Below are 72089 nucleotides of genomic sequence, written 5' to 3' on the forward strand. Positions count from 1 at the left end.
ATGACTTTGACGAGATGAGAGAAGAAGGCTTCAGTCCATCAAACCTCTCAGAGCTAAAGGAGGAATTACGTACCCAGCGCAAAGAAACTAAAAATCTTGAAAAAAAAGTGGAAGAATTGACAGCTAGACTAATTAATGCAGAGAAGATCATAAACGAAATGACAGAGATGAAAACTATGACACGAGAAATACGTGACAAATGCACAAGCTTCGGTAACCGACTCGATCAACTGGAGGAAAGAGTATCAGCGATTGAGGATCAAATGAATGAAATGAAGCGAGAAGAGAAACCAAAAGAAAAAAGAAGAAAAAGAAATGAACAAAGCCTGCAAGAAGTATGGGATTATGTAAAAAGACCAAATCTACGTCTGATTGGGGTGCCTGAAAGTGAGGGGGAAAATGGAACCAAGTTGGAAAACACTCTTCAGGATATCATCCAGGAGAACTTCCCCAACCTAGTAGGGCAGGCCAACATTCAAATTCAGGAAATACAGAGAACGCCACAAAGATACTCCTCCAGAAGAGCAACTCCAAGACACATAATTGCCAGATTCACCAAAGTTGAAATGAAGGAAAAAATCTTAAGGGCAGCCAGAGACAAAGGTCGGGTTACCCACAAAGGGAAGCCCATCAGAATAACAGCAGACCTCTCGGCAGAAACTCTACAAGCCAGAAGAGAGTGGGGGCCAATATTCAACGTTCTTAAAGAAAAGAATTTTCAACCGAGAATTTCATATCCAGCCAAACTAAGCTTCATCAGTGAAGGAGAAATAAAATCCTTTACAGATAAGCAAATGCTTAGAGATTTTGTCACCACCAGGCCTGCCTTACAAGAGACCCTGAAGGAAGCCCTAAACATGGAAAGGAACAACCGGTACCAGCCATTGCAAAAACATGCCAAAATGTAAAGACCATCGAGGCTAGGAAGAAACTGCATCAACTAACGAGCAAAATAACCAGTTAATATCATAATGACAGGATCAAGTTCACACATAACAATATAACCTTAAATGTCAATGGACTAAATGCTCCAATTAAAACACAGACTGGCAAACTGGATCAAGAGTCAAGACCCATCAGTCTGCTGTATTCAGGAGACCCATCTCACATGCAGAGACATACATAGGCTCAAAATAAAGGGATGGAGGAAGATCTACCAAGCAAATGGAGAACAAAAAAAAGCAGGGGTTGCAATCCTAGTCTCTGATAAAACAGACTTTAAGCCATCAAAGATCAAAAGAGACAAAGAAGGCCATTACATAATGGTAAAGGGATCAATTCAACAGGAAGAGCTAACTCTCCTAAATATCTATGCACCCAATACAGGAGCACCCAGATTCATAAAGCAAGTCCTTAGAGACCTACAAAGAGACTTAGACTCCCATACAATAATAATGGGAGACTTCAACACTCCACTGTCAACATTAGACAGATCAACGAGACAGAAAGTTAACAAGGATATCCAGGAATTGAACTCATCTCTGCACCAAGCAGACCTAATAGACATCTATAGAACTCTCCACCCCAAATCAACAGAATATACATTCTTCTCAGCACCACATCGCACTTATTCCAAAATTGACCACATAATTGGAAGTAAAGCACTCCTCAGCAAATGTACAAGAACTGAAATTATAACAAACTGTCTCTCAGACCACAGTGCAATCAAACTAGAACTCAGGACTAAGAAACTCAATCAAAACCGCTCAACTACATGGAAACTGAACAACCTGCTCCTGAATGACTACTGGGTACATAACGAAATGAAAGCAGAAATAAAGATGTTCTTTGAAACCAATGAGAACAAAGATACAACATACCAGAATCTCTGGGACACATTTAAAGCAGTGTGTAGAGGGAAATTTATAGCACCAAATGCCCACAAGAGAAAGCAGGAGAGATCTAAAATTGACACTCTAACATCACAATTAAAAGAACTAGAGAGGCAAGAGCAAACACATTCAAAAGCTAGCAGAAGGCAAGAAATAACTAAGATCAGAGCAGAACTGAAGGAGATAGAGACACAAAAAACCCTCCAAAAAATCAATGAATCCAGGAGTTGGTTTTTTGAAAAGATCAACAAAATGACAGACCGCTAGCTAGACTAATAAAGAAGAAAAGAGAGAGGAATCAAATAGACGCAATAAAAAATGATAAAGGGGATATCACCACTGACCCCACAGAAATACAAACGACCATCAGAGAATACTATAAATGCCTCTACGCAAATCAACTAGAAAATCTAGAAGAAATGGATAATTTCCTGGACACTTACACTCTCCCAAGACTAAACCAGGAAGAAGTTGAATCCCTGAATAGACCAATAGCAGGCTCTGAAATTGAGGCAACAATTAATAGCCTACCCACCAAAAAAAGTCCAGGACCAGATGGATTCACAGCTGAATTCTACCAGAGGTACAAGGAGGAGCTGGTACCATTCCTTCTGAAACTATTTCAATCAATAGAAAAAGAGGGAATCCTCCCTAACTCTTTTTATGAGGCCAACATCATCCTGATACCAAAGCCTGGCAGAGACACAACAAAAAAAGAGAATTTTAGACCAATATCCCTGATGAACATCGATGCAAAAATCCTCAATAAAATACTGGCAAACCGGATTCAGCAGCACATCAAAAAGCTTATCCACTATGATCAAGTGGGCTTCATCCCTGGGATGCAAGGCTGGTTCAACATTCGCAAATCAATAAACGTAATCCAGCATATAAACAGAACCAAAGACAAGAACCACATAATTATCTCAATAGATGCAGAAAAGGCTTTTGACAAAATTCAACAGCCCTTTATGCTAAAAACGCTCAATAAATTTGGTATTGATGGAACGTACCTGAAAATAATAAGAGCTATTTATGACAAACCACAGCTAATATCATACTGAATGGGCAAAAACTGGAAAAATTCCCTTTGAAAACTGGCACAAGACAGGGATGCCCTCTCTCACCACTCCTATTCAACATAGTGTTGGAAGTTCTGGCTAGGGCAATCAGGCAAGAGAAAGAAATCAAGGGTATCCAGTTAGGAAAAGAAGAAGTCAAATTGTCCCTGTTTGCAGATGACATGATTGTATATTTAGAAAACCCCATCGTCTCAGCCCAAAATCTCCTTAAGCTGATAAGCAACTTCAGCAAAGTCTCAGGATACAAAATTAATGTGCAAAAATCACAAGCATTCTTATACACCAGTAACAGACAAGCAGAGAGCCAAATCAGGAATGAACTTCCATTCACAGTTGCTTCAAAGAGAATAAAATACCTAGGAATCCAGCTTACAAGGGATGTCAAGGACCTCTTCAAGGAGAACTACAAACCACTGCTCAGTGAAATCAAAGAGGACACAAACAAATGGAAGAACATATCATGCTCATGGATAGGAAGAATCAATATCGTGAAAATGGCCATACTGCCCAAGGTGATTTATAGATTCAATGCCATCCCCATCAAGCTACCAATGACTTTCTTCACAGAATTGGAAAAAACTGCTTTAAAGTTCATATGGAACCAAAAAAGAGCCCGCATTGCCAAGACAATCCTAAGTCAAAAGGACAAAGCTGGAGGCGTCACGCTACCTGACTTCAAACTATACTACAAGGCTACAGTAACCAAAACAGCATGGTACTGGTACCACAACAGAGATATAGACCAATGGAACAGAACAGAGTCCTCAGAAATAATACCACACATCTACAGCCATCTGATCTTTGACAAACCTGAGAGAAACAAGAAATGGGGAAAGGATTCCCTATTTAATAAATGGTGCTGGGAAAATTGGCTAGCCATAAGTAGAAAGCTGAAACTGGATCCTTTCCTTACCCCTTATACGAAAATTAATTCAAGATGGATTAGAGACTTAAATGTTAGACCTAATACCATAAAAACCTAGAAGAAAATCTAGGTAGTACCATTCAGGACATAGGCATGGGCAAGGACTTCATGTCTAAAACACCAAAAGCAACGGCAGCAAAAGCAAAAATTGACACATGGGATCTAATTAAACTAAAGAGCTTTTGCACAGCTAAAGAAACTACCATCAGAGTGAACAGGCAACCTACAGAATGGGAGAAAATTTTTGCAACCTACTCATCTGACAAAGGGCTAATATCCAGAATCTACAAAGAACTCAAACAAATATACAAGAAAAAAACAAACAACCCCATCAAAAAGTGGGGAAAGGATATGAACAGACATTTCTCAAAAGAAGACATCCATACAGCCAACAGACACATGAAAAAATGCTCATCATCACTCGCCATCAGAGAAATGCAAATCAAAACTACAATGAGATACCATCTCACACCAGTTAGAATGGCAATCATTAAGAAGTCAGGAAACACAGGTGTTGGAGAGGATGTGGAGAAATAGGAACACTTTTACACTGTTGGTGGGATTGTAAACTAGTTCAACCATTATGGAAAACAGTATGGCGATTCCTCAAGGATCTAGAACTAGATGTACCATATGACCCAGCCATCCCACTACTGGGTATATACCCAAAGGATTATAAATTACTCTACTACAAAGACACATGCACACGTATGTTTATTGCGGCACTATTCACAATAGCAAAGACTTGGAATCAACCCAAATGTCCATCTGTGACAGACTGGATTAAGAAAATGTGGCACATATACACCATGGAATACTATGCAGCCATAAAAAAGGATGAGTTTGCATCCTTTGTAGGGACATGGATGCAGCTGGAAACCATCATTCTTAGCAAACTATCACAAGAAGAGAAACCAAACACCGCATGTTCTCACTCATAGGTGGGAACTGAACAATGAGATCACTTGGACTCGGGAAGGGGAACATCACACACTGGGGCCTATCATGGGGAGGGGGGAGGAGGGAGGGATTGCATTGGGGAGTATACATGATATAAACGTCATGCACATGTACCCTAGAACTTAAAGTATAATAAAATAAAAAAAATAAAAAAAATAAAAAAACATTTCACTAATAAAAAAAAAAAAAAAAAAAGCACAGTGATTTTTCCAAGTGAAAAAAAAAAAAAAAAAAAGTGGCCACCTTTATAATAATAAAAATAATTTAAATACCAAAATATATACATATTATAAAAAATAAAAAATGAAAATAATTAATCATCTTCCTTTTACCAAATTCCTTTCCAGGCATCTAGGGTAAGGTTAGACTTACTAAAGAGCAACCTAATATGGAAAAAAATAAGTACTTTTATTCTCTGATAGCAACCCAATACCTGAACTTAAGGAGAAAAAAATACTCCCCTTCTACTATATAAACATATAAATAGTATCTCTTCCTCCATTTTTACTTCTCTACTGGAGAAGTTCATCACTACCCAGTTTATTAGTTGAAAAGCTAAAGCAGAGTTTGGACTCCTGGCTTATAAGTAATGAGTTTGGGAACTCTAATGTGACTTGTCTTCAGTGATTTGGGCCATATCTGACACTAGCTGCATACTTCCCTGTCATAAATGACGCAGCATAAGTAAACCCAGTTACAGCACCTAACATCTCTTAGCAGATAAATTTGAAAAGACACATTGTGCATGTCAGTAGCTTTAAACTTGAAATGCTTTGGATCTCAGAATTGAACTCAAAAGCCAATTTAACCCATAGTACAATGATTTTCCAAACGCGGTTCATGAATCAGCAGCATCAGCGTCACCTGAGGCTTGAAGCACAGACCTATGGAGTCAGAATTCTGGATTGTGGCCAAAGTTGCAATGCAAATGTATTGTCGTAATTTACCAAAACACCAGGCCTATGTGATCAAAAGTGGATTACAACAAGCATATATGCCACCCAGATCTTGGTTTCTAATACCATTCTACAATAAAAGGAACCAGCACCCCTTGGAAAAATGGCTGTTTCTAACACTGCACAGTAAATATACAATATGAGCCTGGAACATCTTGTAATATCAGAAAGTAAGGAAGTGCTTTAAAAAATACAGAGATGTGTGGCCGGGCGCGGTGGCTCACACCTGTAATCCCAGCACTTTGGGAGGCTGAGGCAGGCAGATCACGAGGTCAGGAGATCAAGACCATCCTGGCTAACACAGTGAAACCCCATCTCTACTAAAAGTACAAAAAGTTGGCCAGCCATGGTGGCGGGTGCCTGTAGTCCCAGCTACTTGGGAGGCCGAGGCAGAAGAATGGTGTGAACCCAGGAGGCAGAGCTTGCAGTGAGCCGAAATCATGCCACTGTACTCCAACCTGGGTAACAGTGCAAGACTCCATCTCAAAAAAAATATATATATATATATATGTATATATATATATATATGGAGAGAGAGAGAGAGAGAGGTGTGAAAAAAATAGAGTAGCTAACTGAAAGAGTTTCTGATGGCCAAGGCAGGAATAATTTGAGCAATAAAATCAAAAAATATCAAATTATATTGAAATGGGGTCTGTATTCTGGTCAATCATGTAAAATCAGGTAAAAATCATAGTTTCTATTGTTAAAGAAACTTTGCTTTCTATTGCTAGAGTCTACTGCTTGGACTCTTATTTCCAAGTATCCATAGTATCATAGTCTTTTCCATACTTCTCTTATTTATTTTATTCTCCTTCTCTTGTTTTCATGCTTTCTATATATCTTGTGCCACAGGTCATGCTGAGTGGATTGAGCTCTCACGCAGAGATTGAGAGTTCAGCCTAGTAATAACCCTCTGAGGGAGCCTGGATGCCAGACTTAAATTCTGAATGTGATTTCCCATTCAGAGTGCCCTTTTCTGGATTAAAAGCTTTAACACAGCTGGATGTGGTAGCTCACATCTGTAATCCCAGCCCTCTGGGAGGCCAAGGCAGGCAGATCACCTGAGGTGAGATAATATAGCCCTCCATCTGGCCAACTTTGATCTGATCCATGTGAGAAGGTCATAAATGATTTTGACCCAAGTCCAGGTCCCCAAACTCACAGCCCTTCAGTTGCATCCCATGGGAATCCAGGGTGGGGTATGGGAAGTCAAGACTAAGAAATTGTTGACCCCAAAGCGGGTCACTATGGATGAAGAAAAGAAGTCACCCTCATCCTTCCATGTTCTATCCCACCCAAAGGCCAACATGGAAGAGGACTGGGTGGAGGTCATAGATCTAGAGGGCGGAAGGGGACACCACAGTGAACCAACCAGTCATCTCATCTTATTAGACCAAGATGTGACAGCCATAAATGACTAGGAAGAAAGAAGAAGTCCCTGGAAAGAAAATAAAGAAGAAATGTGTCTACTGTCTACTGAGGTCACTTACATATAAGGGAACTGCAAAATACAAACATTACACTCAAAAGACAAATTGCAGCATTAACTACTCATTTAACAAAACGACTAACCACTTAATTTCCTTAAATAAAAAAGTCGCCCAGGATATTTTTCAAATGTTAAGATTTGCCAAAGACTATTTGCACACCACTTTTCAGAAGCACATCAACTTCCCAACAACCCTAGTGTAGACCATGTATGGTAAAAATACAGGACTGGAAATGCTGAGCATGTAGAAGTAAGGACTGCTTGACATTAAGATATTACTTTTATTATTATTTCTAGAACAACAAAGGACACGCCTTTTGAAAATAAAAAAGTCAGCTCATATCTTTTAAATCAACACAAGAAGCAACTTTCAGATTTCAGTCTTTGCAAAGAGACTGCCATAGTTTAAAAATCATCCTGAAAACATTAAGTCTAATGAAAATCAAAGTTTCTGTGTTCCTTATGAGGATGTCTGCATATGTCCCTGCTTAGAGGTTGGGATATATTTGGTTCACTAGTAATTTTTGTTTTATCAAATCTCTTTTTATTCTCTATTTCTTTCTCTTTTAATCCTTTAGGCACTACATTTCCTTCAATTAAAATTTTAATGACAAGAGGCATCTGGTACTTGCCTCCTTCACAAAGAACAAAAATAGTGAGTAGATAATCACACTTCAAATAGATCATCTAAGAAAGAACACTGGAATTCAATGGAGAAGTGACAACAAACACCTAAAGCAAGGAAGGAGAGAAAAACAGGACAGTCTGCTTGGCCAGGATCTACTGGGAGCCCAATGTGGGAAAAGGGTAAGTGAGCGACCTTCAGTGGTCCACATTCCTACCACGGAATCCTGCAATCCTAGCTATGGAAGAGGCTTCAAATCACATAAACCTTGAGACTAACAGGGGGAGCTGCCTGGAGAACACAGGATGGCATTGCTCCAGAGAGGGGGCCCATGCTGGCTCCCACACACCCTGAGCCTTAAGTAGCTACAACAAAGTACCTTATGGAGATTCAGCACCCAAAAGACTGAATCCTGCCTGCAAGCCCAACAGCTCTGCATCTCCATCTCCCTAGATCCTCATTGACATTCCCCACCCGTTGCCACTACCTTGGCTGACTGCTGCTGCCAGGGCTGAATTGTGAGCCATTGGCAATGACCCTGCTGCTCCCAGCAGAGAAACCACCATGCACGTTTACATACCTCAAGGACAAACTCCCCCACTGCAGCCACCATCACTGCAGGCTGCCACTGCCTATGGCCAAAGAGCAAGTGAAGCACTTGCTCCCCAGGCACCTACAGATAGCTGCTACCACTGAGAAGAACCCTGCCCTCCCCAGTGGCAGGGTTACATACATAGCCAGCACCTGTGCACATCACCAGGAGGCCTGAGAACAGGTCTGCTAGACCAGTTTCTGCCTCCCCAGTGCCTGAGCATGCCATCAGGGGCCTGGGGACTGCCCCGCCTAGTCCTCCATCATTGGCACTGAAGCACTCCTTCTGGGGACCTGAGGCCAGGCCTCTCCAACCTGCCACTACCACCATAGTTGACATTGCCTGCACGTATCTCCTGCAGGCCTGAGGACTGGCCTGCCCATCCTTTCGTAGCAACTGCCAACACCAGTGTGGAACAATTAGGAGCCATATAATTGTCCTGCCACTGCTACTGCTAATACATGCACTACACCTGCTGCCCATAGGCTTGAGAATCTGTGTACCCACCTGGCCCACCACTGCCACTCATGGCACCCAAGCAAGCTGTCTGAAAGCTCACGAATTGGCAATCTGGACCCACTAACACCGGCACCAGCGTATGCCACCCTGGAGCCCAAGGACAGGCATGCTCAGCCAACAACTGCCACCACTGGAACCTGAGGACAAATTCACCTGGCATCCCTGTCCCCAGCAAACCTTCATCAGAGCCTCCACTAACCATTGCACCCTGAGACACTGAGGAACTCACATATACTATTGACAGCGGTTATAGCCAACAAACTCATACAAAGACTACACTACTGCATGCATCAAAACCAATGCCAAACCCGTGTCATAGATACATATTCAGGAAAAAGTTCTACCCTACCAAAGCAAATACAAAAAAAAATTTTGAAGACATGATTGTCACATCAGATGTGCAGATAGCAAGGTAAAAATACAGGAACTATGAAAAAGCAAAGAAATATGACACCTCCAAAGAAACAGTAATTCTCCAGCAACAGATTATAATCAAAAAGAAATTTATGAAATCCTGGAAAAATCATTCAAAATAATAACATGGAGCCAAGTGCAGTGGCTCATACCTATAAACCCAGCATATTGAGAGGCCTAGGCAAGAGAACCATTTGAGCCCAGGAACTGAGACCAGCCTAGGCAACACAAGGAGATCCTGTCTCTACAAAAAAATCAGCCAGGCGTGGTGGTGCATGCCTGTGGTCCCAGCTACTTGAGAGGCTGAGGTGGAAGGATTGCTTGAGCGTGGGAGGTTGAGGTTAATGTGAGCCATGATTGCCACTGCACTCAGCCTGGGCAACAGAGATCCTGACTCAAAAAAAAATCAAAGTAATAATATTAAAGAAACTCAATACAAGAGAATACAGAAAAATAATACAAAGAAATAAGAAAAATAATTCAGAATGAGAAATTTACTGAAGAGATAGATATCATAAAAAGGAACCAAACAGAAAATCTGGAAATGAAGAATTTATTAAATGAAATTAAAAATACATTTGAAACCTTCAACAATAGACTAGATCAAGCAGAAGGAATAACTTGACATAAAGACAGGTCTTTCTGAAATAACCAAGTCAGACAAAAAAAAAAAGAAAAAAGGATTTTAAAATGTACAAAGTCTAAATGACATATGAGAGACCATAAAGCTACCAAATATTCAAATTTGCAGTGTCCCAGAAGGTGAAGAGAAAACAAAAGAGTTAGATAACCTGTGGAACTAAATAATAAAAATTCCCAAGTCTACTAACAAATTTAGACATCCAGATACAGTATGCTAAGAGATCCCCAAACAGATACAATTCAAAAAGATCTTCTGCAAGACACATTATGGTCAAACTGTCAAAAGTCAAAGACAAAGAAAGAATTCTAAAAAGAGCAAAAGAAAAGCATGTAGCCACCTATAAGGGAACCCCCACCTGAACAACAGCAGATTTCTCCACAGAAACCTTACAGGTCAGAAGAAAATGGGATTATGTATTAAAGTGTTGAAAGAAAAAACTTTCAGCCAAGGATACTACACCCAGCAAGGTTAACCCTTATAACTGAAAGAAAAATTAAGTCTTTTCCAGACAAACAAAAACAGATAATTCACCACCAATAGACTGGGTCTACAAGAAATGCTAAGAGAGTTCTACATCTGGAAGCAAAAAGACGATATATAACATCATGAAAACACACAAAAGTATAAAATTCACTGGTAGGGCAAACACACAAATAAGGAAAAGAAGGGATTCAAATGTTACCACTACAGAAAACCAGTAAATTGCAATGATAAACAAAAGAGAAAGAAACAAAGAATATACAAAGCAACCAGGAAGCAATTAATAAAATGACCAGAAATAGCCCTCATATGCCAATAATATCTTTGAATGTAAATGGATTGAACTTTTCACTTAAATAATACAGACTATCTAAATGGATTTCTTTCAGTGACCCAACTACATGCTGCCTACAAGAAACCACCTTACCCAGGGAAAAAAAAACAAAAACAAAAAACATGGACTGAAAGAAAGGGGGTGGAAAAAGAATTCCATATAAATGGAAACCAAAAGAGAATGGGAGTAGTTATACTTGCATCAGATAAAACAGACTTCACGTCAAAACAAAAAGTAAGAAGATGCACTTAACACCAGAATACCCAGATATGTAAAGCAAATATTAGTAGATCTAAAAAGAGACACAGACTTTAATACAATAATAGTTGGGGGCTTTAACACTTCACTCTTAGCATGAGACAGATCACCTAGACAGAAATTCAAAAGAAACATTGGATTTAAACAGCACATTAGACCAAATGGACCTAATAGATATTTACAGAACCTTTTATCCAACAACTACAGAATATATAATTTTTCTCATCAGTATGTGAAACATTCTCCAGGACAGACCATATGTTAGGAGACAGAACAAGTCTTCACAAATTTTTAAAACTTAAAGAAAATACTTGAAATCAGGCCTGGCACAGTGGCTCAAGCCTGTAATCCCAGCACTTTGGGAGGCTGGGGTGGGCAGATCATAAGGTTAGGAGATTGAGACCATCCTGGCTAATATGGTGAAATCCCGTCTCTACTAAAAATACCAAAAAATTAGCTGGGTGTGGTAGTGGGTGCCTGTAGACCCAGCTACCCAGGAGGCTGAGGCAGGAGAATGGAGTGAACCCAGGAGGCGGAGCTTGCAGTGAACCAAGATGGTGCCACCGCACTCCAGCCTGGGTGACAGAGTATCTCAAAAAAAAAAAAAAGAAAGAAAGAAAGAAAATAATATCAAGTATTTTCTCAGACCACAATGGGATAAACCCAGAAATCAACAAAAAGAGGAACTCTGGAAACTGTAAAAATATATAGAAATTAAACAACATGCTCCTGAATGACCATTAGGTCAAGGAAGAAATTAAGGGGGAAGTAAAAAACATTTATTGAAACACAAAATACCAAAACCTATGGAATACAGCAAAAGCAGTGCTAAGAAGAAAGTTTATAGCAAAAGATGCCTATATTTAAAAAGCAGAAAGATAATCAATAATCTAATGATGCACCATAAGAAGCTAGAAAAACAACAAATCAAGCCAAAAATAAGTAGAATGAGAGAAATAATAAAAATGACAGCTGCGGGATGGGGCCAAGATGGCCAACTAGCAGCCACTACAGGAAGCTTCCATCAAAACAAACCATAGCATGTAAATCCTGCCCGGCAACTGACATACCCAGATTCTGTCATTAGAACTGACTAGGTAGCTAGTGTGACCCACAAAGAGAAAGGAAGAGCAACGTGATGTGGCAGCCCACTTGAGGGCCACATGGGGCCGGGTAGCCCCCACCCGCTAGCCAAGTGAGGCAGTGAGTGAGCATGCTGCCCAGCCAGGGAAACTGTGCTTTTTCCACGGAACTGTGCAACCCATGGATTGGAAGATCCCACTTGTGAACCCATGCCAATGGGCCTAGGGTCCACCCCTGGAGCTGCACAGATTCTCAACAGCCTCTCAGCTAGAATCGCCTTAAGCCTGCTGAGTTCCCAGTGGGGAGGGGTGACCAGCAACACAGCTGCATCTGCCTGCTGTCTAAGCCATTTGAGCTCCTTGGCGAAGAGGCAGCAGCCAGCACTGGGACAGATAGCTGCCTAAGACACTATGCTCCCTGGGAAAGGGAAGGGTGGCAGCCATTTCTAAGCTTCAGGCTGTATTTTTCCCTTGTTGGAGCCAGGGAGGCTGGACAACTTATTCCCAAGAGGTGTCCCCCACAGCCCAACACACCAGCTGTGGCAAACTGCAACCAGAGTGCCTCTACAGGCCTGCCCAGACCCATTCCTCCTCACTAGGCAGGGCCTCCCTTCACAAACTCCAACAACTCCAGCCAGGGACTCAGAGACAGAACCGTGATCTTTCTGGGCCTGAGTCCCTAGGGGGAGGGGCATCCACAGTCTCTGGACCAGCAAACTTAGCCTTTCCTCCTGGTAGTTCTGAGGAATCCAGGCAGGCCAGATGAGTGGGTTTTTCCCCCAACAAAGCACAAATTGGATAAAGAGTCAAGACCCATCAGTATGCTGTATTCAGGAGACCCATCTCATGTGCAGAGACACACATAGGCTCAAAATAAAGGGATGAAGGAAAATTTACCAAGCAAATGGAAAGCAAGAAAAAGCAGGGGTTGCAATCCTAGTCTCTGACAAAACAGACTTTAAACCAACAAAGACCAAAAAAGACAAGAATGACATTACCTAACAGTAAAGGGATGAATTCAACAAGAAGAGCTAACTATCCTAAATATATATGCACCCAATACAGGAGCACTCAGATTCATAAAACAAGTTCTTAGAGACCTACAAAGAGATTTAGACTCCCACACAATAATAGTGAGAGGCTTTAACATGCCCCTGTCAATATCAGACAGATCAGTGAGACAGAAGATTAACAAGGATATTCACGACTTGAACTCAGCTCTGCATCAAGTGGACCTAATAGACATCTGCATAACTCTCCACCCCAAATCCACAGAATATACATTCTTCTCAGTGCCATATGGCACTTATTATAAAATGGACCACATAATTGGCAATAAAATACTCCTCAGCAAATGCAAAAGAATGGAAATCATAACAGTCTCTCAGACAACAGTGCAGTCAAATTAGAACTCAAGATTAAGAAACTTACTCAAAACCACACAATTACATGGAAACTGAGCAACTTACTCCTGAATGACTCTTGGCTAAATAATGAAATTAAGGCAGAAACCAAGAAGTTCTTTGAAACCAATGAGAACAAAGAGACAATGTACCAGAGTCTCTCAGATACAGCTAAAGCAGTGTAAAGAGGGAAATTATGACACTAAATGCCCACATCAGAAAGCTAGAAAGATCTCAAATCAACACCTTAACATCACAATTAAAAAGAGCTAGAGAAGCAAGAGCAAACTAATCCAAAAACTAACAGAAGACAAGAAATAACTAAGAGTAGAGCAGAATTGAAGGAGAGACACAAAAAACCCTCCAAAAAATCAATGAATCCAGGAGCTGTTTCTTTGAAAAAATTAACAAAATAGATGGACCACTACTTAGATTAATAAAGAAGAAAAGAAAGAAGAATCAAATAGACACAATAAAAAATGATAAAGGGGAGGCTGGGTGCAGTGGCTCACGCCTGTAATCCCAGCACTTTGGGAGGCCAAGGCGGGCAGATCACGAGATCAGGAGATCAAGACCACAGTGAAACCTCGTCCCTACTAAAAATACCAAAAAATTAGCCAGGCGTGGTGGCAGGTGCCTGTAGTCCCAGCTACTCAGGAGGCTGAGGCAGGAGAATGGTGTGAACCTGGGAGGTGGAGCTTGCAGTGAGCAGAGATGGTGCCACTGCACTCCAGCCTGGGCGACAGAGAAAGACTCCATCTAAAAAAAAAAAAAAAAGATAAAAGGGTTCCGCAATGGGCGGCTTAGAAGCAGAGGCTCTTTCGCCTATACCTACTGTAACTTCTCCACCTGTGGACCCTAAAGGCTACTGCTGCTACTATAGGGCCAGACAGTTACTGTCTCAGCTCTAGGATGCAATTAAAAAGCAATGGAATGGGAAAACAGTGCTGTAGTCATCTTATAATATACCCCTTGTCAACAATGTATACATTCCTGCTAGGTGCCATATTCATTGCTTTAAGCTCAAGTCACATATTACTGATGAAGTATGCTGCCAATGAAGAAAACAAGTATGATTATCTTCCAACTACTGTGAATGTGTGCTCAGAACTGGTGAAGCTAGTTTTCTGTGTGCTTGTGTCATTCTGTGTCATAAAGAAAGGCCATGGCTGTTGTCTTCTCAAATTTTAGCATTATAACAACAGCTCTTCTATTCAGGATAGTGCTGAAGAGGCATCTAAACTGGATCCAGTGGACTTCCTTCCTGATTTTGTTTTTGTCTATTTTGGCCTTGACTGCTGGGACTAAAACTTTACAGCACAACTTGGCAGGACATGGATTGCATCATGATGCCTTCTTCAGCCCATCCAATTCCTGCCTTCTTTTCAGAAGTGAGTGTCCCAGAAAAGACAATTGTATAACAAAGGAATGGACTTTTCCTGAAGCTAAATGGAACACCACAGTCAAGGTTTTCAGTCACGTCCATCTTGGCATGGGCCATGTTCTTATTATAGTCCAGTGTTTTATTTCTTTGATGGCTAATATCTATAATGAAAAGATATTGAAGGAAGGGAACCGGCTCACTGAAAGCATCTTCATACAGAACAGCAAACTCTGTTTCTTTGGCATTCTGTTTAATGGGCTGACTCTGGGCCTTCAGAGGAGTAACTGTGATCAGATTAAGAACTGTGGAATTTTTATGGCCACAATGCATTTTCAGTAGCTCTTATTTTTGTAACTGCATTCCAGGGCCTTTCAGTGGTTTTCATTCTGAAGTTCCTGGACATGTTCCATGTCTTAAGGGCCCAGGTTACCACTGTCATTATCACAACAGTGTCTGTCCTGGTCTATGACTTCAGGCCCTCCCTGGAATTTTTCTTGGAAGCCCCATCAGTCCTTGTCTCTATATTTATTTATAATGCCAACAAGCCTCAAGGTCCAGAATACGCACCTAGGCAAGAAAGGATCCGAGATCTAAGTGGCAATCTTTGGGAGAGTTCCAGTGGGGATGGAGAAGAACTAGAAAGACTTACCAAACCCAAGAGTGATGAATCAGATAAAGATACTTTCTAACTGGTACCCAAAGAGTTGGCAGCTCTCTCGAATCTTATTTTCACATTTTCAGTGTTTACAATATTTATCTTTTCACTTTGATAAAGCAGAAATGTTTCTAAATCATAATATTATTTGCATATATCTGGCTACTCCCTAAATGGTTCCATCCAAGGCTTAGAGTACCCAAAGGCTAAGAAATTCTAAAGAACTGATTTATGAGTAACAATATGAAGAATTCATTAACATCTCAGTACTTGATAAATCAGCAAGATATATTTGCAGATTATTTTCCTTGGCCTTCAAGCTTCCAAAAAACTTGTAATAATCATGTCAGCTATACCTTATATATACACATAGAGATCAATTTGCCAGATATTCACAATTACGTAGTTCTGGTTCACATGCCAAAGTCTTCCCTTTTTTAACATTATAAATATATAGGTTGTCTCTTGAATTTTGAGGCCCTAGAGATAGTGATTTTGCAAGTAAAGAGCAATGGGACCCTTTCTAAAAATGTTGCTTGAAGGACCTAAACACCTGGCCATACCATAGATTTGGGATGATGCAGTCAGTGCCAGTGCTAAATATTTTGCTGAAGAAGCAGTTTCTCAGACACAAAATCTCAGAATTTTAATTTTTAGAAAATCATGGGAAATTTGATTTTTGTAATCATATTTTGATGTTTTAAATGTTGGTTCCCTAGTCACCATAGTTACCACTTGTACTTTAAGTCATTTAAACAAGCCACGGTGGGGCATTTTTCTCCTTAGTTTGAGTATTACAAAATCTTGACGTCATTACTCCTGAATTATTACATTTTGGAGAATAAGGGGGCATTTTATTTTATTAGTTATTAATTCAAGTTGTGACTATTGTATATCATTCCAAGAGTTGAGATGCTGGCTTCAGAATCATACCAGATTGTCAGTAAAGCTGATACCTAGGAGCTTTTAAAGGGATCACTTAGCAATGTGACTTTTACTGATATATGAATATTATTACTCTAAAAATAGAAAGACCAGTAATATATAAGTCACTTTACAGTGCTACTTCACACTTATAAGTGCATGGTATTTTTCATGGTATTTTGCATGCAGCCAGTTAACTCTCATAGATAGAGAAGTCAGGTGATAGATGATTTTTAAAATGAGCAGACAAAAATGACTTGCTCAGGGTCGTGCAGCTGGGTGATGATAAAAGAGTGGGCTTTAACTGGCAGGCCCACTACCATACTGTATGTTTACAGACTACCATAGTGTAAATATGAGCTTTATGGTGTCATTCTCAGAAATGTATACATTTCTTCTCTCCTTTCTCTTAAGTTTCATGCAGATGAATATAAGGTAATACTGTTATATAATTCATTTGTGATATCCACAATAATATGATTGGCAAGAATTGGTGGAAATTTGTAATTAAAATAATTATTTTTTTAAAATGATAAAGGGGATATCATAGCTGACCCCACAGAAATACAAACTACCACCAGAGAACACTACAAACACCTTTATGCAAATAAACTAGAAAATCTAGAAGAAATTGATATATTCCTGAACACATACACCCTCCCAAGACTAAACCAGGAAGAATTCCAACCCCTGAATAGACCAATAAAAGTTCTGAAATTGAGGCAGTAATTAAAACCTAACAACCAAAAAAAACCCAGGATCAGACAGGTTCACAACTGAATTCTACCAGAGGCACAAAGAGGAGTTGGTATCATTCCTTCTGAAACTATTCCAAACAACTGAAAAGGAGGGAACCCTCCCTAACTCATTTTGTGGAGCCAGCATTATCCTGATCCCAAAAGCAGAAGAGACACAACAAAAAAAGAAAACTTCAGGTCAATATGCCTGATGAACATCGATGTGAAAATCCTCAATAAAATACTGTCAAACCAAATCCAGCAGCACATCAAAAAGTTTATCCACCATGATCAAGTCAGCTTCATCTTTGAGATACAAGACCGGTTCTACATACACAAATCAATAAATGTAATCCATCACATAAAAAGAACCAAAGACAAAAACCACATGATTATCTCAACAGATGCAGAAAAAGCCTTCAGTAAAATTCAACATCCCTTCACGTTAAAAACTCTCAATAAACGAGGTATTTATGGAAGATACCTCAAAATAATAAGAACCATTTATGACAGACCCACAGCCAATATCATACTGAATGGGCAAAAGCTGGAAGCATTCCCCTTGAAAACTGGCACAAGACAAGGATGTCCTCTCTCACCACTCCTATTCAACATAGTAATGGAAGTTCTGGTCAGGGCAATCAGGCAAGAGAAAGAAATAAAGGGTATTCAAATAGGAAGAGAAGAAGTCAAATTGTCTCTGTTTGCAGATGACATGATTGTATATTTAGAAAACCCCATCCTCTCAGCCCAAAAACTCCTCAAGCTGATAAGCAACTTCAGCAAAGTCTCAGGATTCAAAATCAATGGCAAAAATCGCAAGCATTCCTTTACACCAACAACAGACAAGCAGACAGCCAAATCATGAATGAACTCCTGTTCGCAATTGCTACCAAGAGAATAAAATATCTAGGAATACAGGTGACAAGGGATGTGAAAAACCTCTTCAAGGAGAAATACAAACCACTGTGCAAGGAAATAGAGGACACAAACAAATGGAAAAACATTCCATACTCATGGATAGGAAGAATCAATATCGTGAAAATGGTCATACTACCCAAAGTAATTTATAGATTCAATGCTATTCCCATCAGACTACCATGGACATTCTTCAAAGAATTAGAAAAAACTACTTCAAATTTCATATGGAACCAAAGAAGAGCCCATATAGCCAAGGCAATGCTAAGTAAAAGGAACAAAGCTGGAGGCATCACGCTGCCTGACTTCAAACTATACTACAAGGCTACAGTAACCAAAAAAGCATGGTACTGGTACCAAAACAGACATATAGACCAATGGAACAGAACAGAGACCTCAGAAATAATACCACACATCTACAGCCATCTGATCTTCAACAAACCTGTCAAAAACAAGCGATGGGGAAAGCACTATTCAGTAAATGGTACTGGGAAAACTGGCTAGCCATATGTAGAAAACTGAAACTGGACCCCTTCCTTATACCTTATACGAAAATTAACTCAAGATGGATTAAAGACTTAAATGTAAAACCCAAAACCATGAAAATCCTAGATGAAAACCTAGGCAATACCATTCAGAACATAGGCATGGGCAAGGACTTCATGAGGAAAATGCCAAAAGCAATTGCAACAAAAGCCAAGATTGATAAATGGGATCTAATTAAACTAAAGAGCTTCTGCACAGCAAAAGAAACTAGGGAACCTACAGAATGGGAGAAGATGTTAGCAATCTACCCAACTGACAAAGAACTAATATCCAGAATCCACAAGGAACTTAAACAAATTTACATGAAAAAAATCAAACAACCCCATCAAAACGTGGGCAAAGAATATGAACAGACACATCTCAAAAGGAGACATTTATGCGGCCAACAAACATATGAAAAAAAGCTCAACATCACTGATCATTAAAGAAATGCAAATCAAAACCACAATGAGATGGCATCTCACACCAGTCAGAATGGCAATTATTAAAATGTTGAGGAACAATAGATGCTGGTGAGGCTGTGGAGAAATAGGAACGCTTTTACACTGTTGGTGGGAATGTAAATTAGTTCAACCATTGTGGAAGACAGTGTGGCAAATCCTCAAGAATTTAGACCCAGAAATACCATTTGACCCAGCAATCCCATTACTGGGTATACACCCAAAGGAATATAAATTATTCTACAATAAAGACACATGCACACATATGTTTATTGCAGCACTATTTATAATAGCAAAGACATGGAACCAACCTAAATGTCCATCAATGATAGATGGATAAAGAAAATGTGGTACATATACACTGTGGAATATTATGCAGCCATAAAAAGAATGAGATCATGTCCTCTGCAGGGACATGGATGAAACGGGAAGCCATTTTCCTCAGCAAACTAACACAGGAACAGAAAACCAAACACCACATGTTCTCATCCATAAGTGGGAGTTGAACAATGAGAACACGTGAACACAGGGAGGGAAACAACACACACCAGGGCCTGTTGTGGGGTGGGAGGCAAGGGGAGAAAACTTAGATGACAGATGAATAGGTGCAGCACACCATCATGGCACATGTATACCTATGTAAACATAGGTATACCTATGCAAACCTGCACATAATACACATGTATCCCAGAAATTAGAGTAAATTTTTTTAAAAAATGAGAGCACACCTAAATGAAATAAAAACTGAAAAAGTAGTACAAAGGATCAATAAAATGAAAAGTTGGTTTTTTTCAGAAAAGATGAAAAAAATAATAAACTGCTAGCTAGTCTAAGAAAAAAAGATCTAAATACACAAAATTGGAAATGAAAAAAAAAAGACTGTACAACTGATACCATAGAAATAAAAAAGATTATCACAGATCACTAACAAACTGGAAAACCTAGAGGAAATGGATAAATTCCTGAACACATACAACCTGCCAAGATCAAATCAGGAAGAAATAAAACACTTGAATAGACCAATCATGAGTAATGAGATTAAATCACTAATAAAGTCTTCAAAAAGGAAAAATGTCCAGGACCAAATGGATTCACTGTTGAATTCTACCAAACTTTCAAAGAAGGATTAACACTACTTCTCCTCAAACTATTCCAAAAAATTGAAGAGGAGGGAATTCTCCCTAACTCATTCTATGAGGCCAGCATTTTTCTAATACCAAAACCACACAGATGTAACAACAACAACAAAAGAAAACTATAGGCCAATATCCATGATGAACATAGAGACAAAAATCTTTAACAAAATACTAGCAAATTGAATCCAACAGCACATCAAAAAGATAATACACTATGAACAACTGGAATTTATACCAGGGTTGCAAGGATATTATAATATATGCAAATCAATACATATAATACATCATATCAGCAGAATGAGGGACAAAAACCACCTGATCATCTCAATAGATGAAGAAAAAGCACTTGATAAAGTTCAATATGCCTTCATAATAGAAACTCTCAACAAGCAAGGCATAGAAAGAGCATATCTCAACATAATAAAGGCCATTTCTGACAAACCCACAGCTAACATCATACTGAATGGAGAAAAATTAGAAGCCTTTTCTCTAAGAACTGGAACAAGACAAGGATACCCATTTTCACTGCTATTCGACACAGAACAGGATGTCCTAGCCAGAGCAATCAAGCAAGAGAAATGAATAAAAGGAATCCAGGTTGTAAAAGAGGAAGCCAAATTGTCCTTCTTTGCAAATGACATGATTTTATATTCAGAAAAACCAAAAGATGTTACCAAAGAACTCTTAGAACTGATAAACAACTTCAGTTATGTTTCAGGATACATACATACAAAAATCAGTAGTGTTTTTATATACCATTAATGAAATAGCCAAAAAATAAATCAAGAAAGCCACCCCATTTACAATAGCTACAAAATAGAAATACCTACAAACAAATTTAACCAAGGCGTTAAAGATCTCTATAAGAAAAATTACAATACACTGATTAAGAAATTGAAGAGAACAAGCAAATAGGAAGACATCTCATGCTCATGGATCAGAAAAATTAATACTGTTAAAACAACCATACTGCCCAAAGCAATCTACAGATTCAATGCGATCCTTATCAAAATACCAGTGTCATTTTTCACAAATACAGGAAAAAAATCCTAAAATTTGTATGGAACCAAAAAAGAGCCAGAATCTCTGAAGAAATCCTGAGCAAAAAGAACAAAATATATGGAAGCATCACATTACCTGATTTCAAAATATATTACAAGGCTATAGACAAAGAATCATGGTATTGCTATAAAAATAGGCACATAGACCGATAAAACAGAATAGAGAACCTAGAAATAAGTCCACTTATTTTACAGCTAATTGATCTTCAACAAAGCCATCATGAATATATAAGGAAAGAATGTCCTCTTCAATAAATCGTGCTGGGAAAACTGGGTAACCATAGGCAGAAGAATGAAACTGGACCCTATCTCTTACTATATGTAAAAATCAACTCAAGATGCATTAAAGCCTGAAACATAAAATCCAAAACTACTAAAAGGAAACATAGGGAAAATTCTTCAGGTCATTGGTCTAGGCAAAGATTTTATGGCTAAGACCCCAAAAGCTCAGGCAACAGAAACAAAAATAGACAAATGAGACTTAATCAAACTAAAAAGTTTCTGCACAGCAAAAGAAACAATCAATGAAGTTAAGAGACGACCTCTCAAATGGAAGAAAATATTTGCAAAACTATTCACCAGATAGGGGACTAACATCTGGAATATACAAACAACACAAATAATTCAACAATAAAATAAACATAATCCCATTTAAGAATGGGCAAAGGACACAAATAGACATTTTTCAAAAGAAGACATACAAATGACCAACAAGAATATGAAAAACTTCTCAACATCACTAATCATCATCTTACACCAGTTAGAATGGCTATCATTAAAAAGATGAAACACAACAGATGCTGGTAAGGATGTGGAGAAAAGGGAATTCTTATACATGTTAGTGGGCTGTCACTAACAACCGCTATGGGAAGCAGCATGAATAGTTCTCAAAAAATGAAAAATAGAACTACCGTACAATCCAGCAATGCCACTATGGGGTATTTATCTGAAGGAAAAAACATCAATATGTCAAACGAGTACATACATCCCATGTTTATGGCAGCACTATTCACAATAGGAAAGATATGGAATCAACGGATGGGAGTTCATCAATGGATAAATGGATAAAGAAAATGTAGTACATATACACACAATGGAATGCTATTTGACCATAAAAACTGAAATCATGTCATTTGCAGCAACATGGATGGAACCAGAGATCATTATGTTAAGGAAAATAATGCAGGTACAGAAAGACAAATATTGTATGTTCTCACTCATATGTGGGAGCTAAAAATGTTGATCTCATGGAGGTAGAGAATAGAACGATAGTATCCAGAGGCTGAGAAGCGTGTATGGGTGGGGGGGCAGGGTAAAGAGAGGTTGATTAATGGCTACAAACATGAAGTTAGATAGAAGGAATAAGTTCTAACGTTTAGTAGCAAAGTAGGGTGTCTGTAGTTTACACCAATATGTTATATATTTTTAAATAGCTAGAAGAAAAGACTTGAAATGTTTCCAATACATAGAAATGATAACTACTCAAGATGATGAATACCTCCAATACCCTGGCTTGATTATGACACAATCTATGCATGTGACAGAATATCACATGTGCCCTATAAATATATAAAATATTATGTATCAATAGAAAATTAATGATAAAAATAAAAGAAACATGTTGTAATAGCATGTTCTCAGCAATAACAAAAAAGAACAGGGAAAGAATTCTGCAATTGCCTTTTATACTATCCTCTGATAATCCAGCTAATTTTATTTATCTAGTTATTTTGATGTTAATTCTTAACGAGCATTAAAATTGGGTCTACTTTGACGTGGAATTTCATGTTTGTCAGAATATGTTTTGCCTAACGGTTTGAAAGAGAGAGAAAGTCTGAAAACCAAAGGACAGAAAAGGAAGTATAAAGTGATTTTAAAACACTTTTGAATTGGTGTTAAGAAGTAGTAAAGGCAAAAGAAAAGCCATTCATAAAAGCTTGGATAAATTAAAAAGTCATCAAAAGAGCCTACTTTGCCTGGGATGGAGAGGGCTCCTAGGATGAGGGACATACAGTGCTGAAGCCAGGATAGTCTGGGGCAAGCAGGGATGACTGGACATCCTGGAGAGAGCCTGAGGTGTTATGGAATACATGCTATGTGCACCTTATTACTGCCTAAACCCGGAGTGTTCTGAATTCTGAAACCCATGTGTCCATAAGAGGTCTGAATACACATATACCGTCTCTGGAAGGGACAAAAGCACTGGCCATAGCATCTGGGAAAGAAATGGGTGGCTAGAAAACAGGGACAAGGGCCGGGCGCGGTGGCTCAAGCCTGTAATCCCAGCACTTTGGGAGGCCGAGACGGGCGGATCACGAGGTCAGGAGATCGAGACCATCCTGGCTAACACGGTGAAACCCCATCTCTACTAAAAATACAAAAACTAGCCGGGCGAGGTGGCGGGCGCCTGTAGTCCCAGCTACTCGGGAGGCTGAGGCAGGAGAATGGCGTAAACCCGGGAGGCGGAGCTTGCAGTGAGCTGAGATCTGGCCACTGCACTCCCCTCCGGGCGACAGAGCGAGACTCCGCCTCAAACAAACAAACAAACAAACAAAAAAGAAAACAGGGACAGGAGAGAGAGTTTTTCACTGCAAATTATTTCCATCTTTATAAATACTGAAATTATTGGGGGGAAATGTGGTCAGCATTAATTTGGGGTCTCTATGCATCTGAAACAATTAAGTTTCCTGGTTATTTATAAAATCAGTGATTTCCGGTATCACTTCAAATTACTCCCTTACTCTTTTTTGGCCATGTGTACTATTACTATGGACTGAATTCTTCCCCCAACAAATTTATATACTGAAGCCCTGAGCTCCAATTTGATGGTATTTAGAGGTAGAGCCTTTGGGAGATAATTAGGTTATATGAGGTAATGAGGGTGGGTCCCTTATGATGAGATTAATGTCCCTATAAGAAGAGATACTAGAGATCTTACTGTCTTCTTCTCTGCCCTCTCTTCTCTCTACTCCTCTCTTCTCTTCTCCTCTTCTCTCTCTCTGTCATTCTGCCATATGTGGACATACCAAGAAGGCAGCCATCTGCAGGCCAGAAAGAGAGAGCCTTCACCAGAAACTGAATCACCCAGCACATTGATCTTGGACTTCCCAGTCTCCAGAACTGTGAGAAAATAAACTGTCATTGAAACCAAAAGAATTATATTTTCACTAATTGACTTTTAACTTTGCTTAATGATATTTGACACATGACATATTGATCAGGATATTTCATTTTGTGTATAGGACATCATATGTGTAAGGATACCAAGTAAGACTAAGGCCTTACTTTGGTCCCTGGCCTCAAGAAGCTCACACCAATGATGAAGAAAGTGAATGTATGGAGGGTGGGGTGGAGAATAAAAGATATCAAAGGAAAAACTTTCATTATAGCATCACTTTTAATAGTCAAGTTTGAAAACAACCTCAATTTGGAAAATAATTATGTAATAAATAATTATGTAATAAATACAAATATAATTACTAATAAGTCATAGCATTACACATGGTAAATCATTGTGTAGCCATTTATATTTGGTTTATGAGGAATTTTATATGCTATACAAATTTTTATGTTGTAATATTAAGTAAAACCTGGAACACAAAATTATATGTGCAGTATGGTAACAGCTATCTTTAAAAAAATAGGAAAAATAGTGTGGTTGTCTTTGGGTGGCAGAGTTATGGATGACTTCTTTCTACTTTTCTATATTTTTTGATGACGGCTATTTTTACAATAGCAACACCTAATGAGACACTATTTTAAGCATTGTGTACATTTAACTTACTTAATTTCTCAAAAACCCTTTGAGTTAGGTATGTTGTTATCTCTGCTTTGTAGAAAAGTGAAGAGCAGACTTAGAGTAAATTTCCCATCACACAGCTATTAGGTTGTGTAGCCAGGATTTGAATTCAATCTGGCTGCAAGACTATATGTGTCCTATAATAAACATGTATTAGTTCTTATTACTGGAAGCCTTCTAATACTTTTTAAAAGGAGGTACACACAATTTGCCACAGGAATTCAAAGAAAGAAGATAAGCCCTGCATCCTGGGAATTAGGGAAATCTTAGGAGAAAGGTTGGGTGGGATTTAAACATGCATTAATTGAAGGAAGGGCATGTCAGATAATGGAACAGCAGGAGCTAAAACAGTCAAATTTAACATTGATGGCCTGCAAATGATGAAGATACATTGTTTTTGTGCCTGTCGTTTATGTTATTTGGTGTCTTTAAGCATTCTGCGTCTCCTGGGAGTGCCTATTTTGCTCCTGCACAGAGCTTGCTTTTCCCCCAAAATCCAATACCGCTTCAGAAAATGTCAGAACCAAAAGGTGTAATCTTGGACAACCTCCCATTCAGAGCAAGGACCCCTTTATACAATTCTTAACAAAAAGCTCCTCTATGTCACTAAAGAGCCTATTTCATTTTTTAAAAACTGTAAATCATTAGAAAATTCTTCTTTATATATGGGCTTAAATCTAATGCTCCAAAATGTTTAACATTGGTTTGGTTTGTCACCAGAGGTATTCAAAGTAACACTAAGCACTCCTTAGTTCCTGGGCCCTCAGTTATCAGACTCATCTTGATCTTTTCTTCCCCATGATACAGATCGTAGTTTCTGTCTGCAATTTTCCATAGGACTTAATGCTCAGATCCTTCCCATCATCACTCATTCTTTTTCAGGAAACACTGCAGTTTTAGAATGATCCATTTAACATGTTTACTCAAAATTGAACAAGGACTCTCGTATGGAGAGAATCGTGAAATAACTACCTGTCATGATCTGGGCCCCATCTATTAATGCAGCTTGACTTAGAAGGCTCTTTATACTATTGCCTCATGTAAGATGTCATCAACCGAAACTACTGTATTTGTTTTTCTTTTTTTTGAGATGGAGTCTCTCACTGTCACTGGGGCTGGAGTGCAATGGCGCGATCTCAGCTCACTTCATCCTCCGCCTCCTGGGTTCCAGCGATTCTCCTGCCTCAGCCTCCTGAGTAGCTGGGATTATAGGTGCACACCACCATGCCCAGATAATTTGTGTGTGTGTGTGTGTGTGTGTGTGTGTGTGTGTGTTTTTAGTAGAGATGGTGTTTCACTAAGTTGGCCAGGCTAGTCTCGAACTCCTGACCTCATGATCCACCCTCCTCTGCCTCCCAAAGTGGGATTACAGGCATCAGCCACTACGCCTGGCCGGATCTTTTTAACATATATCTGTGTGACACTAGGTATTCCTAAATACAGATTTTATTATTTATTCTGCTCAAGAAGGAAGAATATGATCCTGGCGTTTGGATGAAAAAGAAATCCAATAATGGAATTTGACAGTTTTCACTTCTCAGAATAGGCCGTACACTAAATCACTGGGTTTTGGACATTGAGAAGAAAACAGGGAGGTTGTGTCATGACTTTGCAGATCCAGAGGTTAAAACGTTTTTATTTTCTGGGGATATATGGGAGAGATTAAAAAAAAAAAAATCTACCTTTCCCTTGCAGGATAGAAGAAAGACACTAGTTTCCACCAAGGGTCTACTGAGAGCACTGTAATATCTCATATTTTGTGAGGGGCAGCATTTGCTCCAAGTGTTGTGTGTGGGCCCTGGACAGGTGTTCATCTCTGACGACATTGTCACTGATTCAGGCAAAATTGGAGGAAAGATAAGAACAACGACTTTTACGAAAAAGCCCTTGGCTGGTGTGGGTGGTTCACGCCTGTAATCCCAGCACTTTGGGAGGCAGAGGCAGGTGGATCACGATGCCAGGAGTTCAAGACCATCCTGACTAACACGGTGAAACCCCGTCTCTACTGAAAATACAAAAATATTAGCCAGGTGTGGTGGCGGGCGCTTGTAGTCCCAGCTACTCGGGAGGCTGAGGCAGGAAAATGACCTGAACCCGGGAGGAGGAGCTTGCAGTGAGCCGAGATTGTGCCACTGCACTCCAGCCTGGGCGACAGAGAGAGACTCCGTCTCAAAAAAAAAAAAGAAAAAGTCCTCTACCTTGTTTGGTTGGCAAAGCCTTGTACTAGTCATTTTCTGCTTTTTTTTCTGTGCCTTCCTGTGACACTGGAGTTTCAGCAGAATTTCCTTGAGATGTAACAAACATCCAGTCTCATATTACTCAATTAGCTTGGGCTAAACTTAAATGTAAAGCACTGTTCTGCCTTGTCCAGGATTATTCTGTTTTATTTCACCTGCCACTAAGAGGACTGCCATGGCAGGCTTTGAGGGGGACTCTCACATGATATAGCGAAGACCAGCTGAACATAGTGTTCACAAAATACTCTTGTTTCTCTTTCTTTATTGGCACACAAATACACTGTATTTCCCAGTTCCCCTTCTATTAGGGGTGGGCGGGTAGTTGAGATCTCCTAGGCTGTGGCTAGAAGGCTAAAGCTTTTAAGAAGTAGGCATGTCCCCTGCGTGCTCTCAATCTCCTTCCACTGGCAGGAGGCAGTGAGGCCCTAGGGGATCACTGAGCCACAAAATGGAAGGTTTGGTCTTTGAACCACCTTCTGGAAGACAGCCACCTATCAACTGAAACATGTCTCTTGGTTTGTTGTCTGGATGAGAAATCAACTTCTATTATGCTTGGGCCATTGTTATATTTTGGGTTCTAACTGTTACAGCAGCTGGTGACATATTTAGGTTGGTGCAAAAGCAATTGCAGTTTTTGCTATTTTAATGGCAAAAACCGCAATTACTTTTGCACCAACGTAATACTAACGCATAATCTTGACCTTCTCATTCTGTTAAACTGGCTCAATTTAAGCTATTCTCTCTCTGCACCATATTTCCTTGGAAAAGCAGCCTCTTTTATGGCCTGGGCCTTCAGTCTTTCTCTCATCTTTCTCAATTTTGAATTGACACTGTCTCCTCACAGTCATCTGAATTCAGTATATACACGTTGGATAAGAACTTGTCCCGAGATAGTCCCCAACTAGTTTTTCCTTTCTCTGTCCTGGGTGGCAAAGCTGAACCATGGCGCTGAGCCAGCATGCTTCCTGTGCCTGCCTCTTTACTTACGTGTGTTGTTTCTCAGAAGCAAATAAAGTTACATATAAGACAGAGCTAAAAAATGTAAAAGCACTAGAGCAGCAGTTTACAGATGCCAGTTCACAGACCTGAACTGAGCTGTCTTCGTCAGAATTGCCTGGGAAGAATTTTTGAAAATAGAGATTCATGGGCCTCACACTCAGAGATTTCGATTTGATGTTTCTGAGGTAGGTGACTAGGAATCTGATTTTCGAAGTATCTTCATGACCCTGATGCATAACTGCTGTCCTAGACAATATCATGTCAGGGTCAGCATTAGTGCTAGCAAATATTAACAGTGAAGCATCCCATGATGGCCAGCAAAGCATAGTGGGTAAGAGCTAGGAATCTGAAGTCAGACTTGAGTCTGAGTCCAGGTACCATCAGTAATAAGCTGTGACTTTGGTAAACTTACTTAATGTCTCTGAATCTCAGTTTTCTTATCTGTTACCTGGGCTTAATAATGCACAACAACAAACTTAAATGAACTAGTGACTGTAAAGTCCCTGGCTTAGAGAAAAGAAGAGCTAAATAAATAATAGGGGTGTGTGTGTGTGTGTGAGAGAGAGAGAAGTTCATTTACAGAGATGACAGCTATAACGACTTCCACACTGGGTAAGAACAGCATTGGAAGAACACTGCATGTTTAGATCTTCCTCCCACAGATCACATTATCCTTCATAAACTACTCTTGGGGGCTGGTTTTGCTGCTCCCACCACTACTGGAAGTAACCACCACAGGGAGTGATTTTGCCCCTGTCTGATCTTTTGAATCTAACCAAAATTTGGGTTTCCCCTCCCTCCTTCTTTAAGGAAGAACAAAGTGGAACCAGGCCCAATAGTCTGATGCACAAGTCTAGCCCTTGTACACACTGAGCATAGGGCAATCTCAGCATCCCCTGAGTACAAAGCAGGTCCCATTCAGGGCAGCTGGCCTCCTGCTATCTACTGACCCCAACATTGGGCGCCCTGGCTTCCTAGCGGCTGGAAAAAGCTCTTTTCACATTACCCAGGACCTCCAACAGGCCTCCTCCTTCTGGCCCCTCTCCTCCAGCTCCAGGATGCAGGCCCTTGACTGAAGTTGTAAGAGCTGGCTTGACCCCTCTCTGTCACTTGCCTGCTGTACAATCCTGGACTCATCACTTAATCTCTCAGAGCTTATCTCCTGATCTGTAGACTCATCAGTTTCACAGGGTTTTCATGAGGATTAAGTAAGCTAATACACATGAACATGTCTTGTAACTGGAAAGCGCCAAGTGAGTGTAATGCATTAATGCTAGCATCAGTTAGCATTTAGCAGGAGGACACAAACCCCAACGCAGCATCACATCCAGTATACTCCGCTTTTCCTATGAACTATTATCCTACTTCCTGTTTCTCCAAGGCAACTTGACGAAAACCAAAGGATTCTTCTGCTTTAGCTTAGTTCACTTTCCCAAGTTCAAGTAAAGAATGTTTGTAAACCCGCAGAAAGCCCCATTGTGTCACATCTGTCCCAACTGTTCATTGATTCTTCACAAATTCACAGTGAACTGAGGAAGCTGGATTTTACTACAGGAAGGTCCATGTTCAGGGTAAGGGAATCTTTGGGTTAGAAAAGTGATCCTAGAAGACCCTACTAGGAATTCCCAAAGGACTTTTAAGAATTAAGGAAGAAAAATTAATTTAGGTTCTGGGTCAATGAAGAGACTGAAACAAAAATCGGAAGCTTTTACTTCCAGAACTGCCACAAGCTCATGGGGAAAAGACTTCACCATGCCTCAGTTTCTTTGCCTGGAAAATGGAGGTAACAGTCTGCCCTCCCACTACTCCACGGAGTTTTTAGGGGGGTAATATAAAAGAATTACAATACAAAAATAATGTTGAGTACCTACTGTATGCCAGACACTGTTTTCAGTAGTGTATGCTTAAATCTTCACAACAAACTCATGTGGTCAGCACTATTACCCCATCTTATAGCTGGGGTAAACCAGCTATAAGAAAACCACCCATAAAGGAACAATAGTTTTCAAAGTGCTTATTGATGATTATCATGATTAAATATAAATGCTCAAGGGGACGGGCATAGGACTCACACTTGTAATCCTGGCATTTTGGGGGGTCAAGGTGGGAGGATCACTTGAGCCCAGGAGTTCGAGACCAGCCTGAACAACATGGCAAAATCCTGTCTCTGCCAAAAATACAAAAATTAGCTGGGCATGGTGGCACACGCTTGTAGTCCCAGCTACTCAGGAGGCTGAAGTGGGAGGATGGTTTGCGCCCAGGAGGCATAGGTTACAGTGAGCTGAGATCACACCACTGCACTCCAGCCTGGGCCACACAGCAAGACTGTGTCAAAAATAAATAAATAAATAAGTTTCAGGCAGTTATATTTCTGCCTTGTGGCACCCTACGAAGACATGGGCTTTTACTAACCAGATGATAGAGACTGTCAAGTGAGATGAAGTTTTCTGGGTTCCCATTAGAGCAAGACCCTTCACAGTAGCACATGTTAAACATGACTGCTCCAAAAGGCAGACATCCATGGGTTAAGGTAAAGGATTCTAGGTGCCGTCAAATTAGAATGGGGTGCGATGGATGAATCCTCGTCCATTTCATGGAGGAGAGTAGGAGCCAGAACACAAGGTGACCTCCTCTATTCTTTTGTTGATTTCCCCTTCTCCACCCTGCTCAGGTCATGAATACTCTCCTCCCTAATTCTCTTGCTCCCAGGAATACTGCTTCTCTTCTTCCAGCTGCTAAGGAAAGTGGGGTAGACAAAACTCTGCATTACATCATGGAGATGGCTGTTTAATTTGAGATGAGTGTTACATTACTCATTGCTCTGAGCCCCCTTTGATCCACCAACATTTGCTTCTTTTATTCCCATGTAGTGAGTACATTAGTGCCTGAATGCTGCGTGGCCTTGTTGTCTTTTAGATGCTATCAGAGATTATTTACTCAGGAAAACAGATGAATATCTTGTTTAATGTCAAAATAATTACTATTTGGCTGACCTGATAGTTTATTTATGCTTTCAATATTTTTATGCTTACATCAAAAGAGCATTGCTAAAATTGTATTTTGCCATTAAACTAAACAGGATATGACAATTTTTTTAAACTTAATTTTTCTGTTGATGAGTTTGTTCATTAAAATGGTTAGAAGATAACAGAACCAAGTGGAAATGATCACTCGAGTTGAAATATGCAGCTTTATGTTTCTTATTTATGTAACATCTTGAAAGAGGCAGTAAACAATGCTTTAAGCAAGGGGCACTAAAATGCAGTGGTTAAGAACATAGACTGCAGCCCCAACTTCAAATCCCCGCTCTGCAGTCTTCATCTAGTTTTTTAACCTGTCTGTGCCTTAGTTTCCCCATCAGCAAAATAGATATGATTTTTGTAAGAGTTGAAGGAGTTCATATACATAAATGTCCTGGCATATGCAAATACTGCTTAATATAAATAAACATAAGTTTTGCAGTCATTCTGTGAATGTGAAATGGGGAAAGGGAGTCCCTATAATTTTACAAGGGACTTGACCTAGAGTGAATCTCCGTGAGCCACCACCTTCCAGTGTCTCTGGCCCAGTGGCCACCTTGCCTCCATTTTGTAAAAGCAAAATTTCTTCTAAATTCCAAAGCCCTGTCCTGACACTGGACAGATCTTCCTGTTTCTTGGCTGAGCTTATCTGGAAAGGTGTTAAAAAGCCAGGTTTACTTGGCAATAATGTGTCCACTGTTTCTCTTTTTGGGGGACTCTCTATAAGATAAGTTCATCTACCCAGACAGGTTTCTCTAGCCATAAACCTGTATTCATTTTCATTCAGCAGCTTTTATTTCAACTCTTTTGTTTACCGAAGAAGCTTAAGGGAGGAAAAGCCCTCCCGGCAGGTTACAACCACTATGGCACTTGGAAAGAGACACAGAGGATGAGGATTCTGCAACATAACCTTGCTGGGAGCTCTTCTGGTTATTTTGGCTTTGCTTTTGTGTCATATGTTACTCCTTTATTCTTCATATGACTGTAACTTTCTATTAAAATAAGCACATATAATTAGATACTCATTCATTAATTCACCCAAACCAGGTTGTTTCTATTTGCTTCTCAGCTGGGTGATAAATGTATTGGTTTAGCCTCAGGTTTGCGTTCTCAAATTCAAGTTCTTTTCTCAAGTTTACAATGGCTTGTGGAGACTCATCTTTCTGCAAGATGTCATTTCTTAAGAGTACTTCTCTCTACCCTGGGAAGAATGAATCCAGAAATGGTTCTGTCTGTGTGTTAGGTTACCAGGTTTGGGGCTTGTTTCAAGTCTATAGAACCTTTGAATTTCCCTCTTTACCATGGAGAGGTAGGTAGGATAATTGGAATTAGGACTGGCAGAGAAGACTACAGAGCCCATTATACTCCCAGAAAGTAAGCCAGGGTGGGGCTGGCTTCCTTAATTTTCCCAAAGCCCCTTAGCAGAAGACTAGGGGCCCCACAAAAGACATATTCTGTCTTGCAGAGATTAGATGCCATAAACTATTTTTTATTCAGATGGCAAGAATTACACATGGCATTCCTGCCAAGTTGTAAAGTCTATGTATCTGACATTAAAGATCTGAAAATAATAAAATTTTGTATTATTCCTTGACCAGAAATTAAATATCAACATTTAAAAGCCTGAGATGGGTGCAGTACCAGGCTACAATTAAAGTCAAGCACTAACGAAATAGCAATTTAATTAGAGTAGAACAGACGTATCATAGTGGAATACAATTCTGTGTATTGGGAATCGATTCTTGGACCTGAAAAAAGCCATTTAGGACTCTTTTGATATTAAAAACCTTAGAGAACCACATTAACTGACCAAAAAAAAGTGTGACGTGCAGGATGTGGCAAAATATAAATACACTGCTGGTAGGGACATAAAGTAGTTCACACATTGTGGATAGCGACTTGGCAATATATAGAAAACTGAAACATGTACATGCCCCTGCTCCACATATTCCACTTCTAACGTACATACCTTAGGAAAGAATCTCATATAAATGCCCAAGCAGACAAGCAGAAGATGTTCACTACATATTTGTTTTAAAAGCATAATATTGGATAAATATTGAATATCAATATGAATTGATGAATATTGAAATGTTCATCAATCAGGAGATAGATAAATAAGATATATTTTTACAATATAATATAATACAACAGCTAAAATAAATAAGCTGAACTTTGTGTATCAACATGCATAAAAGTTGGATCAGGCGCAGTTGCTCATGCTTGTAATCCCAGCACTTTGGGAGGCTGGGGCAGGAAGATAGCTTGAGGCCAGGAGTTCAACACCAGCCTGGACTACATAATGAAACCCCATTTCTAAAAAATATTAAAAACTTAGCTGGGCATGGTGCCAAATACCTGTGGTTCCAGCTACTTGAAGGAGGTTGAAGCAGGAGGATTGCTTGGGCCCAGGAGTTCAAGGCTGCAGTGAGTTATGATCACACCTCTGCACTCCAACCTGGGTGACAGAGCAAGACTCTGTCCCTTAAAAATAAAAAATAAAAATTTAAAAACAGATAAAAGTTGGAAACAATGCTGAGTGAGAAAAACAAGTTGCCGAAAGATGTGTTCGCCGGATGAGGTCATTTACATGGAGTTAAGACTATGTGCAAATACACACATTCCCAGTAAAAGTAAAAATACAGAAGGGAAGCATGCACACTAATTTCACAAGAATGCTATCTATGAAGAGGGGAGGCCAATCAGGGAGGAACAAATAGGGGTTTCAACTGCATCTGTAAGAATTTGTGACATTGAAAAATAGACATGAAAAAATATGGCAACTATTACTGTGGTAGACACATGTTTTTTTTTAATTCCCTGAGCTTTTGTATGTTTCAAATATTTTTAAATTCCCTGAACTTTCTGTATATATGCTTTCTTTAATCATCTTCACAATATAGATGGCAGGGCAGCTAGGCTTTTCCTCACATAACATTTCTGTTTAGACTCTTTTATGATCATTAACATCTTTAATTCTTCAATCGCGAAGGAGCTTGGGGTTCAGGAAAAGCATTTTATTTTCTAATAAGTTCTTTCTGTCCTCAAGTCCTCTTGTTCAGAGAACTGAAAGTCATTTCCAAATTAAACTAACTCATCAATGTCTGGACAGAATTGCTTCTCTGCCAGTAGAGCTTATTCTTCTTAGGTATTGCCTCTGTCCCCAAGGGTGTCATGACACCTTTCCATCTAATTCCATCAGCCAGTTTGTGAAGGTACTGTTTGTTCTCTAATCCAGATCACTAATCACTCTGTCATGTGTTTCCATTTGATTCTCTTGGTTAGGAGAGAATTGTCTTCTGCCTAAGCTGAAGGAGAGATCTTACTCTCAGTAGACATTAAAGTTGCCAAAATAGCTCAATAGGATTGTCCATTCTGTCACTGCCTGTGTGCTTTCTCAAGGTTAGATTAAAAACCTGAAAAATTATGTTGCTTAATGAAAACCCAGTGTATTGTCCTGGCTTACCCCAACTATGCACTTACATCTTTTTTTTTTTTTTTTTTTTGAGAAGGATTCCCCCTATCTCAACCAGGCTGGAGTGCAGTGGCGCCCTCTCGGCTCACTGCAAGCTCCGCCTCCCGGGTTGATGCCATTCTCCTGCCTCAGCCTCCCAAGTAGCTGGGACTACAGGCGCCTGCCACCAGCCCGGCTAATTTTTTGTTTTTTTAGTAGAGACAGGGTTTCACCGTGTTAGCCAGAATGATCTCGATCTCCTGACCTCATGATCCACCTGCCTCAGCCTCCCAAAGTGCTGGGATTACAGGCATGAGCCACCGCGCCTGGCTACATCTTCTTTATAGTTAGTTCAAACTCCAAGAAACTTACCTCTAATTTGAAACATCAGGTCAAGGTTAGCTATACAGAAAAGCAAACATTTAAATTTTCTTTGAAAAATCTTCAAGGACACTAAACGGAAAATAAAAGAAATAGACACATTTCTACAGGGCTGCTAAATAGACAGAAATGGGAAATTTTAGTGCTTGGGATGTTTACAAGTCTCTGTCTTCTTCTATTTCCCAGTTCCTTTCAATGGGAACATTGAAAAATGTAGGAGGAGGAAATCTGGGATATAATGAATAACCTTAAAGATAGAAGCATAGGATGAGTTCAAAGAGGACAAGGTCAAATTTTTTAAATTAAGGAAGAAAACCCAATTTCTGTTATATGCCTCCATCATTTTATAAGCTTGCTCATTCATGATAAATTATTATTATTGTGGAACAGATGGATGAATCTCAATCATTATACTATAATGGAAGATTAAACATTTTCTTAACTTCTATTCATCAAATTAAGTCTTTATACTCACAACAAAGGACAATGCATCAATGTTATCATTAGGGCTTTTTAAAAATATAACTTTAGCGTGAAGCGTAATAAGACATGATTAATGTACTGACAAAAGTAAATACTAAACAACACACATTAGTCTAGATTAGAATCACTTTTTCAGTACTTCCATGTTGTAGTTTCTCAGGCTGCTATGAACTGTGTCAAAGAGAAATGATCATCAAAATAATTTGGTCTTTTCAGTTACATCTTTACCTGTAAAATATTGCTTACTCCCTAAAGCTGTGGTTTGAAAGGGTGATAGTATCTATTCAACTCCCAGTGAGGAGATAGGTTTCTCATTTGGTTGAGTTTTGTGTCACATGTAACAGATTGTCAGGGCTAGAGAGAAATCTCAGGATCTACAGCCCCACTTGTCCACCCCTTCCCAACACACAAGAGCATCCAGAAATACTGCAGATGCACAAAGCAGAGCCAATCTTTACAACAGTTGGGAAGGCAGTTCCGCAATCTCCCTCAAGATTGCATTTCAACACTTTTCATCATTACCAAACACTCATTTGTAGAGAAAATTTAAAGAACTGACAGTAGCAAAAAACTACATAGTAGGACAAAGAGCACTAACCTGGGAGTCGTGGGACCCAAGAACTGGAGGATCCTGCACGTGCCGTTTAGTCTTTTATTTCATCTTATTTTTCACCTATAACATTTATTACCTTCTCTGACCAGCTGCACATTAAACACTTAGTATATAATGTCTCAGTTTATTCACTAGGAAACCTCTTACCCCGCTACACACGTCCTATTATCCCCTCTTATGCCCATTGTTATTATTCTTGCTAATTTATAAAGAACTGAAATACAACAAACTTACAAAGACTTCAAGAAAAAATTGTCCTGTGTGTAGTTCAGGTGCTTAAAAAAAAGAAAAAATTGCAAGAGTAGTTAACAGGCCTCATGCATTCATTGTTCAATGAAATGTCAATAGTTAAATATTTGAAAACATAATAAAGAGGATCAAATGTCAATTACTGTGCATCAGCACACCATCTATCAAGCATGGGAATGCCCAGCTGAGATACGGGCTAAGATTTTTAACATAAAAAAAAAATTTCACAACGACAAATTTTTCCATCAATACAACCAAATTTTGGAGGTAATATTTTTCAATCAATAAAGTCTAACAAAGTAGGGTACCATGTGGAAAGAAGAAAAACAATGGTCCGCTATAGTTTACAGTAATCTATTGTGTATTTCAAAATATCTGAAAAAATAATTCTAATGTTCCTAACCTAAAGAAAAGATGAATATTTAAGGTGATGGATATCCCAATTACACTGATTTGATCTTTACAAATTATATGAATGTGCTAAATTATCACATGTGCCCCGAAGATAAGTATATCCATTATGTAGCAATGTGAAAATAAAATTAATTTTAAAATGCTCGAAGATGCTGTGTGAAGTAAAACATCAGCAAAACCAAGTAATGACTCTATGTTTGCTTCACCTTACAGAGAGGAGCTTGATCCACACAACAAGAAACATTTCAGCTTTTCAGGAGGTAATGCAAGAAGGTAGTGGGACATTGTTTAAGTATCTGCAGTACTAGAATAATTACGTCTTAACCATAAAATAACCCTGATATACATCAATCCTTTTTTGGTAATGATCCAGAAGTCATGTCAGATCTTGAGGCCCTGCAGCATCATTTCCTACATTATCACTGAACACAACTGTAATTTCAGAACTATAAAAAGATAGGCTGAATCCTGCTATCAGACCACTTGTCTGTCATTCATCTATTTCTTGTTAACTTTCAGTACAGACACATGCATGCCTACGCAGGCTCAGTTTGGACTCCAGACACAGAATTGATGATATATAATGTAAATCTAATCCTTGTTTAAATCCCATTGTCTTTTATTTTTAGACTAAAAAGACAAGATTAAAGATTTTGTTCATGAGTAAGATGCTATTGTAAAAAGAACATAGGCAGACTCTGATATTATGAGGAAGAAAGCAAGCTTGGAGGCAGGTCCCAGCAGGGGTAAGGGTCACACATACATAGTTTGGTGTGGGAGCTAGCAAGCAAATGTACTGTCAAGGAATCATGGAGATTGTTAGCGGAAAGAAGGCAGTTACACAGCAGTGTGTACAGTTTGATCTCATTCTACAAAAATACATACATATATACACATACATGTGTTGTCTTGGAACTATGTGGACTAAGGTATAAACAGGAGTAGTCCCTGGGTAGTGGGAACATGATGTTTTCCTTTGCTTATTTTTATCTGTATTTTCTAACTTTCTTCAATGTAAAAACACTGATTTTGTAATAATTAAAAGTTTTGCTAGTTATTTACTTAAAGTAGATAACTTTCTCTATACATCTCATGGTCTTGCTTCACTGCTCCATCTTCTGTCTATTCATCATGGTCTCAACTGCAAGGTAAGGCTAGCATTTCCCTTTTGCTTTGAATGTTGGAAAAGGACCAGTATTGAAGAATGTGCTAAAAGGCTGTGATTGCTGTCTTTTCCCTGCCCTCCTCAACACACACATGCACATGCACACATGCACACATGCATACGCACGGAGCTATGCTTCTAACTCAGAAACCTGTGACTGACTCTAAGTTCCTCTATTTGTTAGCTCTTGGCCCAGACAAATGAATTAACTTCTCTCCACTTCAGATTGTTCAATTACTAAATGTGGTTGATAATAAATACCTTAAAGTGTATTGAGTGAATTAAGCGAGAAAAATACTTGTAAAAACGTGGTAGACATTCGTAAATGGTAGAGCCCCAAAAAGCACATATGTGGCGATTATGTGGGGAAACCATTGTTCTTGGATGCTGACAAGTTGAACCCTGAGTCTCTCGGACTATTGAAACTGAAGCCTAAGGCCGGGCGCGGTGGCTCAAGCCTGTAATCCTAGCACTTTGGGAGGCCGAGACGGGCGGATCACGATGTCAGGAGATCGAGACCATCCTGACTAACACGGTGAAACCCCGTCTCTACTAAAAACTACAAAAAACTAGCCGGGCGAGGTGGCGGCGCCTGTAGTCCCAGCTACTCGGGAGGCTGAGGCAGGAGAATGGCGTGAACCCGGGAGGCGGAGCTTGCAGTGAGCTGAGATCCGGCCACAGCACTCCAGCCTGGGTGACAGCGCGAGACTCCGTCTCAAAAAAAAAAAAAAAAAAAAAAAAAAAAAAAGAAACTGAAGCCTAAATATGATTTCTCACCTACAAAAATTACTGGAGCAGGGAAAGAAAAGGTAGCCACCTTTTGCTATCCACTTTCTTTTTGCCAAGAAATAGAACATTGTTTCCTGATAATCTGACAAGAATGGATATAGAAAAGAAGATGAAAATAAAATGCTATTTCATTTCACAACTGCAAAGAAAAGTACACAAAGGTCTTGGCATTACCATGTAAATACCATAATATAGAAAAGGTGTCGCAAAAGATGATTGCAGAGTTCATCCTAATGTAAATTCAAGAATCTACTACTGTCATAAACTGACCCAATCCTTCTCTGTCCATCTCTAAATATATTCACCAATACCTGTAACAGACTTGTCAAGAATATGGCTTGCATTGAGTAAGTGAGAGAGAAGCCAAATTTATGGCTGGAGGTCAGGTGAAAATTTGGGAGATAAGTCTCAAGGGATTTGTGTGTATATGTGTGTGTGTGCGTGTGTGTGTGTGTGTGTGAGAGAGAGAGAGAGAGATACAGACGCTTCTCAACCTATAATAGGGTTATGTTTCAATAAACCCATCGTAATTTGAAAATGTCCTAAGTTGAAAATATATTTAATACATCTAACCTACCAAACACCCTAGCTTAGTGTAGCTCACCTTAAACGCACTCAGAACACTTGTATCAGGCTGCGGTTGGGCAAAATCATCCGGCAACACAGTCCTCTATAGAATATCAGTTCTTTACTGTCAGGATCACGTAGCTGACTGGGAGCTGTGGCTTGCTGTCACTGTCCAGCATCTTGAGTATTGTACCTCTTATCACCAGCCTAGGAAAAGATCAAAATTCGAAGTACACTTTCAATTGAATGTGTACCATTATAAGTTGAAGAATCATAAGTCTAGGAACATATATACTTGTTTGTACAATGTAAATCCTGTCTTCACTCTTTCCTATGAAACCCTCAGTAAAATCTGCATTGTTCACAAATGCTTTCGTGCAAATAGATTTTTTATGATAAATTTAAAGGAGTGGCAGGAGGAGGTCATCATGGAGGTTGCCCTTGGGGTCAGCTAGCATATGGGTCACTTTACTCTGGATGAGTTGAAGGTCCTGCTTAGTGCCAGTCAAACCAGTGTTGGCAAATCCCCACTGTTGCAATGTGATGCAAACACTTTCATCACCGACTTTCACCATTGCTGTAGCCAGCCATGGTAACATGTTCAGTGATGCTATGCAAGAACTATCAAACTTACCCAACTCTCACTGCTGGCCACCTCTGGGGTACCCACGGACTACTTTCCTTGAACCTGGGGCCTCCTGGGTTCCATTCTTGCCCTCCTGCACTCAAGAATAGCTGACACATTATTATCTCCAGAGCATAGTCTTTCTGAGTGGCTCTGCAGGCATTTTGTTAAATAATACTGCTTAATCATTTGAAACTAATTCTCTCATCACCTTTTTTAGAAAATTTCAAGACCAAATATCACTTACTCTCCTATACAATGCTTCTGGGGTTTCAACAAATTTCTACCTCTTTTCAGGTAAATTCTAAGAGTTCACGTCATTCATCTGAACTGAATTAAGTCCCTGCTGTTATAAGTGGACTGGTCTAGTGTAAAGGTCAGGATTTAATACAACAAACAGAAACTGGTCTAAGTTTTTCGACCTGTAAGAGATTTAACATAGGGAATTGGTTTCTCTTAAACAATGGAAAGTCTCAAGGGGTGAAAGTCAGGAGGCCACCAATACACTGTGTTACAAATAATGATGATGAAAACACATGGATACACACAGGGGAGCAGCACACACTGGGGCTTATCTGAGGGTGGAGGATGGGAGGAGGGAGAGTCTCAGGAAAAATAGCTAATGGGTACTGGGCTTAATACCTGGGTGATGAAATACTCTGTACAACAAACCCCCATGACACAAGTTTACCTATGTAACAAACCTCCACGGATACCCCCGAACTTAAAAGGTTTTAAAAATTGTTTTTTTTCACATTTTTTATTTGGAGGATGTTCGTACTTTGTTTGGTTTTATCTAGTTGATTGCTTTAATAAACTCTGTTTCTTTGAGGCACAAATATGGCGTTTTGAGATAGCATATGTTTCTAAGATATTTCTCACTTGTATTAACATTAACCATGTTATAGGAATTGTCTGAGACACCCTGCCCATGTACGAGTTATCTTTCAGAAAATTTTACCAAAATGGGCATCAGAGCAGACAAGGAAAGACAGCCTGAATTAAAAGCAATTTTTTAAAAGTGGGGTATAAAGTGCCTCACAGACAAAGTACTGTAACTGGTATTATGGACCAGAAATAGCAATTATAAAAAAGTGAGAGGCAAAGTATATTCTGTGCTCATAAACATACTGCTGATACAGATGAAAAATCTAAAACCTGAGCTTTTCAGAGGAAATTGCAGTCTTTGAAAAGACAGATTAAATTTGGGAAACTATTAAAACCTAGATTGAAATATCTCTCTTCTATCATCAATTTTGTCACAAGTAATAAAAATCCTCAAGCATCTTTAACTAGAAGTAAATAATGCATTCCTGAGTAGTGGAAATACTGGCACGCAAACCAATGCTATTAAAGATTGGACTAAATAAAGTCCTAGCTCAAAATATACAGGCATAGTAAAACCAAAAGAATAAAGGCTGTATCTTCATAATTACTTTTTTTCTGAGCCAGAAATAATTTGTGACTACTGGCTAATCTAATGTATTGCATTTGAATAGTTGTGATATCATCTAAACTTTCAAATACTGCCCATTAAGTTACACAACAAACATAAATATAACAGCTAAGCAGAGTTCTTACCTTCATAATTTAAGATTTATCTCAGAAGTTATTGCTGAATTGTGGCAAAATTTAGTTGAGAATAGGAATGTTAAGTCAAAGAAGAAAATATCATTCTTTTAGTGGGAGGTATAAGAATTCCTTTCAGGGAGGGAGCCACTTTTGTTTTGAAAATTCCTACTTGGGTATGAACCTGAAGCAGTAATTCTCACCAAATTCTCTATGGCTTCCCTGTATTTCCAAGCCCTTTAGGGTTAGTGGAGTTATGTTGGGCATCTTCTGGCCAATGAGCTATAAGAAGTGAAACCAGGTGTCACTTTGACATAGAAGCATAGAGGAGCATTTGATGTGTTGAAATGGTGGAGCCCCTGTCAGCCTGGTTCCCTGAGTGGCTCTTTGGAGCAGAGACCCTTAATGACCCATACTGAACATCTATCAAGAGTAGGAAATAAAATTTTGTTGTGATAGCCTCTGGGATTTTAGAGTTAATTTGTTATGAAACATTTATCACACCTATTCTGACTAATACAGATTAGAAGACCAGATCCTGAAAAGTCTGGGTACTCACAGAACTGATCTATGTGAAGAATGTGGTCTTAGTTTTAAAAAGGAAAAGAAATGTAAAGAGAAGAATAGGCACAAAATGAAGGGAGGCTGTGAGTTACACAAAGGTATCCTCATCCTGTAACTTCCAGATCTTAAGTAAATGCTACAGAAACACAAAATGCTTGGTGTCAATGGATTATCAGTAAAGCAGCTAATCTTTGCATGAGGGTGATACAGGAAGAGATTGGAAACAGCACAGCTGCTCTCAGAAGTAGCACCAAAATAGCATTGGGAAGTAGCAGAAATCGTAGGCAAGCTTAAGAGATCTTCAACCCCATAAAACAGGGGTTTGAAGTCCTCATGTGTCAATTTCAGGGTTAAGGAAGCCTAAGCTTTGTTGTTTTGTCTCAGCTATTGGACCACTTCTAACTACAGGAAAAAGTTTTTTATTTAAAAAAAATTTTTTTCCCTTGAATCAATAAAATCCAGTAGTTTATGATCATAGAATCTCAGGATCTCAGGGTTAGAAAGACCATTAAAAGTCACCTATTCTACCTCTTCCTACCCCCACTTTCTCGGATAATCCCAACAGGTAGCTTTTGATCTCTGCTTGGACATGTCCAGGGCAGGATATTCACTCTCTCTCAAATGAGCACTTTCGATCTCTGCAGAGCTTTGATAGTCTGTAAATTCTCCCTGACATTGAACCGAAGTCTTTCTCCCTATAACTTTTAGTGGCCCAAGTTCTACCTCTTGAGGCATATAAAACAAGTCTAATCCCTCTTCCACGAAATGGCCTTCAAATACTTGAAGGCAGCAACAATCATGTCCTCCTTTCTCTGTAAGTTATTTTTGGAAAAGCATTACTCATATTTTTATCACCAAGACTGGGTGTGGTCTGTCCCCTTCTCTTCTACTAATTACTCTGCTCTTCTTAAATGAGTTAGATGGTGGGGAGGGGGAATGTGAGGGAATACAGATCATGTTAATATCAACCAAAGACCTAATTGAGCAAGATTTCTTGTCTGTTCATTACCTCTTCATGAATCTCACCTCAAGGGACCCATTAAGTGGGTGAGAACCAGAGTTGCCTTTTGAGTAGCTCAAGTAAGGGCTGCCCTCATGGTATCATTTGAGACTATACCAGACAGGGCCCTCTGCCTTAAAATGCCAAACTCAACACAAAACATTTGGCTATTATTTCTTTGGATAATTGGGGTTTTTCTGATGCACCTCCACAATAACAATTATAGGTTTTGTTGTTGTTGTTGTTGTTGTTTGTTTTTTTGGGTTTTTTTTTTTTTTTTGAGACAGAGTCTCTCTCTTGTCTCCCAGGCAGGAGTGCAATGGCATCATCTTGGCTCATTGCAACCTCAGCATACTGGGTTTAAGTGATTCTCCTGCCTCAACCTCCCGAGTAGCTGGAATCACAGGCGCATGCCACCACGTCTGGGTAATTTTTGTATTTTTATTAGAGACAGGGTTTCACCATGTTGGCCAGGCTGGTCTTGAACTCCCGACCTCAAGTGATCCACCTGCCTCGGCCTCCCAAAGTGCTGAAATTACAGGCATGAGCCTCTGCACTCAGCCATAATAAAAATTATGAGACAACGGTTCTCTGACTGCAGCCCATTCACCAAGATAAGACCATCCATTCTCATCTGCTAACAACACTGCAGAGTCAAAGTCAAAACTCGTATCACTGACCAGCTATCTTTGAACGGCAGTGAAATTAGGAAACATTTCTCCTCCATACCATTCTAGCCTCATTTTTAACACCAGCCCCCAATATATTATGTTCCCCATGTCTTACCAGGATTGCAAACAACTTCCAGATTTATTTTCAGTCCCTGATTTCTACTACTCAGATTGAGCTGGAGGCAGTCTAAGAAACAGACTTCCTGCTGACCCTCCTGCTCCGACTTCTAGGCATGTCTTTGGTGCAAATTTGGGCTCCTCTTCCTCCCTCATGCAAACAAACTCTTAAAGATTAGTCCACCAAGTCTTCTAGAGATGTCTACACAAGTCTGAATTCTAGGGTAAAAGTGGCTGAGGTTTAAGCTGAGAGTCAGGATGGCAGATTCCTGGCTCTTAAAGGTTTTTTATTTGAAGAAGATGAAATACATGAATCATACTAGGGTAGAAAGAGTTCACAATAGGTGTTTTGGTGACAAAACACTTGTTCTACACAGCCCGAGGATAAATGCCAATACATATTTAGAATGGAGTAGGGAAATTGAAAATAAATTTGAACCCCCCTAATGTAAGGCTTCTGTTTCATATCCTGGCTCTTACCAACCGAGTGACATTGAGCAAGTTATTTAACCTTTCTGAGCCTTCATTTTCTCACCCTAAAATGGAGATAATATCAATATTGTCCCTATCACTCCCAACCCCCTTACTGTTTATTAAGAATTACATGAGATAAAATATACAACTAGCACAGTGCCTGGTACAAAATAAGGAGTCAGTTGTTATTATTAGCTCTTCTTCCCCCACCAGTTCAGCTCCTCTCCTCTTCCTTATTCAGGAAATACAGAAATATATGGATTCACCGTAGAAGCTGGAACCACCTCCTCAGATGCAACAGATGGACTGACCCTCTCTGTAATGGCCCAGGATGGGGCAGGTGTTCTCCTGCCGGGTGACTGAGAATGTGAGCCTCAGAATGAAATGTAGGAACATCAGGCTCCACGAGGACTGGCTGCAGCCACAAACTGCAGGTCAGTTTTCACAGGTGCTCGTAGGAAGAGAGAGGGGTTTGCGATTTTTTTTCACCCAGATGGAAATATGCATTCATAAAATGATTTTTCCCCAAAAAAAAAAAAAAAAGGAGTTTGTGCCTGTGCATGTAGTGCATCTCTTTGTCTTTTTATCCAAGAAAGCCAGTACCTTTTACAAAATGATGACAAAATAATAAAAATATCCAACAGTGGAGGAAGATGCAGCATCATCTTGGCGTGGTATAACACAAAACAATATACCCTTAGATAAGAAGCACTTGATCTAAATGTATATAGAAGCCAATAAATAAGTATCCAATATGGAAAAGAAACGGGGTAAAAGTTTTAAGCCATGTCTTCCTTATTTGCCATTTTCCCAGGTTCCCTAGTGTACCTGAAAAAAGGGAAGTTTTTTTTGTTTGTTTGTTTGTTTTTTAAAATAAGTAAAGCCAGAGTTCTTCGGCCTAGTCCCTCCACCCCGAAGCATCTTGCTAGGGAACAGCAAGGCATTAATTCAGAGGGGAGGCTGCCACCTACTGGGCCACCAATAACATCCTTCAACATTTTTTGTTGGCCTTTCCAGGTCTCCCCTTAACAATCTCGATTCGACCTGAAGCTACTTTGTTAGTGACAGTGACAACAGCATAGCCCAAGGTACTACTATATAGAAACTTAAAAGCAGTGGCATAAATGAATCATATGACAACGTCTTACAAACTTTGCAGCAACAGATTTTTTCTTTCAGCCACAGAGACCCAAATTCAAATGGAAAAAGAAACCTTTCTCTGAATTTCTCTGTTGTTTTCTGAGGACAAAGTGCTTTAATAGTCGGTAAGTGCTGCTAATTGCTCCCCAGACAGCCCTAATCTAGCCATTTCCTCCCTGCCTTTTACTCCATAAATCCTTCAGAAAACTAATATATTGGTAAGCATTACCCAGAAGTACCCACTGGATTCGATTGGTTTACATGTTATAAATAGTTTTGCTACATCCACCCATTTGAAAGAGCCTGTTTCTTTTTTTGATAAATCTTCTATTATTGATGCTCAAAATAACTTCAGGCTTATCATTATACTGCCAAGATCAACCACCAAATCATCTTTCTTTTCTTTGTCTTTCATTTTTGTTTTTAGAACCAACTGCCTGTATTCAATGGCAACCATAAAATATGAAATCTCTACCTCCAACCAGTTGTATGCCTTTGGACAGTTCATTATGCCTTGGATTTTTTGTTTATGAAACAGGAATAAGAAACCTGCCTTATAGCAGACTTATAATAATAATAGTGGCTATACTTAATAAGTGTGCATGTCACTGCTCTATCATGATAAAGCACTTTCTCTTCTTCTGAATCCTCCAACAACTCTGTCTATGAGGCAGGCATCAATCACCCTAAAGAAGAAATTAGAGATTAACCTAAGGTCAACCAAGCAGTTGAATTCACACTAGGAAACTCCATTCAGTGCCAGGGCTATTTCTACTGCCTCCTGCTGTTGCTCTTGAGCAATAGATGGAGTTATATATATTAATGCATTCAATAAAGATACAACTACATGCAAATTCACATTTCATAAAGAATAAATACTACCCTTTGAAATGATAACTTGGAATAACTGGCCTCCAATGAATACTCAGTACTATGAGATTTGGAAATATTTGCCTGTACAAGCAGGCAAGCAAGACTGACAAATAGGTAGGTAGGTAGATGGATAGATAGATAGAGAGATGATAGATGGATGGATGGATGGATAGATAGATAGATAGATAGATAGATAGACAGATAAAAGAGCTCTTCTTTTCTGGTTCTTTTTCATTTCAGGCTTTTTCCCACTGCATGTTTGCAGATTGCTTAATTACTTCATTGGGCTTTGGAACTCATACATTACAGATACATGATCATCCAAGTCATTACCTGCGTATTTTCCCATTAAGAATAATTATAGCTCTTACCATCACTGCCCACGTACTTATGTCCTGCAGGCCTGGGCACACTGAAGTAATCATCTTTCGAAAATGATCTTGATGGGCAAGTGTTGTGTGTACAATCAGCAATAAGCAAGATGAGGTGGGAAGATTTCCATCTCTTCCATTATTGAGCGGCTCAAAAATCACATTCCCATTATTTCATCACAGTGCCATGCAGGACACTAAGGTGGTTTATGTTCTCCTGGAAAGTGAGTTAGTGCTAATTGTGGAGATGAGACCCATGGGATGCTGGATTGTATGAGTCTCTCCATGGATTATCTTTCCAAGCACGCACACATCACCCATTTCCCGGCTCAATTTCATTGTCTACAAAATGGGATTTATAAGATACTTTAAAAATGTCTGATCATCAAATATGAGGTGGAACAGTCTTACAGATGGCAGCATAGCTTTTTATTTATTTATTTATTTATTTATTTGAGATGGAGTCTCACCGTATTGTCCAGACTGGAGTGCAGTGGCGTGATCTCGGCTTACTGCAGCCTCTGCCTCCTGGGTTCAAGTGATTCTCCTGCCTCAGCCTCCCAAGTAGCTGGGATTACAGGCATCTGCCACCACATCCAGCTAATTTTTTGTAGTTTTAGTAGAAATGGGGTTGCACCATGTTGACCAGGCTGGTCTTGAACTCCTGACCTCAGGTGATCCACCCGCCTTGGTCTCCCAAAGTGCTGGGATTACAAGCGTGACCCACTGCGCCTGGCCAGCATAGCTTTTTATACTGATGAAGAGTCCACATGCTGGGATTCTGGCTTCTCCACTTCACCAACTCTATAACCTTGGGCATGTTACTTAACCTCTTGAAGCCTCAGTTTCCACATCTGTAAAGAAGAGGTAGTTAATCGTCCATTCCCATTAGAGATTCAGTGAGATCTTTCTTATGAGGCACTTTGTCTAGTGCCTGGTACAGATGATTGTCCAGCCAACATTAGCTAATATTATTATTATCAGGATGAAACTGAAAGACTCTAGGGCTGTTCAACAGAGCTCAGGCAACACATCTAAATTAAAAACATTAACTGTCTGCCCGATAATCATTGAAAGCCATTGTGAAGGGGTCACATGTTCTTTTAATCAGTGAATCATGAATGAGTTCAATTTCAAAGGTAAGAGACAAACTAGCAGATGTTTGAAAAAATATTAGAGTATACCCAAGAAAAAAGTATTTCAATAACTGGTTAGTGAATAATCTCCAACTGGTTTTAATTAATTATTCTTAAGTTTAAAAAAGTTTTTTGTTTTATTTCCACACAGACAAAAAGCATTCACTGTTAAATGTTTTAGCTTTTAAATAAGCAGTTAAGAGTTTCCAAAAAGCCATTAAAATTGCCCATTTCCAACTAGAAAGAAGGCTTAATATTTGTTGTAAGTCATTCTGCTAGCTTTCATCCAGGTCCTCTCTTACAACAATTTCCATATATAACAAATAATGATTTTGTATACACATTCTTCTCTTATACTGCTTTTCACTAAGCCATATCTAGTAAATACCTTTCTATATCAGTTGATATTCCTTGTCATCTTCTTAATGGCTACATATAGCCATTAATATATAATGTAATTTATTTAACCAAGTTTTTATTGTTGATTATTTAGGTTTGTTCCCAAATGGTTGTCATGAATATCCGTGTAGCTCTTTGGATAAATTTATAAGAGTACACTTTTTCCCCACAGTTGATTTTTAAACCCCATACTTTTTAATTGGTTTGTACACGTAGACACGTCCTCATCTTAACTAGAATTTGGTGTCCCCACTGGAATAATGTGTGTGTTTCTTCTGTGACAGACTGTCTTTGAAGCAGGTTCTACTGGTGCTACTTGGCCAAGCTGCAAGTAGCAAATGACCAAGGGCTCTGAACACAGTGTCTACCTGGGCCTCAGTAGACTAAACATGTCACATTTGTAAGCTTCTCGGCTGTGCTCCTCATAGTCGGGGGCAGCGTAAGCTAGCCACTCTACCCAACTGAATATAATTATTTAAGGGTCTGAGTTGCTTGGCTTTCCGGGACACATTTAGTGTCATTGATTTGACAGACTGTGTTCAAAACGGTTTAGAAAATTCAACCATTCTTTTTTTCTTTTTTTTTAGATGGAGTTTCACTCTTGTTGCCCCAGTTGGAGTGCAGCACTGCAATCTTAGCTCACAGCAACCTCTGCCTCCTGGGTTCAAGAGATTCTCCTGCCTCAGCCTCCCAAGTAGCTGGGATTACAGGCATGAGCCATCATGCCCAGCTAATTTTGTATTTTTAGTAGAGACAGGGTTTCTCCATGTTGGTCAGGCTGGTCTCAAACTCCCAACCTCAGGTAATCCACCTGCCTCAGCCTCCCAAAGTGCTGGGATTACAGGCGTGAACCACGGCGCCCAGCCTCAACCATTCTTTCAGAAAGTTATTGGAAATATAAGCTTGTTTATATCCTGTAGAATATCTCCAGAAGAATATGCAAGCAACTGGGGACAGGATTTGCCTCTGACTAGGGGAAGACAGAATAACAGAAGTGGGTGAGAGACTTACTTTTCACTGTATTCTTTTGCACTGTTTTAATTTCTTACATGTACAGGTTTCATTTCTTACCTTATTCAAAAGGGAAATTTTTAAGCAAGAAAGATTAAGCCCAAAAGAAACAATGCATGCATGTAGATGTTTTCTCAATAGTAAAGCAATTTAACAACTTTACCAAAAGGGTATGGTCTGGTAGTAAAGAATGAAAGCTTTGGAAGTCAGACAGTCTGCCAGGGTCCATAATACAGCTCTGTTACTTACCAATTATGTGATCTTGGACAATTACTAAACCACTCTGTATATCAGTTTCCTCATGGGACTAATAATGGTACCTACTTCATAGTTAATTGTATTAAATGAGTGAATAGTGGTGATTCTAAATTTGCAAATTGCTGCAAGTCTTTGTGAGAATATGTGACTCAAACTACTTCACATCAATATGGCCTATGAATAGATATTTAAAGTCATTATATTTGGGGGGTTTCGTTTTATGTTTTGTGTGTGTGTGTGTGACTTTCTTTTTTGAGCATACAGGTACAGTGGTTAAACACATGGCAAAAGAAAAGCTGCAGTATCCATTCAATTTGATTATGTCTTAAAGAACTATATTTTTGAGAAAGGTGTTTTGAAATCAGTATTTGCCTAAGGAAACCATTCACAAGATAAGAGGGCATTAAATATTCTGGAAAACATTCTAATCCCATTCACTCTGAATAATGTGCTCAGTCACTGGAAATGCATTGCTGGCAAAGCAGGTGATATGGTGACAGGGACAAGTAGACTCTGCTGTCACACAAGCCTAGATACAGTCTTTTGCCCAACACTTTACTGAACATGATAAACAGAGTGCTGTTATGCCTGTTTTATGGCTGACCCCTGCTTCCCTATTTCAATGTGGCTCTTCTCAAGCTGCCAAATCATCAGAATGGGATCTTCACTACAGGATTTGAGGTTCAAGCCATCCCGAACTCAGGTAAACAAATTTAAAGGATGAAAATACAGAAGACTTCTAACATTCATGAGGACTCTATTCTGGAATCTTCATAGATTCAGCACGGTGTCTCTCCCACAATAGGTGTCCAGTAAGCATTGACTGAGTGAGTCCTCAAATTCATCATGTGGACATTACATAGTATTTCCCCACAAATGCAGGCCAATCTCAAATGCCCTGGATATGCCACACCTTCAGGCATCACAAGGCTGTTTTGTTTGGTGCAGAGTCCTTCCCCCACTGCTTGTTTGATTGCCATAGATGATTCAGACAGAGCAAAGGGTAAGACTTATGTCCAAACAATAAAGTCTACTTAGAAAACATTTTCCTTTTATAAACGTAGTTTATGTTAAGCTTAGAATTCTGACTCTCAGGACACCCTATAATAACAGCTTTAAAAACAAAATGAATATTTGTTTGCTTCATATTACTAAATTATTCAAAATCCAAAAAGTTTGAAAAAGTGGGCTCCATGATGAATGATCTGATAGACCATCTAAAACCAGAGACAAATGTCTGTCCTGCCTTCCTTGGATGACATGAGCAGTGTCCAGTTTGCCTGGGCAGGACAGAAGGAAGCGATGATCAACATTGACCTGTGCACCACAGTGTTCAGTAGTCCTCTGTGGAATACACATTTTCTTTGAACAGTGATATAGCTGCATGACATAACTTTGAAGAAAGAACATTTAGAATGTGTGTTTTTTTGTGGGTTTGTTTTTTGTTGTTGTTGTTGTTTTTTTAGAAGGAGTCTCACTGTCACCAGGCTGGAGTGCAGCAGTGCAATCTCGGCTCACTGCAAACTCCGCCTCCCGAGTTCAAGCGATTCTCCTGCCTCATCCTCCCGAGTAGCTGGGATTACAGGCACACGCCACCACACCTGGCTAAATTTTGCATTTTTTAGTAGAAACAGGGTTTCATCATGTTGGCCAGGATAGTCTCAATCTCTTGACCTCGTGATCCGCCCGTCTCAGCCTCCCAAAGTGCTGGGATTACAGGTGTAAGCCACCATGCCTGGCCTAGAATGTTTTATAAATCTTTTGAACAAAGATTGAAATAACTATATTTAAACCACCTAAATTAGAATTTACCACGACACCAGATCCAGATATTTTAAGAGCAATATTGTGGTGAAACACTTAGACACTGAGGGATGGGATAATGTGATTTTCTTGTCAGTGGTCACAAGCTAAATGGCATTACATTGTTAAATTTCCCCCAGAGACAGGGAACAGCTAAGTTCCTGGAATACAATCTGTCTTGTTAATATTAAAACTAATGGTCATGGCTCTTTGGGGCTTGTAGATATTTTAATTATAGTATATTTGCTTTATAATTTTAACTGAGGTTATTTTATAAACATTTTTAACATATTATTATTAATAAGCTGAAGAAAGAAATCTATTGAAGCAAGCAGATGGGAAATACATCTTGACTGTCTCCTTGGTCTGCTAGTTTACATTTAGAACATCACGCATTTTCTGAAAAGCTCTTAGAGGCATATACTCTTGTTATTGTCCTGCAGTGAGTCATCACTTAGTCCGAGACACACAATATATCCGTCTTACCCACTAACTGGTGTCCTATTCCAATTCCCACAAATTAACTCAAAATATGTTACTTTTACACAAACAAAGCATTATTTTAACATTCTTATGCTTTAAATCTCCAACTAATATTTTTCTTTCACCAATATTTATTGAAAACCTGTTATATATCCAATGCTGTATTACTCAATGATATTTTTTAGTTTCCCACATATATCTGAAACTTCTAATATAAAAATTCTCAAAACTGAGAATTTGTAAGAAGAGCCTCAGGGTCAGAGGGTAAAAATATAAGACTGAGGACTTTCCTCCCAGCTATGCCAACAATCCATAGTATGGGACAGAAGCCATTGCATAGCTCTGTGCCTCTGTTTCTCCACCTGCAAGAGAGTAGTAAGTAATTTTATTTGACCTGATTTCAACTGTTAGGAGAAGCAGCTAATAAAAATTTTGCAAAGCATCATGAATATTGAAAAGTGCATGATCATCATGATTAATAATAATGCATATAGCCCAAATATTGAAATGACTGTCTGGCATCATTCCAAATCAAGAAATACAAGCTCTGGTCTTGCATAGTAATGAAGAGAAGCAGTGTGAGATACTCTTATTGTATTCGTTTGAATGAACATAGTGATGAATATCTTTAATTATGGACTGTATTCTGTAACATTGCGTGTGTGTGTGTGTCTGCTTTAAACTAAATGTATTGCAGTCTTCTCAATAATACCTCAGGGGTTCAAATGGAACCATTCCCAAACCAGGCAGACATGTATATGTCTGTACCTAACCTTGGAATGAATGTTCATTTTGATAGAGAATGTGAACAGGTAGGAGTCCTCAGTTAAAGAAAGCAGGCTCTGATTTCACAGATCTCCAAATCTGTCATCTTCACGTTACCCGACTGTCTGGCACCTAATGAGGAAAACAAATTGCTTTTACTTTCTACATAAGACATTTGCATTTATAATTTTGGGGGGCTCGTAAAAGGTATATAAAGCATCCACTCAAACCATTCTACCTGCATTTTTCACCTAAAAGGGTCTTTATGAAACCTTACAGTAAATTTAGTAACCTTCTTCAATAAACATGAGCTTTTATGAGTGTGACATACCTAAATAGACTCAATGGTCTGGGAATAAAATCTGCATCAGTAATATTTTCAGTGCCGTAATATCCCACATATTTTTAAAAAGCCACTTAGAGAGCAGACCACTGCACAAGGAAAAAAAAATCAGTCTCCAAGTTTAAGAAAGCAACTGTTCAGTGAACACCTGGGTGACTCATTAAGTTAAATGTGAAATGTCCTGATGTGTACAACATCGAGCTTCATAATATTCAAACATTAGCATCTGTCATTTTCCTCCACTTTCAGCAAATGCACATTAAAGAAATAACTTTAGAAATGGCCTTCAGTAATCATTCACACTGGGTTTTTTCAGGAAAGGGACCTTCACATGAGACAGTTCCCCACTTCAATCACCTCCGCAGGGAACTTCTGCTTGGGTGAACCTGCTGACATGAGTCCTGCTGCTCTGGGTATCTCATAGCTTCCTTCACCAGTTAAGCTACCAAATTAGCCATGAGACTGGGACCCTCATTTCTCCCATTGCTGGTATGTATCAGTGAGGAAGACAGGAAAATGCTAGTGACTTTTTTATAGCTGCTATATCACAAGAGAATGAAATGTCAAAAGCCTGGAAACTCCATCTTTCTTAGTCCCATCAAAGCTCATCTAGCTCCTGCTGGTCCTGGGACTTGCATTCACCTTCAACTTTGCCTTGCTTGCAAGTGGCAATTTAAAATTCAACAACTCAAAGCAGCCCAATGAGTGAAAACATCCTGATTATGGACTCAGTACTTATCAAACATCTACTTGTGCTAAAGGCTTGAGCAAGCATTCAGAGTGGCCAACCCTTACACCTTGAGGTAGCTCACTTCCCACAATTAGACATACCCTTGAGAAGTTGCATGCAAATTGCTTCCTTGATACCTAGTTCATATTTATAACACATCAAGGGAGTGTGTTTTAGAACATGCTGAATTTTTTATATGTTTTTAGAATTCTTAAAATTATTACCTTTTAAATCAAGCTTTGCTTGCTTAAGGTAGACTAGATAGGGGGACAGAGATAAATTAAACACAAACAAAACCACAAATTCTCATTTGAGGTTTTATTTCTATCTTCTCTCACCCCCTCGTAATTTTTTAGCAGAATTTCTAGCCAGAACCAAGTGGAGGAAAGTTGTCCAACAGTGAAAAGGGCTCTGTTTCCTCTTTTAGTTCAAACTTTATTTTTCAAATCATTACATTATAAAGACCAGAAGCAGCAAGATTGTAAGGAAAACAGCTAGGGATAAACATGAGACCTCAGAAGGAGATGGCCCACCTATGCCTTGGGTCTTCTACTACCCTTATCTAGATCCTCTCATTGTCTTCAATTCTCTGCAGCTTGGGACACAAGACCACACAGAAGCTGAAGAGGAGCCTCTGCTTCCATACTCATTTCTTCTCTAAACAACCTCAGCCTAGAAGTAGCAGAACTGCCCAGCCAATCTGTCCTTCCAGCTTAGGCTCCCCGTTCTCATACCCAACCTCTTCCTATGCTCTTTTCTGCCATCTGGGTGGACCTAATGGGCTCTGAGGCAGGAAGGCCTTCTGCATTTTGGAGAACCCTGCGGTCAGATGCTCAAACAAAGCAGAGTTAGGTGCTTCTAGAATGCCCAGCCCTCGCCTTAAAATCTTCCTGCCTGCCTGCCCTTGGGAGCATTGCCACAGAGCAGCAATTGGTCCAAAGGCTGACAAAGAAAACAGAGTAGATGGAAAAGTACTCTTCTTAATCAGCGAAATAGATCATTGTCCCTAAATAGACAAGAATTGGCAAGTCAGTACTTAAACTTGGTTTTAAAACTTGTTTATAGGGCTTTCAGACATGCCTGCTGCCTACAGGGAAGTGGGAGCATATTTGTCAGAATCCTTGCCAACAAGACCAGGAGCCCATCTTAGTGCCAAAGAGCCCCTTATGACCATAAAACGTTTTCCCAAGGCCTACATAGCTGTGCCTACTGAATGTTCTATTCTCAAGAATCAATGAAGCCTACTGCTCCAAATTAGTGCATTTTAAAATGACCAAATAAAATGAATGAGGTGATGATACAGAGAAAAGAAAACATTTAAAGATAATGAGCACAGAGCACAGAGCTTCATTCCATACAGGAGGGGAGAAGGTCAGTAAATTTAGCACACACATAATGGTCCTCGCAAATCATCTCCTAATTAAACCTCATCCAGCAAAAATGTACTGGTTTAACCTTTTCATTCTGTGCTTCTCACCATATTTATGAACCACTGCCTCTCAGCAGAAATGGAAAATGTGCCCATTCTGGAAGCTTGGAGCTAGGTGCCCTTCTAGATTTGTTCCTACAGTACAGGAGGAGACGGTGCTTGGAGCTGTCCCTCCATGTGCTGGCAAAAATTCGGAGTCTGACTGTAAACTCAGAAACCATAATTTAAACACTTCAGGCCGATGTCTACATTTTCAGTGCCAGAGTTACACGTACTTAGAGGCAAAAAGGTTTTGGGGGGTTAGTTTAGTTTGGTTTTGAAATAACAGTAATATGATTGATCCCTTCTAAAGCAGTAGAGCTGACCTCAATAAGAAACAGGTCTCACTTGGATCCTGTCCAAGAGAGTGTGATTGGTGATTTATGAAAAAACCTTGTCCAAAGGCAATTTAATTATAAGATAATCCCTAGGCATAGGGATACTGAGAATAAAGAACACTTGAGAAGGTGCTAGGGCAGAAATTCCAAAAAAATATTTCCAAATGCATAGTTTCTCAGAAACAGTATGTTGATAACCAACTTAGGGCTTTGATTTGGAAAAACCACAGGGAAGTGCATTACGTGCACTTCCTAAACCTACTGAATACTGTCGTTTTGAACCCCTAGGACACTGTACTAGCCCTACACTGAACAAAGAGCACAGAAAATGCATTAGTAATCTGAGCTTTCATGTAACCTCCTCCATAATTTCAGGTCCACTCTAGCCACTGTGCAGCCTTCTATCCAAAAGTGTCAGTCACTTTGATCACCATCACATGAAGAGTCAGAGAACTTTGGCAGAGCTGGGATAAGGTGTGAGGGGAGTGAGAAGGATGGGTAAGACAGCAACCAGATTTAATTACTCTAGTGTCTGCCTGAGTAAATACAATAGATAATATCTACTAAATGCTTTCTGTGTGCCAGACACACTTTTATATACTTCATAGTTATTAAACCATTTAGCCTTCATGACACTCCTGTGAGGTAGGTATTATTGCTATACTTCTCTGTACCGACAGAGAGATTAAATAATTTCTCTAAGGTCACATAGCTAGGAAGAGGGGGAGCCACCAGATTGCGAATATCTCAAGGACACAGTGATATTTTATTCAACTCTATATTCCTTTTTAAATTTTATTTTATTTTATTTTAAGTTCCGGGATACATGTGCAGGATGTGCGGGTTTGTTACATAGGTAAATGTGTTCCATGGTGGTTTGTGCACCTATCAACCCATCACCTAGGTATTAAGCCCCACATGCATTAGCTATTTATCCTAATGCTCTCCCTCTCCCCACTCCACTGACAAGATCCAGTGTGTGTGTTGTTCTCCTACCACGTGTCCTTGTGTTCTCATCATTCAGTTCCCACTTATAAGTAAGAACATGCAGTGTTTGGTTTTCTGTTCTGCGTTAGTTTGCTGAGGATAATGGCTTTGAGCTCCATCCATGTCCCTGCAAAGGACATGATCTAATTCCTCTTAATGGCTGCATAGTGTGCCATGGGGTACATGTACCAGATTTTCTTTATCCAGTCTATCATTGATGGGCATTTGGGTTGATTCCATGCCTTTGCTATTGTGAACAGTGCTGCAATGAACATATGCATCCATTTATCTTTATAACAGAGTGATTTATACTCCTTTGTGTATATACCCAATAATGGGATTGCTGGATCAAATAGTATTTCTCATTCTAGGTCTTTGAGGAATCACCACACTCTCTTCCAAAATGGTTGAACTATTTTACACTCCCACCAACAGTGTAAAAGTGTTCCTATTTCTTCACTGCCTCACCAGCATCTGTTGTTTCTTGACTTTATAATAATTGCCATTCTGATTGGTGTGAGATGGTATCTGATTGTCATTTTGTTTTGCATTTCTCTAATGATCAGTGATGTTGAACTTTTTTTCATATGTTTCTTGGCCACATTAATGTCTTCTTTTGAGAAGTGTCTGTTCCTGTCCTTTACCCACTTTCAAATGGGTTTGTTTGTTTGTTTTTTGTAAATTTGTTCAAATTCCTTGTAGATTCTGGATATTAGACCTTTGTCAGACGGATAGATTATAAACATTTTCTCCCATTCTGTCTGTTTGCTCTAGTGATAGTTTATTTTGCTGTGCAGAAGCTCTTTAGTTTAATTAGATCCCATTTGTCAATTTTTGCTTTTGTTGCAATTGCTTTTGACATTTTCATCATGAAATCTTTGCCCATGCCTATGTTCTGAAGAGTATTGCCTAGATTTTCTTCTAGGATTTTTATAGTTTTAATCTATCTTGAATTAATTTTTGCATAAGGTGTAAGGAAAGGGTCCAGTTTCAATTTTCTGCATATGGCTAGCCAGTTTTCCCAATACCATTTATTAAATAGGGAATCCTTTCCCCATTGCTTGTTCTTGTCAAGTTTGTTGATCAGATGATTGTAGATGTGCAGTCTTATTTCTGAGTTCTCTATTCTGTTCCATTGGTCTACATGTCTGTTTTGGTATCAGTGCCATGCTGTTTTGGTTACTGTAGCCTTGTGCTGTCGTCAGGTAGCATTATGCCTCCAGCTTTGTTTTTATTGCTTAGGATTGTCTTGGCAATACAGGTTCTTTTTTGGTTCCATATTAATTTTAAAGTAGTTTTTTCTAATTCTGTGAAGAATGTCAATAGCAGTTTAATGGGAAAAGCATTGAATCTTTAAATTACTTTGGGCAATATGGCCATTTTCACAATATTGATTCTTCCTATCCATGAGCATGGAATGTTTTTCCATTTGTCTGTGTTTTTGTCCATTTGTCTGTGTCTTTTCTGATTGTCTTGAGCATGGTTTGTAGTTCTCCTCAAAGTTCTCCTCTAAGAGGTCCTTCACTTCCCTTGTTAGCTATATTCCTAGGTGTTTTATTCTCTTTGTAGCAATTGTGAATGGGATTGTAGCAATTATGAATTCATGATTTGGCTCTCTGCTTGTCTATTGTTGGTGTATAGGAATGCTTGTGATTTTTGCAAATTGATTTTGTATTCTGAGACTTTGCTGAAGTTGCTAATCAGCTTAACAAGCTTTTGGGCTGAGACAATGGGGTTTTCTGGATATAGGATCATGTCATCTGCAAACAGAGACAGTTTGACTTCCTCTCTTCCTTTTTGAATACACTTTATTTACTTCTCTTGCCTAATTGCCCTGGCGAGAACTTGCAATACTGTGTTGAATAGGAGTAGTGAGAGAGGGCATCCTTGTCTTGCACCAGTTTTCAAGGGAAATGCTTTCAGCTTTTGCCCATTCAGTATGACATTGGCTGTGAGTTTGCCATAAATGGCTCTTATTATTTTGAGGTGTGTTCCATAAATACCTAGTTTATTGAGAGTTTTTAACATGAAGTGATATTGAATTTTACTGAAGGCTGTTTCTGCATCTATTGAGATAATCATGTGGTTTTTGTCTTTAGTTCTGTTTATGTGATGAATTACATTTATTGATTTGTGTATGTTGAACCACCCTTGCATCCCTAGAGTAAAGCCAACTTAATCATGGTAGATAAGCTGTTGGATATGCTGTTGGATTCGGTTTGCCAGTGTTTTATTGGGAATGTTTCCATTGATGTTCATCAGTGATATTGGTCTGAAGTTTTCTAGTTTTCCTTTTTTTCTTTTTCTTTTTCTTTTTCTTTTTTTTTTTTTTTTTTTGAGACCAAGTCTTACCCTGTCACCCAAGCTAGAATACAGTGGTGCAATCTTGGCTCACTCCAACCTCTGCCCTGTGGGTTCAAGTGATTCTTCTGTCTCAGCCTCCCAAGTAGCTGGGACTACAGGCATGCACCACCATGCCCAGCTAATTTTTGTATTTTCAGTAAGGACAACTGTTGGCCAGGCTGGTCTCAAACTCCTGACGTCAAGTGATCCACCCACTTTGACCTCCCAAAGTGCTGGGATTATAGGCGTGAGCCACCAAGCCCCACCTAAGTTTTCATTTTTTGTTGTATCTCTGCTAGATTTTGGTATCAGGATGATGCTGGCCTCATAAAATGTTCAACTCTATATTCTTACACCTAATTCAGTGGTTCTCACCTGGGTAGCTTTTCAACTGGTTTCTTGAAAAGAATTAGGTTGAACTGCAGTTTAAGGAAGGTAGAGGAGAGTGCCTGAGGCTGCAGAGGGAAAGGGGGACACTTGCACAGTGCTTTGTGAGCAAGAATCATGGTTTCCTAATCCTGGTCAATATCTAAGGTTTGTACCTTCATTGGACAGCCCTCTTTTGAGATGTATAGCACATTGGGAGTGCACATAAGCCTCCATCTCCCCTTGATATTGCCCTTTCTCAAATGGTGACTGCTGATTACAAATAGTAAGCAGTGTTTCCTACTACTATGGATTACTTGAATTTAATTTCACAAACAATAGCACCTTGCCCTAAGGTGCTATTTTTTCTCCCTAGCCAGAGTTTGAAATACAAAGGAGGAATAATGGAGAGCTCCCACATCCCAGATGCTGATACTTGCCCAAGTGGGACCCTGAACTTGTTCAAACTGCACTGTCTACATCACTCTCCTGAAAAGGAATGAAAGGTTACACGTGGCAAACCTTGACAGTAGGGTAGTCATGCAGATTAACAAAAAGTTGGAAAAACAAAAAAAACAGGGTAGGAATTCAGAAGTGATCACAACCACCAATGTACCTGTTACTAGGGCTGAAGCCTTGCTGTGTGAACTCAACTCTCTATAATGTGAGAGGTGCTGGGACTTACATATTAACTTTCTGATCATACCAATGGAAAAGAGAAGGAAAGCCTTTTATAGCGGCACAAGGCTGTGGTCACAATTTGGAGAATTAGACCCAGTTATAGCAAATTGCTACAGGAGCAATACTGGGAACCATTACTGGGGAAGCACAGACTGCTGAATTCAAGAGGCCACTGAATTCTCACTTATTGGGAAGCTAATTTGGAAGGAGGAAGAGCAGCAAGGTTATCGGCTGTCCTCAGAGAACCAATCAGAGCATCAAAACTGAAATTAGAGACCCAGGTTCTGGTTTGCAGAAGTTTCAGCCTCCTAGTGGTCAAACTGTCAAAAAGCAGGATCCCAGGAGAAAGAGGTAACTACATTATACCTATGTGGTTAAGACTACACCATAGAACACAACAGGGGCCGGCTGTGGAGACAAAACCCAATGATGTGCCTTCAGTATAGGGTCAGCCCACACCTAGATGAGATGCTATGGTACCTAGCAGGGGCAGGCATACAGTAGAAGCAGAAGCACACAGGACTTCCCAGGACTGTGTGATGTGAAAACCTTAATTTGTGGTGAAGGCAAAGCATATATGGCAGAACTTCTAGTACCCAATACCACTGTACAGCCACCAGGGATACTGTCCCAGCCCTCTGTGGACCACCAAGGATTTCTACTGTTGAAGGAAACCCACTGCCTGCATGTAGGGATGGAGGAGGCCCAGTACATGGCACTAAGTCAGTGAAAAGAAAGTGACACCCTCTCCAAATACCTAGGTGATGAGCAGAGCCAGAAAGGAACACCTCCCAAAAGACCTCAGACTTTAAAAAGTCCTGCCCAGTCCCTTAGAATAAAAAAAAATGTGTGAGACACAGACGCCACAAATAAATCTCGATTTCTGTGGTACAATGGGAAATAGATATTTGGTCTTTGTCTCTAGTTCCTAGCACAAAGGAAATGCTAAAATGCTTGGACTCGCCAAAGTGATGAGTGTCTTTTGTATCCTGGCCAAAGTGATGGGTGTCATTTGTATGCTCTTAAAATGCTTGGACTCTTTTAAGTGATAAGTGTCTTTTGTATGCTCTCCAAAGTGATGACTGGTGACTCAGGCCCCTAGGTGGCTTCAGGATGACGGCTGGTCACTAGAAAGACCGAGGCATGATTAGAAGACTGGAACTTTCAGCCCACCACCTGAGGTCTAGGGAGGGAAGAGGGGCTGAAGATTGAGTTAATCATCAACCATCAGGGATTTAATCAATAATGACAATATAATGATACCTTTATTTAAATATATATATATGGGGTTCAGAGAGTTTTCAGGTTGGCAAGCACATCAAGGTACTGGGAGAGCTGTGTACCTGGAGGGGGCATGGAAGGTCCAACTTCCCACCCTCCTCCCCCCGACCTTGCCCTCTGCATCTCTTCCATTTCACTGTTCCTGACTTGTATCCATTATAATAACTGGTAATAGGAAGTAAAGTGTTTTCCTGAGTTCTGTTAGTTGTTGAAGCTGAGGAGGGAGTCATGGGAACCCCCAGTTTATAACCAGCTGGCAAGAAGTACAGGAATCCCTGGACTTGAGATTGGCATCTGAAGTGAGGGGAAGTCTTGTGGGACTGAGTCCTTAAACTTGCACAGGCTGTTCTAATTCCAGGTAGTTCGTTCAGAATTGAAATAAATGATGACACCTCATTGATGTCATCAGAGAATTAGAGAATAGCTGGGTGTGGAAACTCCCACACATTTGGTGTCAGAGGTGTTGTGGGTAAAAACAGCTCAGGTTCTGTTTTCTTCCATGTGTCTTAGACAGTTTGCACATTAAATCAGAAAGAATGGAAATACCTTTTTCTCATGGGAGAATGTAAAAGATGGTGAAAATGTTCTCTTAGCAATCACCCTGAGAACTCCTCTTCTGGGAGAGAGGCGCCTATGTCGCAAACACCCTGATAAGGTTTCTTGGGGCAGAAGCTACTGAGCTTCCCTTCCCCTGCCCTCCAGACTTGTTCTGGAAACAGAGGAAGCATGGGTTGCTCAAGAGAGAAGGATGAGCGAGGAAGAAGGAAGAGTAGAGGCAATAGCAAGGTGGACAGCAGGAGGTAAACTTGCTGAAGTCACAAAATGCTTTGTGCATGTGGATTAATTGTCAACACACTGGGCTTCGTGTTTACATTGATGTGACAGTGGGACTGGAGCCCCAGATGCACACAAATGCAAGAGCCAGAGACAGAAAGATAGAGCCAAAAAGGGATGCCAGGGAAGTGCAATTTCTGAAACTCAAAGAAACCCAGGGAGCATTTGTGAAGGGAAGATGGTGAAGCTGAGGATACATGAAGCTCCCTCAACCAGGGAGGCTTCATGTGTCCTGGGTGATCCAGGCCTTTGCTCCCCTCCTTTCTCCCTCGGATGATCTATGTGCCTCCTCTGCCTTCCCCCAGCCCTAGTACTTGCCTTTCTTCACACTCCATCCTCCCATTGTCCATCTCGTTCTTTTGCCCTATTAATGCTAGTTCACAGACCCCATTTCCAAAGATTCCCCCTTTTCATATGAAACCATTCATAGGCTCGTTCAGATTTCCTGCTCTCACTAGAGAGTTTCTTCATAGGCATTCAAACTGTGCATAAATAAAGTCACTTTTTCCTATTTCAGCCAGCTGACAAGATCACACACCACACAAATAACCTGATCTGCAATTCACAAACCTACACACATGGGATGTTTCTGCTTTACAGTTAGTACACATACTAAACAGAGTAATTTAAAATAAAGAATTGGATGGCTACATATTATAATTTGTCATTGTTAAAGAATGAAGGTGATTGGATAAGTAGACAGGACAAATGCATGCCAGATAATATCGACAGCATGTTGACTAATCAAACACCCAATCATCTTACCTGCCACAAGTGAGAATTTGGTTAAACATTTTGATGATGTTCAGAATAGCTTGTGGAGGGATTTGTTCCCAGGTAATTGGCAGGAACTGCAGCTCATTAAATCAGCTCTCATCTGACATGCCAAATGATACTCGCAGTTGATCCGTTAGATCATCAGCAAGCAATTGTTTATCTCTTCCATGAGCCAGGATGACAAACAAGCAATTTTAGCCAAAAGGGTTAAGGCCAGTGCCAATCATTATTCATACTGCAATTTAACTGATTCTCTGGCAATCAATACCATGCGTTCAAAATGCAATACAGCAGTTTCTTCCACATTGTGGGGCCCTTTATGTGAATATTCTGCCAGAATATAAACAAACAAAATACTAAATAAAGACAGGTCTCAAATGTAGTATTTATCATCTTATTTTTAGGGAGTGGGGAAATCAGTAAACCTAGAGGCATTCGCACCGGGTTGTTGCTTAACAGAGCAGGTATACTAAGAGAGCTCCTACCCAGATTATTCAGCTAAACCAGTAAGAAATCAAGGAAAGTGGTAGAAGAGAAATGATAGGGACTGGTTTAATGCCTACACCAAGCTTATAAGCCTCATCATGAAGTCTGAGATAATGATGGATAAAGCAACTCTAAATGGCTGCATTTTGCACTTCATTCCCGTGCACTTGAAATCAATGTCTTCACATGAGATTAGCCAAGGGAAGGATTTGGCACCATGGCAATGTCTTATTCAATTTTCCCATTGACACATCTGGCCCTTGTCCAATAATAGATGCTATTTCCTTTTCTGACTGACCTTTTCTCATCTTGCCTAAGGCTCCTGACATTATGACAAGGGTCTATGTTGTTGGGACAGCATTTCTCTTCATTGTACAAATGACCAAGATACAAACAGTCACAGGGAAAACCACTACAAATAAGTATTTTAAATCTTAGAACCATAGCCCAGAAACTCAGTCATCACTATGCCACTTAGTGGGATTAGTACTAAGTGAAACAAAAGCACAAAGACTGATCTGCCTCAAGCCTTGATTTCTCTTTCACTGGAACGTGCAGTCTTATCCAGTTTGTCAATTATTTGGGTTTCTTTCTTCTTTCTCTTACCTTGACGATGGGAATTATGGTCTCTTGTCTACTTCACTGCTCATTTGCTTTGAGGAATACAGGAGGCAGAAATTCAAGACAGTAACAGCTTCCTCACATGATGCCTTTGCTGATGAAATATTCAGGGGAAAAGAGGATTGAAGTTATTGCCTAACATGAGACTTTGGGGTCATTTCATTATTCCCATTTCTTGTGCTTTTTTTTTTTTTTTTTTGGCCTTCTAACCAAGATCATTAAAATTTGGTCATAAATCTCCTTGATGAAGGGTCCTTCTTGTGAGATGTTCCAGTAATCATAGTAGCAATCAAAAGCCTTGTGGAAAAACAGGTACCTTAGGTCTTTAAAGCAATATATGTAATTAATGTGATCATAATATTTCCAATTTTTATTCATGAATAAAAGAATAAATACCATGCACAAAGCTTTCTCTCTGGAAGCTTGTTAGACACTCAGTGATGAACAGTAGACACTGAACTATGTGGGTGTAATGGGGCATGCTGTATAAAAACCATGGTGATTGGTCAGATTGTGATAGGAGGAGGAGGCAAACAGGGTGAGAGAGGGAAAGTAAGAATCATTCCATGTTTCTAACATAGAAACTAAGTATATGCAGCATCAAGGTGGTTTGAGATGGGTGAGTGAGATATGCTTAGCACATATTGAGGTTAAGATGCCAGTGGGGCTTTTAGGTGAAGTAATCAGTTAGATATTTGAGCCTAGAGTTCAGGAAAAAGGTAGGAGCTGGAGACGCAGACTTGGAAGCTGATAGCACATAGTTAGTGCTGGGGCCATTAGAAGTGAGTGAGAGCTTCCTGGGGTGTGTGTAAAGAAAGAGCAAGGCATGAGTTTCTGGGGTATGTGTAAATGAGTTTCCAGGGTGTGTGGAAAGAAACAGCAAGGCAAAGAGCAGAACTCTGGGGGCACGTTTAAGGAGCTAGCCAGGGAAAAGCAGTCATCCAAGGAGGCTGAAACAGGACAGGAGAGAGTAGTTGGGGAAACCACCAGGGACATCCAGAGTGGGTTCATAACCTCCTGGAAATGTTCAGGCCTCCCACCATTGATAAATGTGTATTGCTATGCAACATAATTAGGGTCCCGGGCATAGGTTGGGTGTGAATACTCCTGAGCTCAGACACTGGAGTGAGACATCTTTTGTCCAAGGACTGTGTTCATGGAAATGGTTTGAGGAGGTGATAAGAGGAGATCTTAGGAACACAGCAAATGAAAACCCAGGGAGAATATCTAATGAATAGTCATCTATAGATGTTAGACAGAGAGAGAAAATCAAGTATGAAGTAAAGGAGGCAGAATACAGGGAATCTGGAGAGGAAAAGAGGATAAGAGACTAAACCTAGAATATAACCCCAATCCAATGAGAAGATAGGTTCTGGACGTCTCCTTTCAGTAAGTTACATGGAATTTGGGTCATGGGAAGGAAGAGCCACGTAAAGCAAGGATGTAACCTCGATCCCAGATGCTTTACTTGCAGATATTATCTCTAGGCTTTACAACAACCCTAAAAAGTAAACACTCTCACCTATTCCCATTGTGGAGATGATAAAGTTGAGGCTCAGAGAGGCTAAGTATTTGTACAGTAAGTAGCAGAACCAAGATTCATATTCACATCATCTGTCTACCTTCAATACTGATGCACTTACCAAGCCGCCTATGGCTTCCTTAAAGTACATTAATTCCCTTCAGCAGGAAGAATTCTGGGTAGACTGACAAAATCAAGTCTGCAAACCTGAAAAGCGGAGATTCACACCCTGGACTGCAATGACTCCAGCCAAACAGTCTCTACAGGGCACAATTACACAGCTATTCAGGACATCCCTTTGACATCAAGCAAACCCCAGTGGCCTTCTAGGTAAATCACCATGTTTTTCCTGATTACCACAAAGTGCATAAGTCCCGAGATAGAGCAACATATAGGTGATGTCAAATTCAGGAGTCTAATCTCATTTAAATGATTAACTTTAATTTGATCCATAACATAGACTGTGTCTTTACCTCTATATGTGGCCAAGAAAGTATAAATCAATCAATATTATCTATTATAAACACTAGAAAATAAATCAAAAGAAATGCCAAATTAGCAGTGGGTAAATAATAATTATATTTCTGTATAGCTCTAATAAATTAAGGTGGAAAAAATAATCAGAGCTCATTGTAAAGTATACCAGCAAAAAATAAAAACAAAACTTTTGTCTTTCTTTGATATTTACTAACAACTATTTTGGGTGAAGTTCGTGGCTCTTAAATTGAAAAAAAAATAGGTTTGTTAGTTATTATAATTTTAAAAATTATGAAGTTTAGAAATAATTCTGTAATCTTAAACCGCCAATGTTATATGTAATTACGATACACTAGAGCATTTTTCTTGATAGCCAGTAGGGAATCATTTAAGGTTTTTAAGAGGTGTAATGTAGAGATCAAAACTGATGGCTGAAGAATTTGAATCTTACAGTGGCATAATGTATAAATGAAAATGGAGAAAGAACTAGAGGTAAGAATACCAACTAGGAATTTAAGTGTAGGGATTTCTGGTCAAGAGGGTGGAGTAGCTCCCACCAAACACCCCTCAGCTCCACCTCACAACCACTATCACTATGACCTCAAAACATATAGCAAGAAAGAGATAAAAATAAGGAGAGAAAGTATTTAAAAGGCAGAGTTACACTCAACATCAAGATAAATATCTTGACAATGAGAATAGAAGGGGAATTAAATTCATGAGGTGGAAGGAAGACTGAACATTTCCCACAAGGGGAAGGGAATCAGAGATTGGATGGGGCTGCCCATCCCAGGAACAGAAGTTGAGGTTCTGGGATGAATGGGCAACATCCCCTCAGGGTAACAGCTCTAGGTTGCTCACATAACATAAGACCTGGTTATGGGCTGGAGTCTGCAGGAGACAGCTACAAAATCACTAAAAGAAAGGCTGAGCTCAGGAAGAGAACAAATACAAACAAAATCAAATTTCCACTCAAAATGAGTTTGCAAATGAGAGTTACAAAGCACATAAAGAAAATTCACCCAGTGAAAGACAGTCAACAAACTGAAGGCACAAAAGGATTTACTTTTATTTTGGAAACTGAAACAATAGAGTAATTTTAAAAGAACATTTGTGAGATCCTCAGATATGTTTTCATTTAAAATAACAGTAGATTATAAAATAAAGCAGGCAGCTATGAATCAAGTGCAGGAATATTTAAAAAAAGATTTAGAAAATCTTGGAAATGAATGTAATTGTTGCAATTTTATAAAACCCTTAAACAGATGGGTACATTTTAACTAGTCATAGTCAAAAAGAAAACTGGCACATTTGAACAGGAAAACGATTGCAAAAATTGAGGTAGAGGTAACAAGTGTCCGAAGTAAGGTAATGGCAGCAGAAATGTATAAGCTAAAAAACATTTTAGAAGCATAGAAATAAGTAGGCTCTGCCACTGTTAGGCAGCATTCATTGAGATTTAATTCTATCTAAACCTTGCCAAAGGCCAACTGTGGCTATGGCCATTTGAAATTCTTCTATTTGTGGAGCCTCGTTAATGCCAAAAGAGGAATGAAAAGACGAGGATTAGACCTTCAGTCTGTCCATCAGCAGCCAACAAAAATAAAATGAACTTACAATGAAAATTCTTCATTATTTGTGTCTGTAGCAATAAGAAACCTTTATTTAAGGATCAAGGAAGTTCATTAGAACTCTCCATTATCTCGCTGTTTTCTGCTTAAGTCCACAAATAAATAGTTTTAACGTGAAATATTTATTATATATTTCTACATTTAGTATACATTATATATTTATTACATATTTACATGTTACTATATTATTCCCTCTTATAAAATGTTTTAGTCCGGGCATGGTGACTCACGCCTGTAATCCCAGCATTTTGGGAGGCAGAGGTGGGCGGATCACGAGATCAGGAGATTGAGACTATCCTGGCCAACACAGTAAAATCCTGTCTCTACTAAAAATATAAAAATTAACTGGGTGTGGTGGTGCATGCCTATAATCCCAGCTGCTTGGGAGGTTGAGGCAGGAGAATCGCTTGAACCCAGGAGGCGGAGGTTGCAGTGAGCCAAGATCGTGGCACTGCACTCCAGCCTGGTGACAGAGTGAGACTCCATCTCAAAAAAACAAAAATTAAAATAAAAGTTTTAGAATATCCTCCTTTGTACCAATAAAGTGATTATAAAATGATGAATATTGGAGTATTGAGACTGTAAGAATATTTTTTGAAAAGACAGAATTAAAATTTAGTTGAAAGGTTAACAAGTGAAGTAAGAATGTGATAGAGAAAATGAAATTATTTATATTAAAACAAAGTTGAGAAATAAGTTAGGATTCCTTTAAAAAGAAACATTTTTCCAGCTCTACTACTAAAGATATCCTGAGAGAAGCAGCAGCACCTTTGCTCAACTCTCAAGTTTTGAGGCAGGGAAAAAATCAGAACAGACTTGCAACATCCCAGAGTACTCAGACTTTAGTCTCTTTACTGTTCTTTATTAGGAAGAATCAGAACTACTTGGAGGATAGATGATTCCATGTTTTGAGTCAGGGAAAAATCAGAACAGGCTTGGAACATCCCAATGCTGCCAGTCAGTAATTCCGGATGTTCTCAAGGACATCAGATGTCCTGCTGAAAGGATAAAGGAGGACCATCCACTGAGGGGACAGGCTGGGACAAGGGCTGAGGGAGAAAGCAAGAGACCAAGCCTAAGGGGGCTCTCAGACTCTTACAGGGGACTATTCAGGTGAAGGCACCTTTCAAACCTCAGAAGAACTCATCAAAGCACCCCGTAACACCCACACAAGAGACCAGCATTTGGACAGTTGATCCGTCACAGAGAAGGAGCAACAGTGATAAGAAAGGGGTCAAATGTGGGATGTGATTCGATGGAAACAGCAAGTACCTCTGACAAAGACACTTTGAACAGCGGAGTTACAAGGACATGATTTTTTTTTTTTTTTTTTTTGAGACGGAGTCTAGCAGACTCTGTCACCCAGGCTGGAGTGCAGTGGCGCGATCTCGGCTCACTGCAAGCTCCGCCTCCTGGGTTTACGCCATTCTCCTGCCTCAGCCTCCCGAGTAGCTGGGACTACAGGCGCCCGCCACCTCGCCCGGCTAGTTTTTTGTATTTTTTAGTAGAGACGGGGTTTCACCGTGTAGACCAGGATGGTCTCGATCTCCTGACCTCGTGATCCACCCGTCTCGGCCTCCCAAAGTGCTGGGATTACAGGCTTGAGCCACCGCGCCCGGCCACAAGGACATGATTTTGTTCTCTTGTTCCTCCTTGCCCCTACACCAGAGGAATAAGAACAAGAAAGAGACAAAGTGGTGTGTGACAGAGCTAACCGTGCAACACACACACACACACACACACGTCACTCCAAGTTGTTCGAGTCCCAAGGCCAGTCTGTATGGACAGAAGAGGAATGTTTTAGATCAAATGAGATATCAAAATTTTTAAATAAAAAGGACTAAGTTTTAACAACAAAAATGAGACTACTTTACCAATTATAATAAAGGTGACTGAAAAGGTTGAGAAACAGAGGCAGCCATTATCAAGGCAGTTCCTGTGCAGGAAACAGCAAGAGCCCGTGACAGCAGTGCTTGCAGTACAGAGCTCTGTGATGGCAGTTTATAGCTGAATGAGTTGAAATTCCTCAATCACACCGCATAAATAAGATGTGTGATTCAAACACTAAGAAAGATAGTAGAGAGACTACCTTCTCTACACACACACATAGAAGAAAAAAAAACCTTTGGGCCACACATAGAATATAACCTTTTAAAATATAGCCACTTTAGGCAGCTTTTTCTCTAATATGGCTATTCATGTCCTGTACTATTAGAGGCTGGCTTTTTATTGTGGCAACTGAAACTTACTATTAAAACATGTTGTAGTATCTTCATCTTTATTTAAGATAATAAGCAGAAATTAAAGTGTAGACATATATATTTGGCTTGTGGAATATATTCTTAAAACTTCCAGCCATTTTCCTATATATGTGTGTCAGTATATTCCAACCTCCTACTCCCAACTCTGAAATTGTTAGGGCCAATAAATTATCTTAGGATGTTGTCTTAGACATATTCATTTCTACCCAGAGTTGTGCTGGGCCACTTTTCTTTTATGAAAACATAATATGCAGTTCAATGACACACTTAGTCCAAACTATTCGAGTCCCAAGGCTAGTCTGTATGGAGGGAAGAGGAATGTTTTAGATCAAATGGGATGTTAAAGTTTTTAAATAAAAAGGACTAAGCTTTTTTTATTTAAAAACTCCTTCACATGTGCTCCTTAACAATAGAAGAATATGGATCACAGCATTCTAGCTCTGTTTTTAAAACAACATAATACATAACCATGTAATATTATAAATAACACAATTTTTCACGTGTTACTTCCTTCCAAGGCAGTTTGAGCTTTGACAAATTTTAATTGATGTAAGTTAATCTCATATAATTAATGTAGATTTGTTGTAAGAATTAAATGAATAATTAGAATTTCTCTACTAAATACAGATTCACTTTGCAAGCTCTTTTGAAATATATTTTGAAATGCATACTGGCAGCAGGATAGATTTTTGAATCTTATAAATGCATTCTTTTAATTACAAGAAATTACCATGATTTTATATAGTCAATATATAATTAATAAATACACTTAAATTACTTTATTTAGGAAAAGTTTAATGCCTTGAGAAAAAAGGAGATAAGTGATTGGGCTGTGAGTTAGCAAGAAAACCTGAAAAAGAATGAAACTTCCTGAACCATATGGCTCTCTCTTCTTTTAACAGAATTTCTAGCAATCAAGTGCTTGGAGACTCTGGTTTGAGTTCTAAGTTCCCCATTTCCAACATGTGAACCTGAGTGAGCCATGTATCTACCCCAGGCCTCGGTTTCCTCATCAGTCAAGTAGCCTATTTCATGACAATCCTGTAAGGATCAACAGACATCTGCAAGCCAGAATTATAAGAAATTATCATCACAATTATTGTATATAATACACTTCTACTCATTTTGTAGCTACCACTTGCTGTATCAAGATATAGAAAGTTAAATTTGGATAATGATAGCCATGATTTATTAAACACTATGCATCAGATATTGTGCTAAATGCTTCACATATGCCATCTCATTCATTTTTTACAACACTAGTATTATCCCCATTCTGTAATTGAGGAATCCAAAATTCCATAAAGGAGTAACTTGTCCATAGTCACACAGCTGGTAATTGATGGAGCCGGGATTGAACTGGTATCTAGCTCCAGAGCTGATGAGCTAAACCACCTGGGTAGACTTTCTCCTCACTAACATTGATAAAATTATACAAGCCCTACTCATCACATGCAAACTCTCTACTCATTATGAAGAACAAAATAGTCAGTGAATTCTAAACCTAGGAAGAAAACAATCTTTTCAGGTATGACCAATCCCCTTACTCTGCTACCCTTCCTAGCAATGAGTGTAGTGTGTGGGAAGCAGTTACTATCCTACTGGCTAGACTCTAAGCTTCAAGAGGGCAGGATCTCACTGCCTACTTCACCACAGAGTCCTCCTGCAAGAATGCACTGCTTATTTGGTAAATAGTTCATGTTATCACCAAATTCCTTTAAAAAAATGTACTATTGAAGGAAAATTCTTGTCAGTCTAGTCTTTTGCATTACTAATAGAGGAAGTACAATTTGGAAGAGGACAGAGACAGAACAACATTTACTGGGTCACTTGCTGGCCTAGGAGCTTTAGAATAGAGGCATCCCTGCAGCTCCTTAGTCCCAGAGGCCTGCATCTTACATATGAAGACAACAGGGGTGAGAAATCAATGAAGGACCTGTACCTCTGGGAGGCAGGGATGTGAGCAAGAGAAGGAGGAATTGGAGAAACCATTTTTCTCCTTCATCCTATGTGACCGGCACAGCAATAGACCCTGTGCCACTGGGCACACTGGGGAACAATCTTCATTGTAGAACCCAGATGCCAAAATGAAGAAGAAATAGAGCGTTTTCAGCAGCTG

The 72089-nt window shown here is 39.5% G+C and overlaps 1 protein-coding gene and 1 long non-coding RNA gene across 2 annotated transcripts; one reads left to right on the top strand and one right to left on the bottom strand.

The window, feature by feature from the left end:
* Nucleotides 1-14527: 14527 nt before the first annotated feature.
* LOC117095374 (probable UDP-sugar transporter protein SLC35A5) lies at nt 14528-15689 on the top strand. Its single transcript, XM_033232116.1, is given in 3 exon segments — nt 14528-14754; nt 14756-15285; nt 15288-15689. Coding segments are annotated over 3 exon segments (1137 nt in total). The 3' UTR covers nt 15668-15689.
* Nucleotides 15690-32270: 16581 nt separating this feature from the next.
* On the bottom strand, nt 32271-47055 carry LOC117095375. Its single transcript, XR_004441943.1, has 3 exons — nt 46970-47055; nt 39603-39772; nt 32271-32442 (listed from the first exon to the last, which is right to left on the bottom strand). It is a non-coding gene; the product is annotated as an uncharacterized LOC117095375 (long non-coding RNA).
* Between the last annotated feature and the right edge of the window lie 25034 nt (nt 47056-72089).

Source organism: Trachypithecus francoisi, unplaced genomic scaffold (assembly GCF_009764315.1).
Source record: "Trachypithecus francoisi isolate TF-2019V2 unplaced genomic scaffold, Tfra_2.0 Lachesis_group13, whole genome shotgun sequence".
Classification (NCBI taxonomy): Eukaryota; Metazoa; Chordata; class Mammalia; order Primates; family Cercopithecidae; genus Trachypithecus; species Trachypithecus francoisi.